Here is a 62,647-nt window from a genome sequence, read left to right on the forward strand (position 1 = left end):
TTAGGTTTGGTTTGATGCTATGATACATTGCAGGAGACACGCTAGATATTATTAAGAAAAATGCTCTATGATGTAAACAATCTATTTTTAAAGTCCAAGGTCTTCTTGGAGGACTAGTGATAAAGAATAGTAAATTTTCTTTCATAAAGACAACCTGGAGCTGTTGATACCATTCTTGCAAATTAATGCCATCAACTCTAAGTTTTGGGAAGTCACTGGGTAAGTTTCCCACATTATTTTGTCCATTACTTACAACCTGAGGTAGTCCGTGGTCTCGCAAGTGCAGGAAATTGCAAAACGGCATGGGGATGCTCGCAACGAGTCTGCGCGGTTCTCTGGCCAGTTCAAGTCTTTCCGGACCGTCTACGTAGTTTCGCACATGCGCGTTGCTCATTTCTTCTTTGGCGTCGTCGTGGAAGGTTCTCTCCATTGCAGCTCGCTCGCTCCGCTCCTCTTCAGACGAGTCGGTTTCTGGCTCGGTTTTAGGAGTTTTGATGGCGGCGACTGCTCTTTTCTTTCTTTTGTGTGCGTTGGTACTTGATCCGGTCTGCGGTGTAGGGCGGAATCGACATGGCTCTCTGGGCTCGGGCGTCGTCGCTCTCGAAGTCAGGATGGGAGCGTGCAGGTCTTGAGGTATCGGCTTGTTCTCTAGCTTCTTCGTTGTCGCTTTGGAAATTTTTAATTTTGGCCCAAATGCAGCAAAAAGCGTCTTCATTGCTGACTTTACTTGGGATTTCGTTAAGTCGTCTTCGCTTTCTGATTCTGGTTCTTCTGAAGAGTTTGAATCTTCCTTTTCGCTTTCGTTGTCTGATAACGTTTTTCGCGCCAGAAATTTTGAACTGAGCATTTTGATTGGCTCTGCTTCGCTCACTTTGGAGGCTTGTTGGAACCAAGATGGCTGCCATTCAAAATTTCGCGCGGGATCACATCTTTTCTTTTTCATAACGACTTTCTCTGTAGTCATATCACTCACAGTTTTTTGGTCTTTGGGTTTCTTTTTAGCAATGTTTTTCTCTCTCGCTGCTCCGTTGTTTTTCAGCATTTCTTGGAGATTCGCGATGAGGCTTTCATCATTCTTCTGGCTTTTTAATAGTTTTAATATCTCTGACCTGAGTTCGTTATTTTCTATTTCGATTTCCTCCTGGTCATTATTTTCATTTATTAGTTCTTCTTCTTCAGTGGTGTATTCTTCGGATTCTCTCGAAATCGCGTTTGTGGATTCGTTGATTATTTCTTGTTCAGTTTCTATTTCTTTGCTGTAGGCCCTGGTGTTGGGCCTATCTTTCTTAGACATCTTTAAGTATTTATTGAGTCAATTAACCATCCTCTGCTACCAGCTTGTTACAATATTTTCAGGATCAGACTCAATAATGATAATAAGAGTTAGAGATTTAAATATATTTCTCTTTAATTATAACAGGCATTCTATATTCACTGAATATTCACAGATAGAAGCAAGGAAAATGGTGAAGGTGGCTCCTTATATATACAAGGGGTGGAGCCAAGAATGGGAGTGGTGAATTATGAATACATTAGGAACCAAAGAATAAGTTAACCCCCGATGTCCCATATATACATTATTTACACATTAGGGAATAAGGCATTTACATCTCACAGGGATGCTTTTTACATGGAATTACCTTGCTTTATTCATGGAATCTTACACAGAATCTTACACTCTTAGAGACATGTAACTCTTGAGATGCTCGCATGAAGACATCATGATGGAAATATAATTGCTAGAGAAATTGCAAAAGAAAATACAAAGTCCAGGAAACAACTTGTGGATTTTTAAAGAAATCATAGGTTTTTAAACATTGAATTTTCCCATGCTTCCACTGACTCTACTTCCTTTAGGCTTGGGAGGTATGATTCTACATCTCCACTGTCCAATGTATCTTTTCTTTTTATGTATACTGAGAGCGAATGCACCAGGGGTGAAATGCTCCCGGTTCGGACTGGCTCGGGCGAGTAGGTAGCGATGGCGGCGGGCAGTTCGGAGAACCGGTAGCAAAAATCCATGCCCCACCCCCCATGCCCAGCTGAGCCGCGCGATCATCAGAGCCTTTTTTTTCTTTTACATGGCTCTGACGGGCCAAGCTCTGATGATCCCAGCTGAGTTGCCTGCTAATCAGGCAACTCAGCTGGGATCACCAGAGCCATGTAAAATAAAAAAACTTTTTTCCTTTTAAATGGCTCTGACGATCCAAGCTCTGATGATCCCAGCTGAGTTGCCTGCTAATCGGTAGCAAAAATCCCTCCCCCTCCCCACCTCAGCTTCCTTACCAACTCAGCTTGCTGGTCCCAACTCCTTGCTGTAATCCCTGCAATCCATTGCATCAGCAAGCAACTGAATCTCCCTGCCTGCAATCAAGCAGGCAGGGAGTTGTGGACTTCAACTTCCAGAATTCCTCAGCCAGCAAAGCAAAGCTGGCTGAGGAATTCTGGGAGTTGAAGTCCACAAGTCTTAAAGTTGCCAAGGTTGGAGACCCCTGTTCTATTGGGTAAGTTTTTTTCCCCTTTGGGTGCTTTAAAAAAATAGTTAATTGGGGTTTTTTTTTAGTTGTTCTTTTTTAAGACTTAGCCATTTAAAGTTTAGGAAGTTTTAAATTTAGCTGCTTTCATATAAAAAATAAATTAAAATAAAATAATATTTGTGCAGCTTTTTGAGATTTAGTGTGTTTCTGTAGTGTTTCACTCTAACTACACAAACACACAAAATCTCACAAAGCTGTATGTGGAATTTGGTGTGTGTAAAGTGTGAAAGTTGGTTTTTTGGGCTTTTTGTGGCTGTGTGAGGTTCCTGCTTGTTGCAGGGGCCATTTTGGGTCTAGCACAGCTGCTTTTACATTGTGGGTGAGCCTGTTGTGTTGTGTTGTGTTTTGTAGATTAAAAAAGGGCAAAGAAGTGACATTGACTTGGCCACACCCAACACAGTCTGTGTTGACAGGGGGACAGAGGTCGACCCCGAGGCCCCTCATATGTGGGGTGCCGCAAGGGTCGGTCCTCTCGCCTCTCCTGTTCAACATTTATGTGAAGCCGCTGGGCGAGATCATCCGTGGCTTCGGGGTGGAGTACCATCAGTACGCTGACGACACCCAGCTGTACATCTCCACCCCGGATCACCCCAACGATGCCCTTGAAGTGATGTCCCGTGCCTGGAGGCCGTACGGATCTGGATGGGGAGGAACAGGCTCAGGCTCAACCCATCCAAGACCGAGTGGCTGTGGTTTCCGACGTCCCGATATAGTCAGCTGACGCCATCACTGACTATTGAGGGCGAATCATTGGCCCCCACGGAGAGGGCTCGCAACTTGGGCGTCCTCCTGGATTCACGGCTGTCTTTAGAAGAGCACTTGACAGCCGTGACCGGGAGGATTTTTCATCAGGTTCGCCTGATTTGCCAGTTGCGTCCCTTTCTGGATCGGGACTCGTTACGCACGGTCACTCATGCCCTCGTCACCTCCCGCCTGAACTATTGTAACGCTCTCTACATGGGGCTCCCCTTGAGGAGCACCCGGAGGCTCCAACTGGCGCAGAGTGCGGCCGTGCGGGTGGTAACAGGAGCAACATGGCGCTCCCATGTAACACCTCTCCTGCGCGAGCTGCACTGGCTCCCAGTGGTCTTCCGGGTGCGCTTCAAGGTTTTGGTTACCACCTTTAAAGCGCTCCATGGCTTAGGACCTAGTTATCTACGGGACCACCTACTACCACCAATAGCCTCCCACCGGCCAGTACGCCCTCATAGAGAGGGACTCCTCCGGGTGCCGTCAGCCAAACAGTGTTGACTGGCGGCCCCTAGGGGGAGAGCCTTCTCTGTGGGGGCACCTACCATCTGGAATGAGCTCCCCCCGGAGATACAGAGGATCCCGGATCTGCGCACCTTCTGCCGTGCTGTGAAGACCTTTTTATACCATCAGGCGGGCTTGGCCTAATCTCTTCCCTTTTTTAAATATGTAAATTTTAATCTGTTTTTAAATTATTGGGGTGTTTTAATCTGTCTGGGCCAAAATGATTTAATTTGATTTTATCTGGTTTTTAAATTTTTTGTATCTATGTATTTTATTGTTGGCTGTTCACCGCCCTGAGTCCTTCGGGAGTAGGACGGTATACAAATCAAATAAACTAAAATAAAATAAACTAACACCCACCTGACCCACGCCGTCCCAGTCACCTTACCACCAAGCCCCGCCCACTAATTAAGCCATGCCCACAGAACCAGTAGCAAAAATTTTTAGATTTCACTCCTGGTATGCACCAAGACAAATTCCTTGTGTGTCCAATCACACTTGGCCAATAAAAATTTTATTCTATTCTATTCTAACATCCTAACCATTATTCTGTGGTAGCTGTGATCTGTTTCCATCCTTTGCATTGGGATGTTTGTATTAGTTGCACTTAAGGCTACTGAATGTTTTAGTTTGCCTAACCTTGTATGGAACTGAGCTGCCTGCTGGCCCTGATTTACAAGAAAGAAAGGGAAAGCCATCCATCTCCTTAAAGAAGGTCATGTCTAAGCATGGTTGTTGTTGTTTTGTGTTATTTCTATGATACAGCAAGACAGGAAGGCTATTAGTTTTTCATGCATATAGAGCTTCTTGGGGAAGTTACAGACAAGATACATTGTCTTTACACTATCTTGAATATCTATTATAAGTCCAGTGGATAGTGACATGGTGGAGCGCAGGAATTCTACGTTACATGTGATGGATGTAACTATGGTGAACATTTAGAGCAATTTTGTATTCGTTCTCTTTTAGCCTAGAAGCAAAATAGCAGTGGCATCTGGGAAATGTCTGATACTAGGCACTTGCACCTGGAGTCAATGATTATACTGCCAATATTGATGTCCCATAGAACTGTTTTACAGAGTTTTTACTCTATGGGAAGCCTTGACATTCTGAAAAGTGTGTGCATTGCAAAGCTGAAATCCTAAATATACACAAAGCACAGCACAAATTGCTTGACTCAGGCAAAAACAAAGCCAAATTGTTGATACAAACAAAACTTTGAATATTTTTTATCCAAGGCAATGTATAATTAAAAAGGAAAGAAGGAAGGAAGGAAGGAAGGAAGGAAGGAAGGAAGGAAGGAAGGAAGGAAGGAAGGAAGGAAGGAAGGAGGGAAGGAGACATTAAATATTGAATCGTATTTTAACAGAACTTTTCAGAAATGGAATATTATTTGGCTATTAAAACAAATAGGCATTCTCATTAAATCTATAAATAATGATGCAGATAGATAAATATGAGATCTTTCTCTCTCCCCTACACAAAACTGATATTCAATATTTAAATCTCAAATCTTCCTGAAAATACTTTACAAAATTGATCAACATCCTCTTAAACACAGGACCTTCATTTTAAGATGCTGTTCTATTTGATGTTATTATCATTCATCATCTCTGTTTACAAAGGAGATAAGCAGGAAACATATAAGAATTTTTGTTCTATTTCCAACTTTCTGCATCCAGTTAAATAAGGGTTTTTTTCCTTACATGACCTATATATGATTTCAGTTTCCTGAAACAAGGAGAGACCTGATCAGCATGTATTTAACAATCTCATAACCAGGATGGGTTACACTATCTGAATAAATTTGGGTTGTGAATATGTATTCTTAGAACACCTGCTCCAAGGTGGGAGGAGAAAGAAGCAGACAAGGAATATTCTGCAATGTATGTATGAGGGGGCCAGTCCTACCATCAGCATTCAAATTGCTGTCCACTCACAACTAGCACTTCAAAGCTTTCTACCTTCATTTCACAAAGCTGATATTTGTTGCAATTCAGTGAGAAAAGTTAATGTCCTCTTGACCTCTTTCTCCCTCACCCTGGGAAAATGTGTGTCCTTCTTCCTCCTTTTATCCCTCCCAATACTATCATTTTAGAAGTCATCTTTAACATTGTTCTGCAAAGGTATAAAAAAGTACAGAGCATGTTTAAAGTGCTGAATCTTCATCCTTCGTTCAAGCTCTTATAATAGAATATTTCTTTTTCTTAAATAATTTAGCAGTAAATTCCTAATTTAGCCCCAGCTATGGGGCAATAGCTATGGTTTTCTGTTTGATCACCACTGATACAAGCATTGAAGAGATAACCATAAACTGTTGTTTGCAATTGCACTATTTCCTTTACAGTAGTGGCCAAAATTGTGGAAACCTTTTGGGAAAAATGTATTTTCTAAAACTAGCTAATAACATCACTTTTTTTTGGAGTAGTACCATAAAATTATATATCAATGGAAAGATAATTCAAGAATGTAATGCAATAACTTTTATGAAGGATTTGCTATTAGAATAGCAGTTACAGTATAAAGAAGAAAAGTAAAACACGTAGAAAAAACAAGATATAGAAAAAACATCACCATAGAAAAAACAAGATATACAAAACTTATCACATCAGTTAATACTTAGTTGGGTAACCTTTAGCATGAATTATGGCCGTACAACGTCTTCCCATGGAGTGAACCAAGTCTTTTAGTTCTGTAGCTGTTATAATGTGAAATCAAAATTGAATGATTGCTTCTATTAACTGGGTTTTATTGCTGGGTTGCTTCTGACTAACAAATTTCTTTAGTTGGCTCCATAGATTTTCAATTAGGTTAAGGTCTGGGCTATTCCCAGGCCATTCCAGCAGTGGAATATGATTATCTTGAAACTCCAAAAAAAAGTGATGTTATTAGCCATCAAACCTCAAAAATACACTTTTCCCAAAAGGTTTCCACAATTTTGGCCACTACTGAAAATGGTTTTGGGACCAGATTGTATTTCTAGTGATACTTTTTAAGTAATAGAATTCCCATGTCAGAAGAAAATCACAAACATAGCCATGGGAAAAGTTTCAATTTTACTCCATTCCCTAATATTCTGAAACATATAGTTTGCATATGAAGGAATATTTAAAAAGTGATGAAGAGTAGATTTCTTATACTGGCGGTAAGAAATTAAAAGATTCAATAAACCATATAATTTGGTCCTCTTACAGTCCTTGATTTACGATAGTTCATTTAGTGACTGTTTGAAGTTACAACAGCAATGAAAAAAAGTGACTTATGGCCATTTTTCATACTTACGACTGTTGCAATAGCCCCATGGGCATGTGATCAAAATTCAGATGCTTGGCAGATGCTTGGTTGGTATTTATGACAGTTGCGGTGTCCCGGGGTCATGTGATCACTTTTTGCAACCTTCTGACAAGCAAAGTCAATGGAGATGCCAGATTCACTTAACAGCCATGTTGCTAACTTAACTGCAGTGATTCACTTAACAGCTGTGGCAAGAAAGGCCGTAAAATGGAACAAAACACATTTAATAACTGCCTGATCTAGAAAACAGAAATTTTGGGCTTAATTGTGATTGTAAGTCAAGGACTATCTGTATAGCCTTGTTTGAACTTAAAATTACTACATGTAGTAGTATAATCTTGGAGAAAAATATGATGGAAGGATCACAATTATATGCCTAAAACATAGAATTTGTCATCTTGTGAAGAGCTTAGCTCTACTGAGCCTGGGTGATGGCAAAGAAGATAATTCTACATAAGAAAGAAAATTATTCCCCTGATTTTAAAAAATGGATCCAGGATATGAGTTTGTGATCTGTTTTGAAAAATCTTTGTGTTCTAAAAATGAGAAGATTATTTGGCATGTTGCTATAGGGTCTAGATCTGTGATGACGAACCTATGGCACACGTGCTGGAAAATGGCATGCAGAGCCATCTCTCTGGGCACATCAGCCATTGCCTGATCAGGTTCCAGTGCGCACATAAGCGCCGGCCAGCTCATCTTCAAGCACACAGGAGTGCTGGAAACCGGAAGAGCAGCTCCCTGGCACAGATGTGCATGCACACCAGAAACTGGAAGACCAGGTGACCGGCGCACATGCTCACATCGAAAACCAGAAGCTCAGCTTCCCGGCATGCACATCCATGCCAGGGAGCTGCTCTTCTGATTTCCGGTGCTCCCACATGTGCATGCTGGGGAGCTGCTCTTCTGGTTTCTGCTGCTCCCCCGCGCACGCGCTCCCGTTTCGGCACTCGGTGCTGAAAAGGTTCGTCAACACTGGTCTAGACTGAGTTATAAGTTAAATGGTTGAATTAATGTTATATGCTGTAGTTATTTCCAATTATTATTTGGAGAGGATTTTTGGTCAGGTTTTTTTTCCTCTTCTTTGCCACATTTTGTGCTTTTTAACTCAGCTGGAAATTCCAAAGCCTAACATGACTACTGCTGGGGAGTGGGGGAGCTTGTATTCCAGACTGCCCTCTAACCTTTAAGCCTTAGTTGTTTCTTCTAGGAATGTGGCTGCTTATGAATGAATGCAAGGTCAGTTCCAATATGGTTATGCTGGTTGAGCCAAACACAGCAGGTGTTCTGTCCACATCTCACACACGCACCCAAACAGTTAGCCAGGAGTTAATAAAGCCAGCAGTCAGGAATTTCTTTGAGATAACAGCATTGGCAGCAACCCAGTAGCTGCTTGCCAAAAACTTTACTCACAAAGGGAGGTTTTCCTCCTCCGTTGGATAAACCAAAATAAGTTCACAAAGCCAAAGAATTGTCAAGTCCAGTCCATAATAAATCCAAGGAAGGATATAACGAAGTTCCAGAAACGCAGTATGACTTGCTAGCTTTTCAGTTTTGTCCGTCACAAAGCCTGAATGGCCACCACACCCCCTTATCCCCTGTGGGGTGTGGTCCAATGACTCATCTTAATCTCTGGCACACCTCCTTCTCTGTTGCACATGCTTGTCTTTCCGACGCTGTCGAGGATCCAGCCAAGACTTATCTCCATCGCTGTCTAACTGTGGCTGCTCGGAAGTGCCTGGCTCCTGGCCTATCTCTTCTCCTTCCGAAGACACCTGAGGCATTGCCAGAGAGGAGGGTCCTGGAGAGGGAGGCCTTGCCAACTCCTCTCCTTCACTTTCGGAGTCTTCTCCCTCCGATAAGATGGGCTCGGGGGTCGGAGTCACAACAGCAGGAGGAATTCAGTAATTTGCATATTCCTCCTTGTGAGGCTAATAAATAATCAAGGTTATTCTGTTGTCCATGCTAAGATGGCTGATATCCTATTTATTTTTGCATAGTATATAACACATCCACAGTAATCAAGACCCAAATTATCTATTTATATGCATGACCTGTACAAGACAATCTAAAAATTGGAAAAAAAGAAGGGTACATTTTAAGATGGATTATTGGAATACTACATCCATGAGGCAAATCAGAATCATTTATTACATAAAAATTTATTTCATACAAAGGACGTGACCAAAACTGTCCTCAATGGGTCTCCTATAATCACTGGCACATTGGCAAAATAGTCATCATCAGCATCCAGTTCTCTTAAAAAGAATTGTCATTATAAAGTGTTAATCCATAATATAGTATGAACACTCATTTGCTTATAGCACAGGTGTCAAACTCGCCATGTCATGTTGCCTTCACGTGACGTTTTGAGACATTTTCCCCTTTCACGAAGCTGGAGTGGCGTGGCCTGTGTGTGATGCATCAGGCCCGTGGGCCTCCAGTTTGACACTCCTAGCTTACAGTATTTTACACTTTATGGAGCATATTATCCTATGTTTAAAAACTGGAGAGAACAAAATATGATCACTAATAAACCAACATCCCACTGTGGTTTGACCATCCCTATTATTCAAATATTACTGGATAACTGTGAAGAAGATTGATTGTGCTGCATTAGTAACAAAGTCTTCATTGTCAATGAAAATAGCAATACAGAACACTTTATAACATTTTACTGCATGTTTCATGTTGCAAGTTTCATGTTGAGGGTCAAAGTTATGTACAAGGTCTGTTTTTCTTCACCATATCAGGAAATGTTAGTATGAAAATCAGGTTCTTTCCTTAAATTGTCTTCAGTGGACAATTGTTGTTGACTCTTGCTTTTTTAAAAAAAATTCCCCTTTACCAGTATTTGAGGAAAAATATTCATATGCGCATTCAAGGATATTAATAGAAATTTTCCCCTACTCAGCTAATGTGAATTACTTTTATTTGCAAGTGCGAAAAAACACTGAATTTTTATTTCTTTGGATATTCAGAGTGACCATTAAGAGAGCCTATAATGCAAATGAATAGGCCAGAGATCACACATTTATAGTCTGTATTAGGTCTAAGACAATTAAAAGTGCCTTGGTTTTACATACCATGGGAGTTTAAGCAGGTGATTTAAAAAGGATTAGGAAGATAAGAAAGTACAATGTGGTTGAGTTTGGCTGGACAACAGATATGAACCAATAGTAAAAAGCCCATTAAAAACATAATTATTCAGTTTTCTGGCCAGGATGTTAAGATGAGAAAAAGATCAGTTTGGCAGTTGACGAGTGACAGTTAGAAAGTAAAGGATACAGTTGGCCAAATCAAGGCAGTGTTTCTCAACTTCACAACTTGAAGACATGTGGACTTGAACTTTCAGAATTCCCCAGCACCTATATAGGTAGTCCTTGACTTATGACCACAACTGAGCCCAAAATTTCTCTTGTTAAGTGAGACATTTGTTAAATGTATTTTACCCCCTTTTATCACAGTTGTTAAGTGAATCACTAAAGTTTTTAAGTTAGTAACATGGCTGTTAAATGAATCTGGCTTCCCCATTGACGTTGCTTATCAGAAGGTTGCAAAAGATGATCACATGACCCTGGGACACTACGACTGTCATAAATATGAGTCAGTTGCCAACTGTCTGAATTTTAATCATGTGATCATGGGGATGTTACAATGGTCATAAGTGTGAGAAACGGCCATAACTCGCTTTTTTCAGTGCCATTGTAACTTTCAATGTATTTTAAAACTAATATTTCATCAGAGATATTTCCTGGTTTTACTGTAACATGCTTCTTGAGGAATGATTTTATTAGAACTGACACCGCTGGCAATATCAACATTTCAAGTTTGATGTTGTCTTTTATGCTGGCTGTCCTCATGAACAATGCTAAAGAGTAAGTTTGATCTTCTCTTCTACTATATGTGCAATACGTGATTGTATTTCAGATAACGGTATAAATTTTACACCCTATTAAAGGCTGATTTCAGCACAAGACAATGTCAGCATCTTATAATAAATGTTGAAACCAACATGTTTCCATAATGAATTAAAGAGCATATTCTACCATGCAACCATTCCTTTATTAGTCAGTCCATCTGTTCATCCATCTGAGCAGTCAGCCAGCCCATCATAACAGTTCCATATTAGACTCGTTTTACATATGGCCAACTTAAACCATCTCCACTTTTGATACTATCATTTTTTAGAAAGAAAAGAAGTAATATGGATAATGCTCTGTAGGCAAGTATTCTGACATCTCCAGGCGTGGAAAGTCCCCCATTAGAACTGCTGTAGCCACTTCAACTTGATACAGTGGTCTAGACTTAATGGTATTTGTAAAGCAATTTCATACAGGAAAAAATCATTGATGGGGCATGTAATTTTTTGCCTTTTCAAAGTCCCATGCTCTCTGAAACCCTGAATAACTGGCAGTAGTTCTTCAGGATTTCAGAGAGCATGGGACTTTGAATTTGCAAAAAAAAAAAAAAAAAAAAAAAACACCATGTGCTCCATCAGTGATTTTCCTTGTATGAAACTGCTTTATAGAATACCATTAAGTCACATGGAGTTATATCACCTGAGACTCAATATAAAATAGCTTCCTACATTCACAATCATAGACTGTAGTTTTCATACCTAGTGAATATATGGACCCTTGGCATTAAAACCTCATATGAATGTGCATAGTACTTGAATTTGAACTCTTACTCCTACAGTTTTCAGAGATAATTTATGAGATTCTATAGGTATAAATTAACCCCTTTATAAACAGATGCCAAAGTGTCTGGTCACTGTACAAACAATTGTTAAAAATGTTGGTTGTAGTTATGATTATGATTATTATTATTTTGTAATGTATCTTCATGTGAAAAACATTTTTCAGTCAGTTTAACTTTTCTAGTGCAAATATTTCTTTTACTGGCATGAATTTGGTTCCCTGGACTGTGTTAATCCTTGGAAAAAAAGAGACCTTAAGTTAGTTATTTCTAACTTCTAGAAATCTACATCGACCCAATATAAGACTGAATACATTATACATTGAATTTTATGGTTGTCCCAAAAAAAATTCCTCTATATCTTTTAATTTATCCTAGACTTAAAAATTAGATTTATTGATTTGGAATTTTAGACTTACTGTGATATTGAATATTTTCTTGCAATTCATACACATGTTCAAGGTCTCTGACTTTCTATAAGGAATACACCCCATAAGCTACTTTCAAACTCCCTTAGGCACTATGCAAAATTACCATTTACTACGCCACGGAAGATAGAACAATGGAAGGTTTTTGAGAAGTGGTCCACTGGATAAAGAAACTTCTATGTTTCTATGGAACAAGGAAGTTTAGATAAAGAAGTACAAGCATATAACTACAAGAAAATAGACTGGATCAATACAATAGGAACTAGCATACAGTATACTTATTCTGAATTTGGGAAACCCATTCTTGGTGACAGCAGCAAGGACAACATAAATGAGTGACCTGCATCAGGCATCAAAGCACTAAGACAAGCTCATTGCACATCTTGTCACATTGAACAGAAACCTCAACAACATTGGGATTTACAGCCAAATGCACTGATATAAGGTTCTGAATAGGCAATCTTTGGCTGCATCTGGAAACAGACTGCCGATTGGACTGATGTGCCAAAGTGCAAAGTTGGTCAGAGCATTCCCCACAATCTCTTTGCCTTCCATCACCTGATGTGAATAGGTAGACTGTTTCTTCATATGATAGATTCTTCTTCATCCTCTTCCATCTCTTTATCAATTTGAAAGGCTATGTTTTCATAGCTAGTTATCCCTCCATATTTTCTCATGTGGACCATCAAAGGTTTAGGAGACTGGCTACCTGTCAGGGTGGCCACATACATGCCAGTTCTGTTCTCCTCCAGAGAAGGACCCCAATCCATAGTTGGTCTGCTAGCTTGCTGGAGTCTCTGCAGGTAATGAACAAATGAATCGTTGTTATTATAAGCACATCCCAATGAAATTCCAGTAGCTAGGAATTAATTATTTTGCAGTTCATGGGTATTAACAGAATCTGCCATGTATTATTTGTGGGGTTTGATGGGATTCCAGTTAATCTAAACTAGTCCCAAGTTTAATCATACCATATGTAGTAATCCACAATATTTGTCCCTCTGTTAACATAAGAAATGATTTCACTATAGCAGTTCAAAAAATGGAAATTTCTGTATTTCTTTTCGCCTAGAACTATAAGGAATTATAGCCTTGGGATCTCATTAGGCCATCTCAAGACTTGTAAGCCCTCAGATAAAAAAAACTTATAGTTTTGTTGCAGGATGTTTTTTGAGATCTAATTACTTGACTAATGTGGTCCTAACACCTGCACAGGTAAGGTAGTAATTACTTCTGTTGGTACCAACGTTCTTCCTTGTTTACTTGCTTTATCTTCCACCTGCCCTTTCATACTCTGTCTTACTTAGTAAATACATTAACGGAGACCATCAAGGAAAATAATAAGTTTGTTCTGCTGATTGAACATGAAGATTTGCCCCCTTAAACAAGAAAGAATGTTTGTACCAATGGAGATGCCCAAAGGAATAATTTGTTTCTTTTTCACAGTCAATGCAAAAATAATAAAATAATTATTTCACTTATATGTCACCACATAATTGCTATGTGCCAGTGAGTAATATGCCTAATGTTTATATTATCCCAAGGTTCACATAAACTTTCACCCTTCCTATTCTGAGTGTCATAGTAAAAGCATGGAAGATGAGTCCTAAATGTAATTTCTAGACCACAATAACTACAATGCTTATTACCAGTTGTGGCTGTAAATTTCTTTTACATATAATAATATGAAAAAATGAAAAACAATTTCCTCAGAATAAAGGAAAACTAATCAATGATAAGTATTTGTGCAACAATAATAAATCAACTCTGATATTGCTGATGTATTTAGGATTCAGCCTCAGGATCAAGTCCCTCCTATGACCATTCAGAAAGTGGCAATAGAGAGAAGTAGCAAAGGGGCCAAGCAGCAGCACCTGAGTTACCTTGGTCTTGCTGACGCCCATTGTTGCTATAAAGGTAAAAGTCCTGTTTGACTCTAGGGGGCAGTGCTCCGCTCTGATTCTTAGCTGAGGGATCTAGTGTTGTCCAAAGACATTTCTATGGTCATGTGACATGACTATACGTCAAATCACACAGACCGCTGTTTTTTTGTTTTTTTTTATAGAAACTTTATTGAGGTTTTTTACAAACAAAACAGAAATTAAAAAAAATAGAAAAAAAAAGAAGAACAAAACATTCAAACAAAGACATAAAACATATAAGTATAATAATATTTTCAGTTACTATCAGATGTACAGTGTTTTAACTATTTATGTGTCAAATCACACGGACCGCTGTTATCTTCCCACCGAAGTGATACCTTTATCTATTTGCATTTGCATGCTTTCAAACTGCTTGGTGGGTATGAGCTGGAGCAAGTAACCGGAATTCACCGGGATGCATGGCACTTGAGTCTCGAACCTGGGTGTCAGTTTTCCATCTGACAAACTCAGAGTCAGACAAACCACTGAGCCATTACAACCCCTGTTGTTGCTATATTCCATAACTTTTTTCTTATTTTGTGGTCCATGAGAGCAGCTTGTAAATGGCACATATGCTATCAATATGGAGAGGAAGCAAGGTAGATTTGATCATTTTTGGGAGTAGTTTCCAAAGCCAGGTGAGGTGGAGAGGGTGGTATAAAGAGCCATGATGTCCTTCTAATGATTCGGAAATCTAATAGTTCAGCTCTAATCTAGTAATTGCTGGCTAAGTGAAAAGTGGAGTCTGGAGATCAACCCAACTTGAATCAGGTTGCAGAAAGCTAATTTGTTTATATGAACCCCTGTAATACTCAAAACCCTCACATATGTAAGGGAGATGACTAGTAATTCCATATGACACCAGCACATAATGCAGAAGTGCTGAACTCCATTCTCTTTCTAGAGACAATCACTTTGCAGTCTACACATATACCAGTAGAGGACACTTTCTGCCTCAGTATACTAGTCTGAAAATTGATCTTATTAATATAATAACATTAAATGGATATAAAGAGAGAACTTTTCTATCTAGGACAAAATGTACAAATAATTGTATAAGGGAAAGCTATACAATTATACCTGGAGCTATAAAACTTTGGAAATGTGACAGAAAATAAAAACAAAGTTGATGATTAACAGGGACAAGTTCTGAGCTTACATACCATAAAGTCAGAAACAAAAAGTCTCCATGGAAAATAGGAAGATCACTGAGATGAGAAGATTGTGAATTTGGAGATCCATTTTTTTTTTAAATTTAAGTTTCTGTCAAATTACCTATTATGGGTCACCTTGACCCGAGTATATCAGAAGAGTTTTTTTTAAGGATTAAATGTCTCTCTACATATATGCAGTGCCTTTTTATTTATGAAAGGAAGCAACTTCTGTTTGTTAAAAACTTATACACATTCAGAAAAGCCAAAGGCATATGGGAAGCTATCTTGATACCTATATCAATTTATAGCCCATAAGTGACTTCTTGGATTAACAGCAATATTACAGATTCTCACGCAGAGAAAGGTTTTTCCTCATCATCTTTCCTCATTTCCTTCATTTTTGAAATGGGAATTACCAGGGATTGGTAATTGAACATTTTCATTTATAAAATTGTGCATTGAATTACTGTCCCTCTGCCTAAAATTCCCATGGCAAAATCTATTTGGGCTGGAAGCAAAATTTTAAAGGTCAGATTGCCTTATGTGAACTGAGCACTTGCATAGAAGGATAATATCAGTAATAATATCTTAATAATAACAAACATAATTTTAGGAAACATGAAAAGCAAGAGAAAGGTCCCCTTGTTTTAAATATATAATAGCCAGCAACAGGTTAAGAGATGAAATTTCTAGCTTTGCAGGCCCAGAAGTAAAATTTTTAGCTTTGGCTGGTTAGCATTCACATATATTAAATGAAAGGCTAGGAAATATTATTTTCTATTTGCCTAAATAGTGAGGGAAATCTTCAACGTTTCTGGCATAATTTTCTATTTTGTTGCCTCTGTTGAATAAAATATGTCAATTACAAACCTGAAATGTGTTGCAAACATCTATCACTTTCAGAAAATTGGCCTTGTTTTTCCTCTGTCTTTTCAGAGTTGGGTAGGATTCTATATCCTAGTGACTATCTAGAGCAGGGGTCGCCAATCTTTCAGACCTCAGGGACCACTAAATTCATAATTTTAAATCCCGCGGACCACTAATATGAATTTTTTAAAAAGATAAATAGTATTTAGTGCAATATAAAAAATGTAAATAATTTTTCTGCGGACCACCAAAATTTTCTCATGGACTGTTGATCTAGAGCAGTCTTTCTCAAACTTGGCAGCTTTAAAATATGTGGACTTCAACTTCAGAATTCTCCAGCCAGCCTGGCTTCGGGAATTCTGGGAGATGAAGTCTTAAATTATGAAGTTTAAGAAAGACTACTCTAGAGCTTGAAAGCATTTGTTTTCATTCTGGAGAGAGGGCCAGCCATGCTCCTGGCACACACCACCTTGTCTTCAAGGCTCATCTAGTGTAATAAAGAGGCTAAGGATATTCTCATTGTCTCTGCTGACAGTTCTCCCTTGCAAGTGCCTTCAGTGCAAGATCAGTTCTCCCTTCCTAAGTGCCTTCTTAGGTAGAGGAGGTAGAAGCAGTATTATCTAAGCCAGCAGACCAACACTCACAAAGGCCTGTTACCAAATGCATGGTCTTTTGGGTGTTTTGGAGACGCAAACAAGGAACGATTGCGTCCTTTTATGTGAAGGAAGGAGACAGGTCTATTTTTTTTAAACTCACAGAGCACTGGAAGCTTCAGGGGCAATGCATCCAACAATTGATTTTATGGAAGGAGAGTGAGCATTCTCTCACCAGCCTTCTCTGTTCTTAATTATGGGTTTGGTTGGCTGAGTAATAATAGGCTGAAGGCGCAGTTTGAGAATTCCAGACCCACAACAATACAGGTGATTCCATGTTGAAAGCTGACTGGATTTGCAGACAAGGACAGAGAGGAAGAATGATGGATTGACCTTCAAGTGGGCAAAATGATTGCAAGCAGTAAGGCTGGGGTGTGGCCAAGCTCTTTATCTATTCACTGTATGAATAGAATGAACTGTATGAGTTCATAATGACCCTCCAGATGTAATGCTAAAGTTCAGACTTGTTCTGAACAAATTTGAACAAATCTGGAGGAGCATTGGGCATTTCCTGCCCAGGTGTAAATTCAAAAGCTTTCAGATTCGTTTTCAGTTAACCAGAGTTATTGATATGCCTGACTCTAACTTGTGTTTAACTTTAACTGTGACATACATATTTATAGACCATTTGTAGACCAAGAAGTGCATATTTGATTAACCCGCAGTTAATATTAATTGGCTTCAATCCGAATGCTTTAGTTAACAATCAAAATAAAAATTGCAGTTTTTCTCCTTATTGCAAAAAGAAGAGAAAAGAAGACATTGCTGAGGTTTACCAAAGGTGATCATGCATCACTGCACAAAACTGAGGTTAAAATGTAGAAAGAAAATATAGGAAATACATGATTGGGGCTAATTCTCACTTCCATGCCTCACGTGTAATTATTGTTTTCCTTTGACGCTTCATCTCTGTAATGGAACCAACATCTTTGTAACCTTGGCCCATAAAATATGATTTGGGTCTTAACAATGCAAAATTATTGTTTGGGGTTTTTATTACATCACATTACATGGGCATTAGAACTGACTAGATGAGAAAATGCAGTAAATAATGTTTTAGTTAGGCAGTCAGACAATAAAATAAAAACAGAGCAGAGGTGGCAATCTGCAAACCCAGGCCTCATCCTTTCCCTTGGGGCCTCTCTTTGCAAAGCCTGTATTGAGGAAAATGGGGGACATAATTTCTTTTTTTTAAGAGTTTTTATTTTTGTTTCTCATAAACATATTTACATGTAGTCATTTATCCACCCTTTTTCATTCATCTTATCTTTTAACTTTCATTTTTCATTTTTAATTATTCAGGGTTGCTCTTTTACCATTTACCCTTCTTTATTTTGCCACAACCTTTCTTCTTCTCCTCCCCTTCACTTCCTTCCTCTATCTCTTCCTACTTTATTTGTTCTTCCTCTCCTTCTCTTTCCTACTTCCCCTTCCCTTCCCCCACTACTCTCTTCTTCCCCTCTTTTATTGGTTCGATTTATATGCCAGCCTTTTCCGGAGACTCAGGGCGGCTTACAATGTGTTAAGCAATAGCCTTCATACTTTTGTATATACCTGCTTAGTAGGGCTTTCGTCCCCAAGCGGTGTTCTTTTTTATACAAAGTCAGCTTATTGCCTCCACAAACCGGGTCCTCATTTTACCTATCTCGAAAGGATGGAAGTCTGAGTCAACCTTGAGCCTGGTGAGATTTGAACTTGCAATAATTGCAGGCAGCTGGTGTTACTTAACAGTGTTTTAGTCTGCTGCGCCACCAAGGCTCTTCTAACCTCCCTTCTAACCTTCTCTCCTACTCCTCTTTCCCCTCGCTTTTCTTCCTCTCCTTTTCCCTTTCTTCTTTCTCTCCCTCTCCTCTCCTCTCTTCTCCCTTCCTCTCTCTCTCTCTACTCCTTCCTGTCTCTCTTGTTGTTTCCCTTTTCAGTTCAATCTAGAATGATATTCTGGAACATAATTTCTTAGTAAGAGAAATGGAGAAGCTCTGGTGGCGCATTGGTTGGAATGCAGTATTGCAGGCTCATTCTGTCCACAGTAGGAGTTTGATCCTGACCGGCTCAAGGTTGACTCAGCCTTCCATCCTTCTGAGGTCAGTAAAATGAGGACCCAGATTGTTGGGGGCAATATGCTGACTCTGTAAAATCACTTAGGGAATGCTACAAAACACTATGAGGCAGTATAAAACTTATAAAAGTGCTATTGCTATTGCTAGACTGCTATGGAACGAAATCCATTACAACTCTAGCACAAGTCCTATAACAGTTTTAACAATGTTTAGAAATCTAAGAATCTTCCCAAATGTTCCCTTCCTTTTTGCATTACTGCTTCACTTGTTTTAGCCTAACAGGATTACGCTGGTGTTTTGGGTTGGATGGTTTTCTTCTTCTTACTTACTTGCCAGAGTGTCCCTTCTTCTCGGAGCACAGCAAACAGCATTGCCATGGGGATCATCAGGCAAGAGAAGATCCCCATTAGGATGCCCAGAGCCTCAGCCCAAAATGGAAAGCAGTAGGTCCCATTGTATTTTGAAGGCTGGTACTTGATAATGCTGTACACAAGCAGGGCCTGAAACAGAACGTCAGATATCAGAGAACCAATCAATCTGTCACAGGAGTTTTTTTTTTTCCTTTCAAACTTAGATATTACAAGTTAATTAGATATATATCATACTGCTTAACGGATGCAATATTAATCCCATGGGATTAGGATAGTGGCACTGGGGAACATCATCAAGGAGATAGTGGAATGTACTCTTTTATCCTTAGCTTTTATCCCATATAAATGGTTGGGGATTGATATGGAATGAAGTTAGCATTTATTTAGTCACTAAAGGGTTATCCTTTGTTTTTTCTGCCGTTGGTATGGAACACCTGTCTAGAGTAAAGTGAACTTCCTCAACTTCAGTAGATGAAGTTTCATCACCACCTTGTACAAACAAATACTCCTTAACCTTGGGATGTTCTCCTCCTTAGCAGAATAGGCAAAGCTTTCCTAGAAAAAGATAAGATAAACCTATCCTCCTTGCCCTTAGCAAAATCAAGTGAGATGAAGGCACTGAAAACAGGAGTGGTTTTTTTAAAAAAAAATGGTTTGGAGCCCATGTGAGTTAGTCAAAAATCTCAATGAGATTGAACATCAGTGCAGACCTAAACAGGAGGGTGCTCCATCTTTGCTAGCCATAAAGGCAGTGATGGGATTCAGTCAGGCGAACTGGTAGTCAAATTGCTGGCTGGCCCTTCCCCTCCCCACCCCTTCCAGGAGATCCCATGCACCTCATTTTGGCTCCCAGGTAAGTGCAGGGAGGCCCAAAACGGGGCACAGGGGTGTAGCGTGCCCCCCCATGGCCTGTATTCGCTCCCAGGCTTCAGGGAGGCCTCCTAGGCCCAAAATGGGGCATGAGGGGGTGCAGTGAAGGCCCCCCCATGGCCCATTTTTGCTCCCAGGAGGCTGCAGGGAGGCCTCCTAGGGCCAAAATAGGATGTGGGGGGTGCGGCGTCACCCCTCGCACCCCTCCCCCCGTGGCCCATTTTGCTCCAAGGGGGATGCAGGAGGCGGAGTGCTGCCTGTCACACCCCACCATGGCCACGCCCACCCAGCCAGTCATTAGGGCAGAGAACCAGTTGTTCAATTATATGGATCCCACCACTGCATAAAGGCATTTGTTGTCTTTATCTCTTTGGAGTTCCCTGACTGGAAGAAGTGGTGCAAGATCATTCTTCCTTTTTTTTCCGCCTTTAATGTTCTTCCAATAATCTCAGGTATTCCTTGATTGCTGTTTTGTATTATTTTCTCAAACTGCCATGCAATAAAGCCTTGAGTACTCATACCGATGTAATCATTGCGTCTAAATTCAAAAGTATCTATGATTCAAATCTCCTGGGCTGGAGAAGGAACAATGCAACAAGACTGTATATAAAAAAAATCCCTGGGTGACAGACATAGGGACAAAAAGAAAAGCTAAAGGAAAAAATGCTTCCGAGCGACTATAGTTACCGTCATTGTTACTGGAGACAGGAACAACCAGCAGGCCCTAAAGTATATCCCTGGTTTGAAACCCAGCATCATGTGAATGTCATGGCAAAATCTTTTCATGCCTACGGAGAAGAAAAGAAATGGGAAACGACGACGCTGTTCAGTCAGAAGTGTATTATCCGATTGAAACTAATAGATTAACTGTTCAACTCTATGTATGTTTACTCAAATGTTTTTCAATGTTCAGTGAGACTTTCTTCTAGGTAAGCATGCAGGAGATTATAATCTGAGGGGAAGTCCCACTGAGTACAGTGAGAATAACTTCCAGGTAAGCAGGCATTAGTTTGTGCAGTTCAAGACGCACAGTCTGCGATTTCCAAACAAGAGTTTAATATTTCTTCAGCAGCCTAAACCACGGGGGTTTTAATGTGAAAGATGATGCGGTTTTTAAATCAGCTTCATTGATTTCATGTGAAATGAGATAGGGTTTCCTGCTGCCTGAGCAGGGGGTTGGACTAGAACAGTGCCCCCAACCTTTGGGGCACCAGGGACCGGTTCTATGGAGAGAGGTTTTTCCACGGACCAGAGGGGGCATGGTTTCGCATGCTGCCTGCATCCCGCAGATAGGGCTTAGCTTGTTTGTGGCCAGTTACTGGCATGCTGTGATCTGGTGCCGGTCCACGGACTGGGAGGTTGGGGACCCCTGGACTAGAAGACCTCCAAGGTCCCTACCAACCCTGTTATTCTGTGTTCTGATTTTTAAGAAAATGCCACTGATCCTAGATTTTGGCTACCTTTTTTTCTAAATCCCAAATCTTTGCTCCACAAATTACATCTCATACATTTTTGCAATTCTCATTTCAGTTTTTAAAAAAGGGGTTTATAACAATTGCAAAAATATCTTACCATAAACACGTGTTACTACCAGACAGGTAGTTATGACCACCACCATGAGCCCAAACCCAGCACTGTAGTCATCCAACAGCACCAACCAATACATTCCACCCTGCAGAGAAAAAGCCAGAAAAAGTGTGTGTGTGTGTGTGTGTGTGTGTGTGTGTGTGTGCAAAAATTAAAATCTCGGGTGTTTTCCCGCGTCATGTTAAATAAGTTAGTTAAAATGTTTATTTTCTGGTTAAAATCCTAGCTTAAAATCTTCCAAAAATCCTTACAGGGCTGGAAATCAGGTAAGATGGCAAGAGGAGCCCCATCTTGCTCCACATGCCCCAAAATAATAAGACTTCCCCGAAAATAAGGCCAAGCGCTTATTTCGGGGTTCAAAAAAATATAAGACAGGGTCTTATTTTCGGGAAAACACGGTTTATTTATTTATTTATTTATTTATTTATTTATCAGTGGAAGACTATATTTATAGCTCAGGGTCAAACTGTGGAATCCTTGTCTCTTGGCTGTTTTCCTGCAGACATTTCATCACCCAACTAGATAACATCAACAGTGCAAGAAAACAGCCAAGCTCAGAGGGCACCAAGGACCCCACAGTTATTCATTTATTTATTTATTGGAAAGTAAAAGCTGCCCAACTCCATTTTGTTTAGAGCTACATTTAAAAACATATTAAATATGTTTAAATATGGAATATAATCTTTGTTTCTGAATAAAGTTGTTTGGGACAAAATAGCATAGCTATAGGCTAGATTTCATTACTAAACATTCAAAAGGAATAAATGCCAGAATATGCTGAAATTCCAAAGAGGTGGTCCTAAGAAACTGATAAGACCCTGGTCAGATTTTGAATGTTGAGGATTAAGGAGCTGCAATTAACTGTTATTAGAAATTAGCCTATTAGTTGGGTAGACAGATAAGACACATCTTCTGCTATGATGATCTTCTCTTGTACTCATGTCACATAGTTTACAAGATCCTGTATGCAATCCTCTTCGTTCCTTGCTCTTTGGTCCCTTTATCCTAATACAGTACAGGTTTTACTTGTAACTACGCCCTAGATTATTATCTTAAAGCCCCAGCTATTGCAATCTCTTCCAATCTAATTTGCTTACCTCTGTTGTGAGAATGAGCCCCATTAGAAACATCGCAACACAAATGATGCCTGAGAAAAAAGCCTTCTTCGGCCGCAGATAATATGGGAACTCATCTGTCACTGCAGTAACAATGGTCTCTAAAAAGGCAAACTGAACACAAAAGCATGTGATCTCATCAACTGTAAGGTTCATTCGTTTGGAGGTCCATGGTTAAAGCCTTTCCTCTCAATAGGCTTTGCCCTTACCTGACTGTCCAAGCCAAGAGTCAACAGCATGAAGAAAAAGAGGAAAGACCAGAAAGGAGAAAGAGGAAGCATTGTCATGGCTTGTGGATACACTACAAAAGCCAACCCTGGACCTAGAATGGACCAAGAATGAGAAGAAATATGAATGCAATCAAGGAGACATCATCAGGACCGGATTTCATGAGCATAAAAATTGAGTCACTGAACAAATGAGGTTGCAGCTTTCACTGAATCAACTTGCTCACACTGATACACAATCTGCATTTTGTGGATGTGGTGGGCTGCCAATGTGTGATTTTATTCATTTATTTATTGGCCTCCTATGCAAACAAGCTGGCCGGCTCTGACTTAAAGGCATTTGCTGTCCATAGTGGGGGGTTTCCCCTTGTTCTTGTTGTTCCTTGGGGTCATTGTACACTCCTGGCGACTACATGAACTAGTCCCAGCATTTTCCTTGGCAGCATTTTCCAAAGTGGTTTGCCATTGCCTGCTTTCCAGGGCTGAAAGAGAGAGAATGCCCCAAAGTCATCCAGCTGGTTTTGTGCCTAAAGTAGGAGTATCAGTCTTAGTTTCTGGCCCACTGCCTTAACCGCTACACCAAACTAGCTCTGTTCCGTAGTTGGTAGCTGAATGTTTTCAGTTGCCCTCTTGGTAATATGAATAGGGTAGGACCTGGTCTCTTCCGAAATTCATATGGATAAAAAAGTATAGCTCACATGTGATCAATCAGGAAATATATTTCACAACTTCCACTTAATTTGGCTCTAGATTTATCAGCTACTGCTAACACCTGCTGGATTACAATGCTAATGAGATTTAAAACCTTTTATTGTTGATCGCTTGTTCTCTGGTACATTTTATCACAGAGTAATGCACAAAGAAGAAAATTAATCTCTTCTCAGTCTATGGGTTATATGATTAGTTGGAGAGGCTATCATTATGAACAGTTCTTGCTCTTGCTCTTGTTCTTTGTCTTCTGTTAACCTGCTTATTCTATTGCCTTTAATCTTTCCAAGCATCAACATCTTCTCTAAAAATTATGTGTCAAAAATATTAAACTTTAGCCAAATGGAGGAGGTATATTGTGAGTGCAACAAGATTTAGGGTGCCACTGTTTCCTACCAGTTCCAGGATGGGAGGATAGCACAATGAAATGGTTGGGTGGATATAATCTAGGAATGGGGAAGCTCTAATTATAAACCACCACTCAACCATGGATGTTCACTGGGAGATGCAGGGCTAGTCCCTTTCTTTCAGCCAGTTTATTTCACCAGGTCATTCTAGTAGGTAAAAATAGAAGGAGCAAGTGCTATATACATCACCTTAATCTTCTGAATGAAAGGTAGCATATAATATAATGAAGACATTAATTTAATTTCCCTTTTCCAAAAGGTCTGGCTTTATCCCAGTGTTCATAGTTTTGAACATATCAATGACCTGGGAGTCCTCCTTGTATAGTTCTTTTTGTGTTTGTACCCTTTCTTCCTCATATCTACTTTGTCATTATATCTTGATTTTTATTGTATCTAATGTTGTGTAAAAGTTTATTTTGATTCCTTTAGTTTTCTTAAATCTCCTGTCCTTTCCATTCACTTTTTTGTTCTGAATTTCTTTACATTCTTATTTAAATATACCTGCTTGTCTCTTCTTGTTTTTATCTGGAATTTGGCACTTATTTATATATATTTTTTTCCTCCGTCATTGTAGTGCAAATTCTCTGGCAGTCTCACAGACATTCTAACCTGCATACACACATATATACTTGTACAAAAGATAGGAGAAATTTTTAGGTTTTACCTGCTTTGGCGACTTCCTGAACAGGAACATCAAGTTCTTGGGACATGTATCCCAAAACAGAAAAAATGGCAAAGCCAGCCAAAATGCTGGTAACAGCATTTCCCACAGTGACTATAAATGTATCCCTACAGAACAAACAAACAAAAATAGGACCTTAATAATCTGATCTCAGACATGGCAGAATGTCTAAGGAGATAAAAGATAGCAATAGCACTTAGATGTACTGTGTATTCAGCTTCACAGTGATTTACAACCCTCTCTAAGCAGTTTACAGAGTCGGCATCAGTGGTGGGTTTCACTTACCTTTGCTACTGGTTCGCTCGTACATGTGCGCTTACTTTGTTTGTGCACGTGCCACTTCTGCGCGTGCTCAGAGCATATTTGATGATGTCCAGGCAGGTGGGTGGAGCCTCCTGCTGCCGCTACTACCGGTTCACCTGGGGCAACCCACCACTGGTTGGCATATTATCCCCAACAACCTGGATCCTCATTTTACCAACCTTGGAAGGATGGAAGGCTGAGTCAACCTTGAGCCATTGGAGACTCGAACTGCCGAACTTCTGGCAGTCAGCAGAATCAGCCTGCAGTAATGCATTCTAACCACTGCGCCATCACGGCTCTTGATAATGAACAGGCTACTATGCTTAATTGCTATTAATGCAAAGGTAAAGTATAGAACTCTTCAGATGTTGAACTGCATCTGTTATCGGCCCTCTCTAATATGACTACTGGTGAAATGTATTAGGAACCCCAAGCCAATAAAGGTATGGAAGATCACCTTTTATCCACTCCCATATTAAAATGACATTAGTATATACATATATGCCCACTTCGCACATTCCCCACTGGAGAAAGCGATGTTATGCCGACTTGTAGAACCAAAATAAGAAACACAGTGTGCCCTGGCATATGGAAATGTGGAGATCTTAGGATATGCAACATTAGTAGATATTTCAGTAAGAAAAAACAATGGATATAAGAATGCTCACTAATTTGAGAATTAGTGGGGACAAAGCAATCATGACAGACAGGAACATAATGCCAAATATCTTTTTCTTTGTTACCCAGCTGACATTGCAAAAAAAATCGAGACTAAAAAGGTATATTGTATGAATACAAATTGATTTGTTGCTGAATTTCTGCAGGATGCCAGAGGAGGAGGAGAATGATGATGATGATGATGATGATGATGATGATGATGATGATGATGATCTGTTCCCAATAATGTGAAGTTACACTGTCAGTTCTTTAGCAGGTGTTGGTCTGCCTATCCCAGATCCTTGGGAAGGACTCATAGATGAATAAAAATGCTGAATCCAATCTAAACAAGCGACTGACTGTGTGACAAACCATAATAATTTTTTTTATTTATTTATATGGTTGTCCATCTCATCGAAGCAACTCTGGGCACCTTGCAAAAGTAAAAAAATAAACAATCCAATTTAAGTTAAAAGCCAATATACTGTATAAACAAAAACATATCAGCAACAGCCTTACATTGGCTCAACAAAGCCATTGTTAAAGTCCCTTACCTTTGTCACACAATCAGACACAATGACAGAGCTATATCTTCAGACTTAATTAACCTTTCCTTTCCTTTCCTTTCCTTTCCTTTCCTTTCCTTTCCTTTCCTTTCCTTTCCTTTCCTTTCCTTTCCTTTCCTTTCCTTTCCTTTCCTTTCCTTTTCTGTCTTTTCCTTTCCTTTCCTTCGCTTCCCTTTCCTTTCCTTCCCATTTATAAGTTTAGCTGTATATCCACAATTGTCTTTTCTCTCCCATCCATGATTCTGTTTAAAATACACAAAACAATAATTTGCTCTCAATATGCTCCATCTCCATTACATATAAATTGAAAATATATACCTGTAAATATTCTGGTGGAAGGTATTATATGATGCAAAGGTGAGAAGTCCCCCAAATCCTACCCCAAGAGAGTAGAAGATCTGCAAAGCTGCTTCAATCCACACCTACATTAGAAATGGAAAACAAGAAATTAAATAATTTCAATAAACCGGCAAGTAACCAGTATTGGTTACTAAAGCTTTTATCCACAATCATATGCAAGTTGTCTTTTTCAGCACAATGAATATAAAGATAGTTTGAGAAGGATGCATTTGAATGTTCTGTGTAGATGCTCACTAGAAAAAGTGGCTTTTCCTGGCACATTTTTTTTACAGGATTAGCTTTTATAATGATGGAATTCTAAAGAAAAATGTTGCCAAATTACTGTCATCCATCACTATCTGAAATTGCTTTTAAATACATTTTATATTTCCCTTGCCATAACTGCTCATCATATATGGGAGTCAAAGAAAATGCTACTTGACAAATAGTAGAAAAATATGAAAACTTATTCATACTTTCTCCTTTGTGCAATAACAATAAACTATATTGTGGATGGGCCCACTCAAATACATTTCAGGATCATATATAAACTTTCTAATCCTTAAAGAGAGGATTTTTTAAAATGTTAACAATGACTTGATCAGTTTCTGGTTAATGCAGTTTCCTGACAGCATTACAGAAATACCATTGCCTTTTTAAAGGATTTCTTTTAAGGTTTCCAGGTTACCCAAAGGTCTGGAGTTTCCAGCAAGTTCCATCCAAGAACTCTGCTTAGTTTCTAAGATCACCCAAAACATGAGATAGTCAAAAGGGGTTTATAAATAAACTCTTTTATATAATAATATAGAATAGAGTAGAATTTTTATTGGTCAAGTGTGATTGGACACACAAGGAATTTGTCTTGGTTCATATGCTCTCAGTGTACATAAAATAAAAGATACGTTCATCAAGAATCACACAAGAATATTCACACAGATCTCACCTTGGGAGACAGTAGGAGCTCAAACTGGGGTGTGAGATAGAACTTGATTCCTAACCAGGCCCCCTTGAGTGTGACCCCACGAATCAGGAGCATGATCAGAATGAGGTAAGGAAATGTGGCCGTGAAATAAACAACCTACAAGAAAACAGGGGCATTTATTTGTAGTATCTCTAAAAAGATGCTGTCTCATTTTAGACAGCCCTAGAATTCTTGTAACCTTCCATAAATTTACACTACTGCCATATGCAAAATGGTTATCATGGGTCCATAAAAATAATTAAGGATCCATAAATTATAAAGAGCCTGTAGTACAGTGGACTAAGCACTGTTATTAACATCTGCTACTTGCAATTACTGCAAGTTCAAATCTCACCAGGCTCAAGGTTGACTCAGCCTTCCATCCTTTCAAAGGTAGGTGAAATGAGGACCCAGATTGTGGGGGCAATAAGCTGACTTTGTATAAATATACAAAAGTATGAAGGCTATTGCTTAATGCATTGTAAGCTGCCCTGAGTCTCCGGAGAAGGGCGGCATATAAATTAAAGCAAAAAAAAATTGAAATGAAAGAAATGGAGGAAGCCATAAAGACCTTCAACAACCTGCTTAACACACAAAAAAAATCCACAAACAGAATATGTCATCCTATGTTTGAAGAACTCTAGTGGACCTGCACACCATATCTATTATTAAATACTTCTGGCCATCAAGACATCTCATTTAATAATCAAGTAAAATCTTTCTTCCCGTCTTTTAAAATTCATTTGATCTAGTATTGTCCACTTGCAAAGTATTATGACAGCATTTTCAGGTATATTATGATCTTTCGTAAAAATGCTCAGAACCTATAGGTGATGCTGGAGTATTGCATTTTCTCTCAGTCCTCCACAAATATTAAATTATACTGCTGAAATAAAGAAAAGTTGAAAGAATCAGAAGTGGATCTGGTATAGAAGAAATGTAAAATTCATTTCTTAGCTCAGATTTGTGGATTATAATGTGTGTGTGTGTGTGTGTGTGTGTGTGTGTGTGTGTTTTCGTAGATTTTCATGGATACAGGTATGCAAGTCTTGGCGTATTCGGGTCTTTTCCCGTGTAAGATTGAGAGTATCTTGGCGATGTTTCGATGAGGTCCCACTCGTCATCTTCAGGCTGGTGTCTTCGGCTTTGTGCTTGTGCGAGCAAAGCGTGATCGGAGATGCCATCTCTCTATAAATACTGGTGGGGAGGTGGGGAGTGCTGACTTTGTTGTTGTAAGCGGGTTGGTTGGCTGTGTTGTTACATCTTGATTAGTAAATGGAGTTGATGTTTGCAGATTAGTCGGCTGTTTCGTAACATCCTGTGTGGCCAAGGTCCTAGCTGTGTGCCCATTAGCCTTTTGTGTTGTAACGACCTGGGTATAATGGGTTGTGTGGTAGCATCCTGAGCTCTAGTGTTGTGACATCCTGAGTCCTGTGCTGCAACATCCTGGGTAGTTGGCTGTGTTGTAACATCCTGAGTTTTAGTGTTGTAACATCCTGAGTTCTGTGATGTATTGTCTTGAGCAGACAATATATATATACTAATATAGATCTATATAGTCTCCCAATAGGCAGTAAAATGTATGCTTGCTGTCTGAAGAAGCCTAGGATAGTGGATGTGATTTCACTGAGCTATTGCTGCAATTTAAGAAACTTGGTTTACGTAGGAAAACACCCGGTTGAAGAAAAATACATACAAAAACCTACGATAAGAGAAGAAAGCAAATACTTAGCCTCTACGGGGAGGGAACATATGGTAAGGGTGTGACTAACTGATGAGGACCAATCAGTCCAAAATAGATCTATATTAGTTGATAAGAGAAGAAAGCAAATACATACACACATACACATACACACACATACCCCATAGTAAATGATCTAAGCATTCACGGAGGGGGGGGGAGTTGACTCCATGAGAAAAATAACATTAAAGATACTCATCCCTGCCCTAAAGTATAGAAAAAAATATTTTCCAATTCCTACCATAATTATGGCATCTATGAAAAGTAAAATAGAATTATTTTATAATTTGAGGGTGGGAAAAAAAACAGATGGGTGCCTTCTGCTAATTTATACTTTACCTTGCCAGATGACTTGACTCCCTTTAAGATGCAAAGATACACGATCAGCCAAGCTAGCAGGAGACAAAGGCAGAGATTCCAGCGAATCCTCCCAGGATCTCCAATGCCTGAGCTCCCTTGGATGTGGAGGACATATCGGCTTGAAAAAAAGAGAGAGAGAGAAACTTTACATTAATTTGTATGGAGTTCAGCATACACTCATATGGTGGTGCTCAAAAGTTTATGAACCCTTTTCAATTTTCAATATTTCTGCATAAGTATGACCTAAAAGGAGACCTGTTTGTCACATAAATCCTAACACAGGATAGAGAGAACCCAATTAAATAAATGAGTCAAAAACATTATGCTTGTGCATTTACTGAGGAGAACAATCCAAACCTACTTACCACATTTTAAGTCATATTTATGCAGAAATATTGAAAAATTAATTTAATTTAATTTAATTTAATTTAATTAATTCAATTTATATGCCGCCCCTCTCTGAAGACTCAGGAACTCTTAAACACCACTGTAATTAATAACTTCTGACCATGCTTATGAGTGTTGAGGAATATGTGCAGAGCTCTTTAGACTGAAGAGGGTAACTTATCGCCATAGGTTACTTTCCTTCCCACCCTTTTCTTGTCTAAGCTACTTACCTCCAATATTCCTCACTTGGACTGACAGTGTTAGAAGTGTTGAAAGGGACAGCACTGTTCCCTGTGTGCATGACATGGTGGTCCAGGCACAGGTCTGTGTTCCACCAGTTGCCGCAGTACTGCCAAGGCAAGTTGTTGGTCAACGAGGCAAAGAGGTAGAAGAGAACATAGGCAATGATCATGTTATAGTAAATGGCCACCAAGGAGACAATCAGGATTGTGGCCATACCAATACCTAAAGAAGAGCAGAAATGATATATAATGGCAACAAAACACAGGCAACCCCCAAAGTTGATGGTTGTTTACTGCAATGTTCATGATGCAGTTACATGAAGCCCTGGTGGCACAGTGGTTAAGTGCTTTACTGCAGGCAACTCTACCCACAGCTTAGAGTTTGATCCTGATGGGTTTCCTGACCCAGCCTTCCATCCTTCCAAGGTTGGCAAAATGAGGACCCAGATTGTTGGGGGCAATATGCAAATAATGCTGACATTGTAAACTACCCAGAGAGTGCTGTAAAGCACTATGGGACAATATATAAATATAAGTGCTTTTGCTATAAATGCAGTCCATGAGCTCAGTTGAGACCGCTAGCGCTTTCTATCCGCTTTGTGAGGACACCAATAGTCCTGCTGTCTTCTTCTATTGCTTTAATTGCATTGGATCATGCATTAAACTTAGCTCTTTTTTCAAAATCCTAAATAAGTCAGGATATCCTAGGATTTCCAAGTTATCCAAGTTAAAGTCCTACAGAAGAATTGGAATTATAACTCCCAGAGTTCAGAGTAAAGCTGAAAAATAGCTGGGAATTTGAATAGTTTCATTCATTCTTAACACATTTGGAATTTATTGAATTCTAGAACACTGTTCTAAAATAATTTGTAGTGAGTTAATTTTGAAATGTGTCAGCTTTGTAAAAAAAGGAAAAGCTATCTATATTCAATCTGCCTCATGTTAGTCCACCTGGACAGTCATGCTTCTAAAACTATGGGAGAGAGAATTCTTTTCCCAGATATTTTTTCACTTTCACAGTAATGAAAGTATACTTCCAGTAGTAAATTACTGTTCTCACCTATTGAGGTAAGGAAGGCTCTACTTTCATCTCTACAATGCGTGAGGACTAACCTGTTCCACTGTCAGCCATAAGAATTTAGTTTGCAAAAGACATGAAGACAGACCTGATGACAAAACTAGATTAGCATTGGACACAGACCTTTGAAGAGTGGGCTTATCTTCCAAACAGCAAGAGGCCCCAGGCTTGAGAACTGGCCTAGTGACAGCTCCATGAAGAAGATGGGTATCCCGCATATAGCCAACATAATGAAATAAGGAACGAGGAATGCCCCTGCAGGAGAGAAATTGCAAACAAGTGACAAAAGGGACACAATTGGGATAGAAAGTTGAATGTGATAATCACAGCATGAGTCAGATGGCATCCCTTCCTTATATATCAGGTATGGTCCTCATAAAACTAGAATATGGATCATCTAGTAAAAGTGAGAGATGGGAAGATTCAGTACATACAGTGGAATAGATTTTTTTTTCCATGCCAAAAAATAGCTAAAATATAGACTTTTTTTGCAAGGAGATGTTCTGATGGACACACATTTGGAAACCTTTAAGAGATGATTAAAAGATAATCTAAAAGAAGCTCTCAATGGTTCCCAAAATTTAAAAATAATTGTCCCTTGCATCAGAGATATTATACTATTTACTCTTGAATATAAGAGTGGGACTAGTATTTCATTCATATCCTGCTACTATTATCCTCACAATAGATGTCATCCATCATCTATTGCAATGTTGGTGAACCTTTTCTGCACCAAGTGCTAAAGCAGGAGCATGCGCCAGGAAGATGGTCTTCCAGTTTCTGGTGCACATGCACACACGAAGACTAGCTGACCAGGGTGCATGTACGTGCCAGAAACCTGAACAATAGCTGCCCGGTATACATGCGCGTGCTGGGAAGAAGATCTTCTGGTTTCCAGCGTGTGCATGCACCCCAACAGCTGGTCTTCATGCATGCATGCGTGCCAGAAACTGGAAGACCAGGTGGCCAGCGCGCATGTGCGTGCTGGAAACTAGAAGATCATCTTCCTGGCATGCGCATATTCACCAGGCAGCTACTCTTCCGGTTTCTGGTGCTCCCTTGCACATGAAGACCATCTGGCCAGCACACCAGAATCCGGAAGAGCAATGGGCGATGGCTTGCGTGCCCAGAGAGATGGCTTTTCATGACACTTCCAGCATGCATGCCATAGTTTCACCATCATGGATCTATTGTGAGGATAAAAGGCTGGATCAAGTAGATTTTAATCTAATTTTGCATTCTCCTTTTATTGCCTTATAGACTTTAATCTCATCATGAGAGTTTCCAGATGCCAAATTGAAAATTTGACTCACTTTTTCTTCCTCCTGACCACATATACTAGGTGTGAAATAGGAGAAGGAAAGAGATCGTACTCTCTCTGCTTGTTACTTTTGAAATATTTTAAATCCACCACACAAAACGTACAACTCTTACAACTCTACCTTATCTCTATAGCATTGGAATTTAGTGTTAGAACATATCTCCTATGTGTAGAAAGATCTAGAATCACTCCTTAACTTTATTACAAGAATATTTCTGTGCCTTAGCATCTAAGAATATTTCTATCTGTGTCAACATTGCCAGTTTACTTTTCCCAATCCGTCAGAACTAGGTTGAAGATTACGCACATTGATCATCATTGCTGCCAATTTCAAAACACCAAGAAGCGAAGAAGACTTATTCACAACTTCCTTACTGTTGTCAAATAGGAGAATATGAAACAAGCATAATTCAATGGAAGCTTTGCCTCCATTGATAAATTTAATTCATGCTCTGTGCATTTTCTGGAGTGGAGGCATCAGTGGGAAGTTGCAGTTAAAAGACCTGTAGAAGATGAATTTTTATGTAGAAAAGTAAGATGTTGGCTGACATCTAGAGACCATATGGCAGGGCCAGGCAAGTCTCTACAGTAAGAAAACAGCCGGCCCTGAGGTCTTACAGAAATTTAATCTTGAAAAGGGAACATTTTGGCTTTTGCACAATTCAAGTTTCACTGCAGTTAAAATGGCTTAATTACTGGGCACAATCAACATTAGGAGATCAAAGAAGTGCACAATGTCTTCTGCAATGGTTTGAAGAACCCCTGTGGAACTTCCTGGAGATTTTAGAAATCTGGTACTAGTCAGTAAATCTCCAGGAAATTCAGGAAATCTACACCAGACAGTGTAGACAACATTGTATTAGTTTTGCACTGAAGAATACCATGACCTGGTGTATAGTAGCTTTCAAAGAATCAGGGAAGTTTTAATTTATTCTTTGGTAGATGGGAATTGAGGCACAGTGTGCTTCAGAAGGAGAGTCAATAGATGGTGTATGTGTACTATATCTTCCTTTCTTCATAACTTTTTGTGGTCAGAAAAAAGATGGGAAAAAATTGAAGAAAAACATGGGATAACTATTTAGATATACTTATATATTCTCACTGTCACTACTATCTATTAATGTGTCAGGACCAGGGGTGAAATGCTACCAGTTCGGACCAGTTCAGTTGAACTGGTAGCGATGGCAGCGGGTGATTCGGACAACCGGCAGCAATGGCAGCGCAAGGTTCCGCCCACCCGCCTGGTTGTTGTTACTTCCTGGTTTTAACCAGGAAGTAACCTGTTTTTTACCTATTTTAGGGTTTGCGCATGTGCAGAGAGTCTGCAAACGCATGGGGCATGTACACTTCTGAACCAATAGGAAAGGTAAGTAGATTTCACCCCTGGTCAGGACCCCATCTGGATACATTTCTTAGAGAGCTTTGTTCCAACCCAAAGGTTTAGAGGATAAAAGGCAAATGTGAAAGAAAACTGAATTTACTACTACAGGAGTTGGCAGGCTTTAGTTTGTGGAAGGAGTTATTTATTTTATCATTCTTTTTTTATTGGCATTTTAAGATCCCGCAAGTAGAACTTGATACAAATATATATATAGTTAGAATTAAGAAAATTAAATCACAAATATATGTTTGAGTACTAGAAGTGAGCAGGGGAGAGAGAGCCAGTTTGGTGTAATGGTAACAGGCTAGAAACCAGGGTACCATGAGTTCTAGTTCTGCCTTAGGCATGAAGCCTACCCGGGTGACCTTGGGTCAGTCATTCCCTGCCAGCCTTAGGAAATGAACAAAGGCAAAACACTTTTGAAATCTTACCAAGAAAACTGCAGGGATCTGTCTAAGCAGTCACTGGCAGTCAATGCTGACTCAAAGGCACCAAAGGGGGTGTGGGGAGGGAGTGTGTGTGTTTGGAGTTCACAGTCCTTCCATATTGGAATTTACTTCTATTTATTTAAAGCTCTCTTTATTCCAGCAATAAATTTCAAATTTGAGAAAGTTACTCTCTGTCATTACTATCCCTTAACAATTTGAAGGTAGAATACTTTGCTGATCTACAGCAAATCAACCACAGATCTATTATAACATTCAGATTACTTTTTCCTGCCATCCCTGTTATAAATGACTTGACAAGATCACAGGACTGATGCAATCAACAACCCTGCTTAAGTCTCAACTTAGTACCTTGGTCATTATCAGGTGCAAGGAGCCAGAACAATTTTGTGAATAGGACAAAGCAGTCTCTTTATTGTTGATTACCTGTATTCAGTGGTGGGATTCAGCCAGTTCGCACCACTTCGGGAGAACCAGTTGTTAACTTTCTGAGCAGTTTGGTGAACTGGTTGTTGGAAGAAATCATTAGGGCAGAGAACCGGTTGTTAAATTATTTGAATCCCACCACTGCCTGTATTACATAAATCTCACCAGACTGGCTACATTCCCTCAGGAACCAGAAAATAAGACTTCATTAGATAGGTCTACAATGTTTTCTCCTCTTCCTCCTCCAATATGAAGCAACTCCATACTGGCATGCCTCTTAACTCTCCCCCCACACTCCTTTAGCCAATGATTCTATTACAGTTATTATATATATATTTATTGATTGATTGCAAAATGCCAAAGGATTGTTTGTGTTTTCCATATTTGAAGTGTAACTATTGTTTTTTACTATTGGCAAATTTATAACATTTTCTGTCCATGACAAATGCTCAATATTTATTTTTCTGAACTGCAGGAAAATGCAATGAAAACATAACTTTTAATAAAGTCAATGGAAAACAAATTAACTTGTGTGGAATCCAATTTTTTTTCTTAATCATATTTGCATCCTGGAAGGAATATACTAATCTCCCAAGGCTGAATCTTGGAAGATCAGAATTTTTTCCCCCTCCTTTTGCTGATATTGTTGCCCGGTAGAAAACATTTCCAGCAGCGTGTTGCCCTTTGGTGTAATTTATTCATGCAAGCTGAATAACACATTGACTCAGAACGAGGAAGCCACCTACTGATTCATCAGCATGGCTTTTGGGAATACATGAGATATTTGGCAAAGAAGCTCGGCATCATGCTGAAGCTGCTTTACAGTAAATAATTGACATATTATGATGGCCAGAATGTTTTAAAAGAAAGGTTGTATTGTACACACACACACACAAAATTTATACTTACATGTTTATATCCCACATTTATTATTTTTATAAATAATGTAAGACAATAACTATATCTAATAGTCTTTCCTCCTCCTATTTTCCTCACAAAAACCCTGTGAGGTGGGTTCAGCTGAGAGAGAGCAATCAACTCAAAGTCACCTAATCAACTTTCCTGCCTAAGGAGGGACAAGAATTCACTGTCTCCAGGTTTCTAAGCCTGGTGCCTTCAGATGTTTTCTTCATTTACCAAAAAATCTCCTGAATTTCACATGGACTCAGAAATATTTTGATGAGGAGCAAGAGCTTTCAGCTACACAGTTCAGATGAAAGCAACACTTGTCACATATTTAAAAAAGAAGAACAAAAGAAAGGGAGATAAAATCATTAGCAAATTATAGGTGAATGTGGGTATGTAATGCCAGAGATATCATGCTGGAGAGTGCAGCCTTATCAATTAATAATCAGCAGAGACCAAATCAATTGGCTGTTTGTTGACAACATTTGAAAGTATGATGAATGTACAGATCAATCTATATCCAGTTGTGTCCATATCACATTCATTCGTCTTGCTTTTGAAGGTAACTTCAAAACTTTTGTACGTAATTTTACAACTGAGAAATATTTTGAAATAAGATATTTGCAGACTCCATGAATTATATGCCATTGTATTTGAACAGAAACCTGCGACAGATTTCTGCAACATCTCTAGTGACAAATAACTCTTGAAGAAATGTATTAAATTATATAAGAGATGGGGTGAGCAAACAGCAGGTGACAAATTGACCGGAAAGAAAAGGCACTACTGGAGATGATACACACTATAGACTCCAGAGTCTTTCTGTCAGCAATGAGCAGAAGTAATAAATAGAATTTAGAAAGTTCATACTTTAAATGTCTGTCTGTTTACTTTTACTGTAAGCCTTCTATTGTCATTTTGATGCTGTGATTGTTATGAATACAAGAAAGTACTCTTCCATATCACTTGTATGCTTCATGGTTTTTTTTTCTAAACTTTGCTCCTTATTCCTAATTCTTGCCTAGTTTTAGAAGTGGAAGTGTGGATAAGCTCAGTGGAACAAGTATACAGTGTATGCATGCCAGTTTCTAACAGATCAATATCTCCTATCTAATTTGCAGAAAGACTGTCTCATATGTATACTTTATCTGATACCTGTACATTAGGCTTAAGTAAGTGCACATCTATCCCTAAGAGGCTTTTGTGACTATTGAATTTGTAGCAATATATCACATAGTATTAGTTGATGTGATAGTGGCTATAGATAACATAATGATGACTTGGAATCTTTCCATGCTATTACCCCTGTAATTAAACTCCTGTAAAGTGGAATTTAATAAATGTAGAATCTAATGTGTCTCTGATGCTATATTTGATATTATGTTGTTATTTGTGCTTTATATAGCATCAGAGAACATTTGATACTACGTTTATTAAATTCTACTTTATAGGAATTTAATCACTGGAGTTTATGGCATGGAAAGATTCCAAGTTATTATTTATGTTATTTGTTGATTTGTGCTTTAGAGTGATATAGTGACCTAGCGATGAAGATGCTTGCCTCCCACTTGGAATGTTAGCAGTAGTGGCAGATATTTCTCTCTTAAGGCACAAAGAAAAAATATCTGCTGTGAACTTTGCATGGTGTTAGGAAGGGCATCTGTCCAGTAAATACTCAGCTCCATTCAGTTGCCCTGACTCTCCCCTGAATTCAGGGATTACAGGATTGTAAAGGGGTAGTTGTTATTTGTGCTTTAGACTCTTTTTTAAATTTTCATATAGACTGCTCAGTCTCCACTTCAACTGGAGCAACAATACTTACATAAAATTTCTCTTCTCTGGGGCCCTATTTTTTAAAAGATGCTGATATCTTTTCCTGTTGCCAATTGTCACTACAGATATGAAAATCTCACTATAAAACAATAATAAAAACAGAAATCTTCCACACAAAGGCAAGGAACAATGGTAGTCAAATTCTCACCTCCCCCATTTGTATAGGCACGATACGGAAATCTCCAAACATTCCCCAATCCAACGCAGTAGCCAATACAAGACAAAAGGAAATCCAGCTTGCCTGTCCAATTTCCTCTGTCTTCAGGATATTCGGTCTCTAGGTCACCATCTCCTTGGTCACTAGGAGTCATTAACAAGTCTGGAATGACTGGCTGATAAGGAAAAGATAGAGAAATGCAGAGGAAATGAAAGAGTTGCATGAAAGAAGGGGGAGGGGAGAGGGCAAGGATTATTTCAGAGCAGGGAGATGATGGCTTTTAACATATTTAGTATCTAACAAAAGCTAGAATGTGGTATACAAGTCCTTATTTCATAAATTCACCAAACCAGAGCTTTTCATATTACTTAGTATGCATCATGTGGTGAGATGGGTAGCAAAGAAATTTAACAATAAATAAAAATTGTAAATCAGCCGTCACAGCGGAGACTTCTCAAGTAAGATTTCATATCCTTTCTCACATCCCACCAATACTTCTTCTGTCCATATATTCATATATTTCCGATGAGACTCTCAAAGTCTGCTTCACAAAGCTGACAGCCTTTACACCAAGGCCTCCAGTACCATGGAAAGCTCTTGGCAGTCCTCACAGCCCAGCTGCTTTTAAGTGGGAGTGTGGATTATGTGAACTGACATAACCACACAGAGCTTTAGCACAGTGCCAGAATCTGTGTGAGTACAGTGACTTGCAAAGGAGCATCCACAATCATGGCAAGAAAAAAGAATGGACAGTATTAAATATTACATAAAAGCAAGAGTCTTTCTGAGAATGCTTGTATTGTCATCTCATTGAAACATTTTAAATGCTACTTTTATCCTATCAGATTAAGTTGTATAGCCATATGGTTGGCAAGCCAACAAATAGTACTGATTTACCCTCAATATTTTTTCTATGAATAGTACTTAGACTTATATACCGCTCCATAGGGCTTTACAGCCCGCTCTAAGCAGTTTACAGAGTCAGCATATTGTCCCCAACAATCTGGGTCCTTATTTTACCAACCTCAGAAGGATGGAAGGTTGAGTCAGCCTTGAGCCCATCAGAATCGAACTTCTGGCAGTGAGCAGAGTTAGCCTGTAATACTGCATTCTAACCACTGCCAGGGTTCTAGTAGAATATTTAGAAATAGTAGTTGATAGCAGAAGGAAAATCTTCCAAGGACTTACCTAATAACCTTAGGCAAAACATCCCAATTCTGCAGTCTCAAAATATGGGCAAAAGTGCCCATAATTCCAAGATGGATACTCCATTAGACAAGGCTTTGTGAGAATATCCCTTCCAGGTGTTTTAAAAATGTCAATGCACTTGTCCTATTTAAGAACAGCCCAACTAGCTCTGCCTTTAAAATGTTCCTCCCTTTCCATGGCTTTCAACTACGTCTTCTCAAGAAACTGCTTCATGGGCTCCATCTAATCTGGAAATTGTACATATAGATTTGCTTGCTTTTTTTTTCATTCTTGATGTGCAAAACTATGTGGGCGCTTCCACATTGTTATTTCTACAACCTCTAGTGTTCATCTCCACTATCCTAAAAATGCAAGATGAGTTAATCAGTGATCCTTTGGGTGGCCAAAAGGGAAGCACTTACACACAAACACACACCTAACACTCATCCTACAACACCCTTAACTCTTCTGACAAATTATTTAAAGAAAAAAGACCTCTTGATGGGGGACAATTAGATGAAGCTTGGTAAAACAGTGATGTGATACAACAGGGACCAGGCAGAACTAAAGAGCAGGAAATAAGACGGGGCAATTTTTTCCACCAATGGAATCTAGTGTTACCACTGTCTTTGCACTCTGCTTTCACCCCTGAGGGGAAGCTGATGGATTACTTGCCAAAGAGCAATAATGCTGTGGGAACACAGAGTATGGCTGATTTAGGTGGAACCCAAAATGCTTGTGTAGAAATCCTCTCTGGTTACCTAGGAATGGCCCACTGTGGATGTTTAGAAAATAGCTAAAATCTATATTGGTCATTCATATATTCCTTGGAGAATATTACAGGCTGAATTCTGGAAGTCTAGAGGGCTCTGACCTAATTTTAAGCATTTGCCCTTCTTTTTCACAAGTCGCTCTCTTTTCATTTATCACAGTTATAGAGGCAAAGCTTATTTTGTTCAGTTTCCATGGAAACAATGAACAAAAAGTTAACAGAGGAAACTGGCCCTAATAGCGGAGCACTATTAAGGCTTTCCCCTCAGGGCTTGAGTTAGGGTGGTTTCAAGCCTCTTATAGGATTTTATTTGTTATTCTCAGTGCTCTCTCTTCTGAAAGTACATTATTCTTTTCTTTGTTTTATGGTTCCTATTATTTTTAATAACACATGCCACTCAGCATCTTCTTGAAGTTCAGCAACCTTTAAATTTGACAAATAGATAAATACACTTCCTCTACTCTGTTTTTGAACTATAAGTCAACAACATCTACTTTTCTCCCCCACCTCCCAAGCATTTCAAAGGCTAACTATACATTTTTGAATATTCAGATATTATCACATCTTCTATGACTAAATTATATGGAAATGCTGCTTTAGAATACTAGTTCTATTTTTGACCCAAAATAGTGGAGTTAGATTGCTATAATACATTTTTATCTTATATAGATCTCCCAACAATTTCCCACAAATATTAGTCATGAACAACAAGGAATGTGTTTGTGTCCAAAAAGGAAGAGGAGCTGGCTGTCATGATAATTTACAAGGGGACACTTAACTGCTGGTGGATCCAAATTTAGGGGAAAAAAATTGGTTTTTTTTGCCAGCAAATTCCAGGGAAAAAAATACCATCAATTGTCAAGCTGAGTTTTCTAGAGTTTTGACTTATGATGCCAGGACTTAATATGGTTTGTTTGTTTGTTTGTTTGTTTGTTTGTTTGTTTGTTTGTTTGTTTGTTTGTTGTGCCTTTGAGACAGGCAGTTTTGACTTTTGGCCCTAGACTAATCCCTGCAATTTTCTTGAAAAAGTTTTTTGGGAGTAATTCAACACTGCCTTCTTCCTAGGGCTGAGAGAGAATAATGATTTTAATTATTGTTATAACTTATGGGGATTATAATTATATTTGCATGATTGTTATACCATTTATTGTTTTATGATTGTCGCTCTGAGCTGCTTAGGACTGAAATTGATTGAAGCAGCATAAAAGCATATGAAATAAATAAATGCTCCTTTTATTTTCATTCAGCTGAACTTCTTTTCCTGTAACTTAAAGCTATTGTTCTGAATTCTTAAGCTTAACACTCGAATAATAATAAAGACTGGTTCAGCTTCTAGGATGTCTGTTTCACAATCTTTCTACAACCATGGACCACTGAATAAGCTTTCAGAATATGTGATATCACCCAGTTAAACAATTCTTTCAAATTTAATAACATGGTGAATTCATATTTTGGGTGAATAAGATAGTGATTTTCGTTGCATTTGTATATGCCTTCCCAACCCCTCCATTTTGAACCTATATTTGAATCCAAATTATGAAATCCAAAAATAAGTATTTAGTCACCATCTGAAGTATTTTATGAATCCTCTACCACAACAAGAACTCTTAACATAATTTTTGCTGGTCAAGAAAACAGAAATCTCTGAGTATCAAGCTCACTGTGTATGAGTTCAGTGACCATATAAATTTATTTAATAAATGAATAAAGAGTTGTAGGACGATGGGTATCAAAGACCCATGGCTAATGACAAAACATGTGACATGATGCTGCAGCACAACTCTGTGTCTTTTCTATATAGACCACAATGTCACAGGCATCACATCAAGACTTCACAATGTTCATTTAGTCATTCTGAGGAACCCTCAACTTGCTACAGATGTCCCTATATTTCACCCTCACCTAAACCAGAGTGCCTTTTTCTTTGTCACACACACATTTAAAACAAAGTTCTTTCTCTTATGGAAAATGGACTTTTCTATGCATTCTGTGGACTCTCACTTTGCAATCGTTATCAGCACTTTGAAGTAGGCTAGGCCAACAAACAGATGTGACAGGAATCCCAGGAATGCTGTAGGACATAATCCTGAAAACCTATCACAGTTTCTCTCTGCTCCATCAAATACAAGCAACATTAAAGTAGGATTATCTTGAGTTTCTTTCTAATGCTTTTCTCTTTCTCAGAATTGAGAAATCTTTTTGAAAGTCCTCCTTAATCATTTGCTCATTTCTTGTCTATTCCAAAGGCCATGTTAGCTGGGGAATTTTGTGAGTTGAAATCCACACATCTTAAAGTCACCAAGCTTGAGAAACATTCTTCTTCTTCTGGTGCCATATCCGTTATCGGATGTTAGTGATCATACTGGCAATCCTATTTTTATCAACAGCCACACGAAAAAGTGCTGCTGAGTTTTGTCCAAACCAATCCCTTAGATTTTGGCACCATGATCTTCTTCTTCTTCCTGGACCTCATTTGCCTTCAATCTTTCCCTGGAGGATTAAGTGAAGTATGGTGTATTTTTCCAAGTGTCACATCATATGAGAAACATTGCCATAGGCAAATGTACATAGTTAAAAAGCTACGTAACACAGAACACATTTTCATGGACATTCTCTGTAAGTTGCATTTAGTTCCCTACAACACCTTCAACCCATCTGAAGATTTCTAGGTCTCAAGAATACCAGAATGAAGAAGGCTGCCAAATGGTATGGACATGGGCATTATCAAGGTTTCTTTGTGATTTTGCACAGAATTATGAAAAAGTCACAGATATTCCTCTTTTCTGAAAAACATAACCTGAGATACACTTCCCAAAGGCAAGTTGCACTATAAAATAGTGACACTGAGTTCTGAGCAAACATACATAAAATTGCACTCAACTGCAGTTTGGAGTGAAGAGGATAGAAATTGGCAAGGAAGGAACTGGATTTTAAAGTAGATGCTAATAGATCTAGTCATTGTTCTAACTAGTCAATATACTAAGCTGAGAAAAAGTAAAGTGAAGTGTAAAAGAAAGTTACAATGACTTTCAACTATGCGTGTATATGCACACCTATGACAATGGTCAGCATACAGTACATAAAACTCATATGTAAAGGGAAATTAAAGGTATAAATAAATAGCAAACTTTACAAAAAATTAAAATACCCTTGTTTTTAGGAATAAACTTTATTGCAGTAATTGAAAAAGGTTTGGGGTTTTTTGTTTTGTTTTCGTTTTTACTTAAAGATGCCCAGCACTAAATTAATCAATGCTGGAAATCTTTAGAATAACACAACAAGCTATTTCTTTTCAATCCTATTTAAAACTATATTGTGGACCAAACTAATTACTTTTAATCTCTTTATCTCTCCAAGGCTACCTTCGTTATTCTCTCCACTTTCAGTTTTCCAAATGACTGTGGAAATAATACATACAAGGAGGGTTCCTAGTAAACTCAAGATTTCAAGGCTAATCCATCGATGAGCAAACTGACCTTCCACCTTTTCAGTTCATGTATGATTTGGGGATGGAAGAGGCAGGGAAACAGTCTGGCCTGGAGCATTTCAAGGAAATAAGATGCTGTAATCTTCAACTCTCCATAGTCATAAATTGCTATTTGAAAAGTCATGCAGAAGAAGAAGATTTAGACTTAAGAAGTTTTCATCTGATCAGTTTGCCACATTTAAACCAATTAAAAATAAGTGAGATAATTGCTTATCAGTAGTTTCTCCAATATGGTGCTTTCCAGATCAGTGGTGGGTTACTACCAGTTCACCCCGGATTGGGTAAACTGTTAGTGGCAGCCCACCCGCCCAGATGCTTCTGAGCATGCGCAGAAGTGGTGTGTGCACACACACGAGCAAAACAGTAGCAAACTAAATTGAAACCCACTACTGTTCCAGATATGTTAGATTACACCTCCAAGTGTCTGAATTTTGTTCACGTTATCCCTCTTATTGGAAATGCCAAGAAATAGCGTCCAACACCAGATTGCAAAATATTAATGCACTGCATTAATTTTTATATGGCTATGATTTATTCCCGAAATTTATAAGTTTAACTCATGAGAATTCTGAACAATATATATGCACCTGAGCATGGTTAAAGTGTGTCCTGCAAACCACAATCCATATTACAAGGAATTGCAAGTAAAGACATCTGCCTTTAGGCAATGTAAACAATAATACAGGTGGATGAAATAATCCCAATATGTCAGCAGTGTCTCTGGGGCTGGGTTTAAAAAATGGAAAGATAGTAGTCACCACAGCAAGTTCCAAGCCCTTCCTTTTGACGCAGGTAGTCCTTGACTTACAACCATTTCTTTAGTGATTATTTGAATTTATAACAGTGCTGAAAAAAGTGACTTATGACATGTTTTCACATTTAATGACCATTGTAGTATCCCCACAGTCAGGCATAGGCATTTGGCAACCAGCACCTATTTCTGATAATTGCACTGTCCCAAGGTCAAGTGATCATCATTTGTAACCTTCCCAGACAGTTTCTTAGCAAAGTCAATGGGGGAAGCTAGATTCACTGAATGACTACATGATTCACTTAATAACTGCAGTAATTCTCTTAACAACTGTGGCAAAAAGGTCATAAAATGGAGCAAAACTCAATAACTGCCTTGCTTAGCAACAGAAATTTTCTGCTCAACTGTGATTGTAAGTTAAGGACAACCTGAATATGGGTTGATGTTATGCACCACAATATTGGATGGGACGAAATCCTTCCTGCAAATCTTTCATTTTTCAAATTGCTTAATAAGAGAACCTTGAGGTATTTTTCCCCCTGGCTCAGGTTATTTGACCTCCTGATCTTAATGGATTGGGGAAATCTCTTCCCAACTCTGATTCACATAGGAAAATGTTTGGTGTCCAAGCTATGTTGTATTCTACTGTATATTATACTTCTTTTAGAATATCATTGATCATTTTCTCCCTTTAGTTTACATTAGAGGAAACCTTGTGGTCCTGAAAACAAAGACTAGATCTTGAGTGACTCCTGCTTTCTCACTCACAGGCATCCATTGCTAGAAATAACAAAGTGTGAGAAGCTTTCATTGGAGGCTGTAAAGATTATATGCTATGTTTTCTCTCTTTTCTTTACGTTTTCTAGAAAGACTTCCAACAAATACAGTAAAAATAGGAAATGGGAAAGAAACTGTTGAAACAAAAAGCAGAGTGGGAGAAAGTGAGAAGTACTGAGACAGATAAAGTACTGTCTCTGGCCTTGTAATTCATATGAAAAAGAAGGGATTTGGTAATTATTCAGCTCTACAATGCATATGCTTGACTAAGTCATAAAGGGCTTCTGATTCTGGCTGAAATGAAGAAAGGGGCAGTTGACCCAAATAAGTTTAGGAACTGAAAAATTGATTGATGCCTTAAAGCAGGAGTGTCAAACACAAGGCCCAGGGCCCGGATCCGGCCCCCGGGTGCTTAGATCTGGTCTGTGGGGCTACGCTGGAAACAGTGAGGGACTGGTCCGCAGTGCCTCTGCCAGTAAAAATGGAGCTCAAGAGGGCTGCATGTGGCCCTCCCAAGCTACATTTTCACTGGCAGAGGGTTGCAGGAGGCTGTCGCAGCCAAAAACAGAATTGGCGAGGGCTGCAGGCAGCACTCCCACATTCCATTTTCTCTGGCAGAGGGTTGCAGGAGGCCGTCACAGCCAAAAAGGAGCTCAGGAACCCCTTTTCGCTTGCAGAGTGCTCAGGCCACCACAGGCACTCCAACATGAGTGACGTTGAGCTGGCCATGCCCACCCTGGCCACCCCCCTGCCTCCCCAAGGTCAAATACAACCCTGATGCAGCCCGCAATGAAATCGAGTTTGACATCCCTGCCTTAAAGTATTCATTCTTTCTTTCATTCATCTCATTTCCATACCGCCAATCTCACCTAAATGACTCTGGGCAGCTTACAATAAAAACATGTCACTAAATATAAAAGCATAAATACATGCAAAGTTAAAAACTGTATTAAAAGATAGAGTTGCAGTATTAAAAATTTAAAAAGTGGGGAGAACACTCTTATGACAGCAACCATCCCGAGGGTTGCCTATCATTCTTCAACCCACTCCCCCATATAAATTGGCAGAGCCAGGTTTTAATATTTTTTCTGAAGGCCAGAAGAGTGGGGTCCATCACACCTCTGGGGGGTAAAGTGTTCCCATTGTGCGGCAATTATACTTTCAGAGCATTAAAGAGAATTCTGAAGAGCCTGTCTTTCCATATGTTATTTATACCGAGTAAAATAAAAGCTCAATGTTATTTCTAAAGTAATTTTATTTGTTTTAAAACATACTCTTACACACATACAAAAGACAACTGTTTTATCTCAGATCAGCTACTCTTTCAAGTAATGTTTGCAACTTCTCAGCCAAATTAAATTGGATTTATTATTTAACATAAAGCTGTAATATTTTTTCACAAGTTACTAAACTAAACTTCTTTTACTGCTCATACGCTATGCCAATGATTCAGGAACAATGGACAGGTAAAAGATGCAAATTTATTCAGCAGAGACAACAATTACTCCTTCTGATTCCTTGTTTCAACTGGCAGAAACAAAAGGCCTCTGTCAAATGTAGGCCCTTGAATCTGCATTCCTGGGACTGGAGCCTCACAACAGTGATTGTGAGCTGGTGTAGGTCCGTGATGGCAAATTTATGGCACATGTGCCAGAGATGGCACGCGAAGCCCTCTCTGCTGGCATGTGTGCCATCACCCCAGGTCAGATCTCCATGGTGTTTCTTTCGTGAGCGTCTGTTTCCCTGCAAACAATGAAACAGAAGCTCATGAAAGAAAAAGATCTTAACTCTTGCCTCACTTCTGGTGTTGGGGTGCCCCACCTCCCGCCGGCCAGCTGGTCTTTGGGTCTCTGCTGCGCATTCGCACATGCCAGCGTGTGCACGTGCACATGTGCACGTTCATGGGCACATACACACCTTTCAGTTTGGGCATGTGCGCTTGTGCAGTTTGGGCACTTGGTGTCTAAAAGTTTTGCCATCATTGGTGTAGTTTGCCTCTAAAGACAATCCCCATGCTAGATGCCTAGAAAAAGTGGGGTGTAACAATAAATATAACAATAAACAAACCAGCCAGTTCTAAAGGGAGCTACTTTTCTGGGAACCCCAGGGAAAGCTCTGTTTATACAAATGGGTAATGACAGGGATGCAGTTTGCAGGCGAAAGGAACCAGTTCCTGATTGACTTATCACTGAAGTTCTGGGATATGATCCAAAGAAAAAAGAGAGAGAGAGAGAGGAAGTAATACAAAATGGCCAGGGAGCAAATACAGAAATAATAATAGGCAAGTGATAAATATGATGGGAAAGTGCAACCAGATTGTTGCAGGGAAAGGGAAGCTGCTGGATGGCTTCCCTTTCTTTTAGACTGCAGTCTAATGAGGAAGTCAAGGTAGCAGGTGGTAAGCCACAGAAACCTGACTGGAAGAAGGAGGGAGCCTATTTCTCCCAGCTCTGTCTAGCAGGTTAGTATGGGGGCAGCAAGCTATAATGAAAAGACATGGAGCTGAAGTAGCCAGGTCTGCGGAATTTCTAATTTACTGAGCAGATGCTCAAGTGACTGTCTGTCAATTTTGAGACCATGCAGGCAAGTTTGAAGGGCAAACATACCATAGACATATTTATTCTTCCTTCCTTCCTTCCTTCCTTCCTTCCTTCCTTCCTTCCTTCCTTCCTTCCTTCCTTCCTTCCTTCCTTTATCCCGCTGAATCTGGTGACTTGCATTAAAATGAAACAAGTAAACAGTCCACTATGGGACTTCATGGGACAATAAAACCAATTCATCCTGCTGCCTTGTAGTTCATCTTTCTTGGCTATCTGCAGTGATCTTAAGCATGTTATTAGAGCTACTGTTTCTGCTGGGTTTCAATCTTCATGCGGAGACCAGGAGCTGGAAAATGTTTCGTATTTTTCATGACCACCATGAACTTGTCTCAAAATATGGATGTTGAGGTTAAAGCATGGTGTGTGCACATGAGCATTCCTAAGAGCAGGAATTTCACTTACGTTTTATAACTAAAACAGAAAGGAGATTTATTTAGAGGAGACACATTATAGGGATCAGCAAAGCTTAGTCCCTAGCTAGCTATATCCTCCCACAGGGAAAGTCAAAAAATGTTGTGCCATTACATCCATGCAGAACAGGCCAGCATTGTGTTAATTTATGTCTTAACTATGAGGTATGTATTTTATACAGGTGATAGAAGGGAGAGTTAAAACATTGGGTGTCCCACTAAGAACAATTTCATTTGGACTCCAGGATTGGTACAGATCAGGAGTGGGTTCTACTTACCTTTACTACCAGTTTGCAACAGGATTGTGCGCACACACACGCTTCGCACACGCGCACCTTGCTTCTGTGCATGCCCAGAAGCTTCTGCACACGCGCAGATCACTGATGATTACATTTGGGGTGGTGGGCGGGGGCCTCTGGCTGGTTTTACTACTAATTCTTGCAAACCAGTCCGAACCGGGGGCAATTCACCACTGGTACAGATCATAGGCATGTAGCCTCAGCAACAACTTCAGCTTGAGATGTGGTCAGCATAGGAAAGCAACTATTAGCTTTTCCTTGCCCTCCAAGCTATTGACTGAAATCGGAGCTCACATTATGCTTAAGGGAAGTCACTGGTGCTTTCTTGTGGGTGGAAGATAGTCTGTTCTGCACAAGGAACCCACCTGTTCTGATATGCAAAAGAGAGCCTGTCTTGGCTTCTTCCAAGCTATGGGACAGACTCCCTTAGGAGTTGTGCTTGGCCCTCGCTGCCTCAGCCTTTAAAAAACTCTGTGAATTATCACCTGGCTTTTAATAGTAAAATCATTTTGGAGTCCACCTTACATATTATCTTTTGTTTTATGTTTTGGAACATCGTTAACTGAGTTGAGTGCTTGTTTACTTGCTTAGGCAACAATAAATTAAATAAAAATACCTATTAAAGATAATACTGTCAAGACCCATAAAATTTCCAAAACCTTAATGTGGCAAGATTTACTTTACCATTATCAAGTTACATGTATTGTTTTCACTGCGGGGGAAATATATTATATAAATACGATTATCTAACTTTCTTGAGGTCACTTTAACAAATGTCTTGAATATAGCATTATTGTATATTGGGAGGAGAACTAGCTCCTTAGATATTCCCATCTCAGGGCTGGAGTTGCATTCTTCTAATAAATATCCGGTAAATGTGTTTTGTTTTTTAAATAAAGGAATCGCTAAAATGCATGAGTCAATTCTTTACTGACTTGTCTTTATTTTGCTAATAATGGTTATTCCTTCTGTACTACTCTCAGAACAGATGGTATTTCCAGACTAGACTTTTCTTGTGCAATCACCATTCCTATGTGGAATTTTTTTATAGGCTGTCCAGATGTCACTGCCTTGCATCCTTTCTCCCATTATTTACCTTTTCAACAAAAGCAAAAATATAAGGAGGAAAGGATGGAAAAGTTGTACAGGGCATTTGGACTGGTAGCACCTGGATCTATTAGTAAAAACATTTTCTCATGCTAAGGGGGAAAGAATCTATGGCACAACTGAATCACAAGGTACACTGGAAAAATCAACATACATTGTCTTTCTCAAATCAAAAGTCTTTTCTTATTATTATGATTTGATGTAGAGTCAACCAGATGTTTATACTGGATCTCACATTTTTATCCACCTATTGAGTCCTTCCCAAGGATTTAGGATTGGCAGATGATGACTAACTAATCCTGTCTTTTGCAATTGACCAATGGTGATTTTAACAACGCTGATAGTATTCAAGTGTGTTCCAGTTGTTTTGAGATTGCATCCAAAGTGCCTATTGCTATTGGTTCAAACTTTGCTTAATAGGGGACATGGGTGCAATTCCAAAACAACTGGAGCATCACTTAAACATGAAATCATGGATGCCAATTCTTTAGCTGATGTTGCCTTCATACACATCAACTTCTTGTCATAATACATCAGTCTGGTATATGTGTGGATCTCTAGTGGGACCACTGTGGCTGGTTTATGCCAAACTTTGATTTTAAGCTCTTGATACTTTGTGGTCTTCTCCTGTTCTTTGTCTTCTATTCTACTATCCCCCGGATAACATCAATTATCCACATTTTTTTCTGTTCAACCCCAGTTAAATCTGGTGTGTCATGAGCCAAGACTTTATTTGTGTTTGGAAATTATTAATAATTATTTGCATAATTTTAGAATCAGAGCAGCCTATTTTGTACATTATAATGAAAATTTCAGTAAGAAGTGAAATAAATCAAAAGTTGCTGCTCATACAATTTCCTGCCATTTGTAGTTATCTTGTCCACACTCTGCATTATTACCCACTGCTAAGGAGAGAACAAGTTGTGTGTAACAAGTAAGTAACAACAAGTAAGGAGAGAACACTGTGAATGTAAATTCACAGTGAAATGAAATCACATCAATTATTTCTTCAAGCCATTTTGCTGGAAGAGGATTGTTAAAAAGGATTGTGGGTCCTAAAGTTAAAGAAAAGAATCCCTTGTTTGAAGGCATCTCCTAAATCAGGGGTCAGCAACCTGCAGCTCTGGAGCCACATGTGGCTCTTTCACCTCTCTGCTGCTGCTCCCAGTCGCTCAAAATATGCATCACAACTGACAATGTGTGCCACACAATTTATTGACCTTTTCAACCCCTGGTAGGCCAACCATGGAAAAATCCAAGAAAAGAAAAGTTTCAGAAGAAAACAGAACATTTAATTCAACTACATATGCTAGTTTTGTGGCCACTCAAGAAATAGTCAGGCTCCCAGTGTTTTCTTTTCTGTGGGAAACAAGTCCAAATGGCTCTTTGAGTGTTTAAAGTTGCAGACCAATGTCCTAAATGAAGGGCCCCATTTCTGTTTTAAATAGAAAGATCCACAAAAAGGTGAGATCTGGGGCCTTCAGGTTGCCCATCAGTAGTACCATCTGGATAACAGCTTGAGCAGGCACACAGGCTACCCATATATTGTTTTTCCAATTCGACGATATGCATGATTGTATTTCTATTTATCAGACAGTAATTACTAAATTGGCATACATGCACACTTACCCAAGCCAGCTTTATACAATTTTGTTTTCTTTTGTCCTTGTTATTGGGGTTTTCCTATTTGCCTTTGGATGATACTTAAGAGGTACCTTGGGATATTTGATGCCTGAATCTGTATCACCCATGCTCATCACCAAAGCATGGAAAATTCACCTCGCTTAATAGCTTACAAATCAGATGGAATACAGCCAGTTGATCTTTTCAAACTGCGCAACTTGGGGCTGTGGGTTTTCCCATCGTATTATACTAGCAAAATACTGTCTTTGAGGAATGGCTGTGATGATTTATATTCCACATTCGCTTACCCAGAAACAAGATATTCCTTTTACTGCTCTCAAAATGCAGGGGGAAGACACCTGTCAAAAAGATTACCATCTTGAGAGTTACTGAAAAAGAAAAAAGCCTTACTGTTTTATCAAAGGTTTAGTTAAGGCTTGGAAGAATCAACCAAGAAATTACCTAAAAATCGAATGAATGATAATCAATATATGTGAGTATTTGCATCTGGGCTGGGCTGCCTTTGGATTGTGCATCTGGATTTCTTCTGAAGTTCACAAGAGACATAGAAGTTATTAAGGGATTAAAATTCAAGGATCAAGTGGATATGAATTTATAACATTGTGAAATCTGCACTGGCTGTGGCCTTGTCCAATTTTGTACGGAAATCTGTAGGAAAAATATTCTATCACTCCAGAATTCCAAGGGAATAATTAACTAATGGAAAACAATCTGGAACAATAGAAATCAAAGACTTCTGTCCGTATTTCTATATCTGTAGGTAACAAATCAAGTGAAACAAAACTTGATTCAAATAGAATTAGATTGAACCAATAACAGATACTGCTTCATCCTGTTATTTAATTATTCTGAGCACTTTTGTTCACTTTTTAAAAAACTCTAAACAGTGTTCTCCTCTTTTTCCTTCTCTGTCCTATACAAAATGTTTGCCCTTTAATAAAATACTAGGTATGAAATATAGTGGCCAGGAAAAGAAGCCCCGTTGCAGCCTTCATAAATCACATCCATCCATAGCCAAACATGTTCTCATTGCATAAATCCTCTCAGAGGCCTTAAGGAAGTGGCAGTAACTTGGAAAGTTCTAGAATCTATTTAACTACAAAAGAGAAGTTTGAATAATATATATCCAGAAGTTTGTATTATTTTTGGAAATGGACAGAGCCAATTTCTATTTGTCCAGCATACAAAAGCAGTGTTTTTGTAATGAGTTGGAATCTTCAGCCAACAAAAAAAGAATTCTTAAAACTTCAAAGTCCACCAAGAACCAGCCAACATGTTATAGGTTGGTTCTTGGTGGATTCAGAACTTTTAAGGATTTTTTTAAGGTAAGGGCTAGGAAACAGGAAAGACATCTCTGGATAACAAAATTCAATGCCAAAAAAAGGAAAAAGCCCACCAGGTAACACGGGACCTTCAGGGGAGTGGGGGGAGATGGAGGGGCAGGATATGGAGAGACTCCCATAGACCCACCCCAGTGTTTGCTCCAGCACTTCCCTGAATGCAACATCACAATCCCTTCCACCTCTCCCTTATTCCATATCGCAGTGTTCAGTCGCACCTGTCACATGTTGAATAAAGTGGAGCAAAGGGACAGTAACTGCTGCAAACACTCTCTGAACCTCACCCCAAAACCCACTGACTCCAATTCTTGCCCTCCCACCCATCTGCTAATTACCCACATGAGTCACCCTGGTGGAAACACCTGCTGCCTTTTAGAAAAAAGCAGCTGCTTCTTGGGTTGGATGCAGCTGACTCCCTGTGAAATGCGGACGATGAGGGAACTTGCTAATTATAAAGGGTGAAACCGAAGGTTTCCTCATGAGAGCTACCCACCCGTCTCATCTGCTGCTATCAATCCAGGAGCAGAAAGCTCTACTCCTCCCAAGGGCAATTCAGATAAATCCTTGGGGAATCTGGTTACACACAATAGACCCCCTTGCCACACTTACCTAAGGCTGCTATTCTGTACTCAGCCCCTCTGATAGGAAAAAGCACCACCTGCTGCAGCTCCTCTCTGCTCCACCTCTGTGGCATCCCGTGAAGTGCTTCCAATGCAAATTGCAGCCTCTTACCTTTTGAGCATGATGCTCCTGGCTCTTCTGCATGGTAGAGCCTGGTTGCTATGCTCTCCCTGCCTACGTGTGTACTCTCCCTCTTCCACTTGTTCAAGAGATGTCTTCTTTCTCTCTGCACAATGGGAAGGGCAGAAAGCAGCATCCAAAACAATAAGCAGATCAATAAATATCCTCCTGGTTGTCTTTTCTGCCTCTTTCCAGATTGCTGCTTCCTGACTGAATGTAACTGGCACAGTGAGAAGAGATGTTAACACTCTCTAGAATAGAGCAAAATGAGAGAGAGTGAGAGAGCTGCTGGGAAGGACTAGGAACAACACAAGCTGGCTAGCATATATGTTTGCTTAGCATTAAATGGGTATTGCAGATTGTCAAAAAGAAAGACTAAGGGCAAATATTCATACACTGCTATCTATAGAAGAGGATATTTGTTGCTCAGGGTGGAACTGTGGGGTCCTTGTTGCTCTATGAGCTTGGTTATTTTCTCACAGGTGTTTCATTTCCAAGCTAGGTAATATCATCAGTGCTAGTAGGGAATGGGGTTTATTCTTATTTCATGTACTAGTGGCTTGCCCTGTCAGTGTTGATGGTAGTGGTTTTGGTGGTTCCTTGATCGGGGTGCTGTTCACTGTTAGTTTATTTATCTGAGTTGGTAGTTCCTTGATTGGGGTATTGTTTGCTTCTTGATTGTTGGTCTAATGTTAATCTTGGTGTTAATCTCTGCATAGCTGGGTGTTGATTGCTGGTGAGGAGGTGTTTTGGTCTTTCTGTTTCTGTTTTGGCTTTTGATTGTCTCTTTGGAATGGTATGTTGATGCTGTTTATTTCTATGTGCTCTCAGACAAATCAGCCGTCAACAGGCACATAGAGATAAACAACATGTACACACAAAAGTTGTTGTAAAATTGCAAGAATGTATGAGCTCTTAAAGAATGTATGACTTTTTGGTAGACCAAGCTCTTGAGATGTTTATCAAGGTAAAAATCTATCTTCCCACTGCCATTACAAATGGGCAGCATGAGAAACAGCTGATCACAATGAAAAAGCCATTACAACATTTACCCTAGTTTGTAATTGTTTGTTTGGAGTAGATTGCCTGCAAGCTCCTATCAAATTTTAGGATCCCAATAGTAGAAAGGGGCATTCTGAACATTGCCAAAATCATTCATTGAAGCTCATGAGAGATATTGGGCCATATCAACTCCATCTATTCAGCACAAATGCTATACTCTCATCATCATGGATACTGCAATTATTGGCTGCAATTATTGGCTCATTCAGCCTAGTTCCATCTGCATGAGTAGGAGAGATATAAACAAATGAGAAGAAGACAGAGGCTGGATGAATGCAAAAAAAAAAAACACCACTTTTCATAGTAAGAGCCGTTTAATGAGAAATTTAAAATAATAACATCTGGATCTCCACTTGAGAGGAGGATCTGCACTGAAAAAATCATGATCAATCAATCATAAACAGCAACTTTACTTGAAACAACTTACATCCTGAGGCAATACCTTTAACACCAAGAAAAAACAATATCTGACTGTCCAGGTCTTAGGGAAGGATTCAATGGGTGGACAAAAATGCCAAATGCAGTCTAAGATGCATTAGACTGGACCAACTAGTGTGTGACTAACAATAATAGGAGAACTAATGACCCAGCAATTTAATGGTCTCCCTTGGAATTGCAGTGTTTGGACCACCATCTGTCAAGATGCCTTAATCAGGATTCCTCCAATGAATAAGTTAGATTTGGTGCTCTAAGTGGTCATTTCCAACTCTACAATTCTAGAACAGTTGCTATTAGTGGAATAGATTTCATTCATCCAAGCAGCAATTTTCCACTCAGGAACCCGACAATACCATATTTATCCACCCAGGAAGCTGACAATATTATTTAAAAATATGCAAATGTTGGAAATGTAATCAAAAGATGGACACATTTTATCATATGTGGTGGACTTATGCTAAAACAAAAAAAAAAATTGGGCAAAGATACACAGGTGGCTAGAAAAGATGATACGGAATCATGTAGATTTTAAACCTGAACTGTTTTTATTAGGTATATTAATATCAGAAAACTTAGATAAGAAAAGTATGTATTTAATTTTACATGTTGTAACAGCAGTGAGGATTATATTCACACAGCATTGGAAAAATGAAGAAACACCGCGAGATGAAGAGATAATTAAGAAGATACTAGTTGTGCAGAAATAGATAGATTGACATTGAAAATCAAACAGAAAGAAGACACAGAATACTGTCAAACATGGAATCTATTTTACCCGTGGTTGGAAAAAAAGAGTGGAGATTAAGAATACAATCAGAATTGTTAAACAAATTAAATACCCAGACAACACTATGTTTGTTAAGCCCTAAGTAATGTAATTAATAAAAATCAATAAAATTTTGGGGGGAAGGGGAAACATGACAATATCATATTGCTTCATAATATGGCCCTGATACATGAAGGGTTCTGTTTTCTGTTCCCCTTTCTCAGTTATGAGGGATCTAGACTCTGCTATCCCAGATTATTCTGTTCCCTTTTTAAAACACTTCATTTACTGGTTTCATAAAAATATTAATGAATCTGTTCAAGATCCATGCTATCTAAAGTGTAGAAATGAGAACGGAAATGCACAGCAGCAGACCTGAGGTGCAAATTTATTCATTAAGTTTGATTGAGCAATGTTAGGTATAAAACTAGAAATATCCCCAGAAATAATAGTCCACTTGAAGCAGGACCTTACTACAAGAACAGAGAACACATGCTTTTCTTAGGTCCTCCAAGTTTTCTTTCTGGCTTGCGTCTCTTCAAAAGTTTCATTTTAAGCTCTGCAGTTCTACATTCTTCTCTCTTCCCAGAAGATTGACAGGTGTGCAGAGTTTACAGTTAAGCTGTAGCATCTTCTTGTTCTTCTTCCTCGGTACTTTATATCCTTGCTCCCTCTACTGGCAAAAGCAGATAGGGTAAAATTCAGAAGGAATGTTGTAATAATAAAATAGGAGTAGAAAACCAGGGATGTTGTTGTCGCTGGTTAATAAATGACAGAAACAAATGACATCCTTTTCCAGATGTAAAAAACATAGTTGATCCAAGGCGAATTGGCATGTCTCAACTAAGCTTTTGGAAGCTCAGATGTATGGGAAGATGCTTTAAAGGCAAAAACACCTGATCCCATTTCAGGTATGAGAGGAGATGGAGACTGAGGACTATTTTTATGGCTGCTTCTCATCACTGTGCACACAGGCTTTGCGGGAACCAAAGGACCAGTCTCTCATTTCATGGACTTTTACCCCGCTGTGTAAACAAGCAAAGCCTGAAAGAGTTTCGGTTGGAAGTTCATCTTCTCAGTATATGGCAGGAGCCGCTTTGAAGCCAAATGAATCCACATTTTCTTTGTTAGTTTTCTCAGATCTCCTCTTTTATATGCATTTAATATTTTGTTAGTTGTCAACCAGCACCCAGAATTCGATGGCCCTCCAGGTAAAATGGCCTTCAGTGCCTAGAATTCCATACTCCCTATTTATCAACCTTAGTAACTCTAAGATGTATGGACTTAAGCTCCCAGAATTCCCATTCCACCAAGGCTGGTTGGGGAATTCTGGGAGCTGAAGTCCACACAGCTTAGAGCTGCTAATGTTGAGAAACACTGCCATACATAATGGTGTTGGCTGGGAATTCTGCAGGCTGATATCCAATACATTTGGAAAGTGCCAGCATCTATGAAATGATCTTTCATCATTTTAGCTGTCTTTTATCTTCATTTCACCACTGTCCTTACCCTGAGAAATGTTTGGATGGTGCATGAAGTTTTCACATCTTCTTTATTATATGCATAAACCCACAATTTGATAGAGGGTTTTTAGAAAAATGTCACAATGAAGTAGAAAATAATATATTATCTAAGAGAAAGGCAGAAGAACAAAGAAAAATGATAAAGTAGCACTTGGTAACTGGAGCCTTGGAAGCTAATCTGGACACCATCATAGTTTCTAATCTCAGAAGATTAAGCATGTACCGAGAGAGGCAAGTACATCAGAGGTGGGTTTCAGCAGGTTCTGACCAGTTCTGGAGAACTGGTAGCAGAAATTTTGAGTAGTTTGGAGAACCGGTAGTAAAAATTCTGAATGGCCCCACCCCTATCTATTCTCTGCCTCCCGAATCCCAGCTGATCAGGGAGGAAATGGTGATTTTGCAGTAACCTTTCCCTGGAATGGGGTTGGAATGGAGATTTTACAGTATCCTTCCCCTGCCACACCCACCAAGCCACACCTACAGAACTGGTAGTAAAAAAATTTGAAACCTACTACTGAAGTACATATAGGCAGAAGATTTCCTGGAGCCTTTTCCTTGTCTAAAACAGGAGTTAGGCAGAATCGGTGAGGCTGAGCCTTCAGTTCTCAGTTCAAAATATATTTTCCGCTGTTAAATACAAGTTGCTGATTGGGGTCTTACAACCTTTGAAAGTATCCTTTTCAGAAGCAGAGTTGGGCTGTTGTTGATATATTAATTCACCAGGCGACATCATGAGTCCATGAATCTAAGAAGGTGAAAGAGAAAGGGCATAGGCACATTGCTAAATATTCATAATCTGTCTGTTTCATTAATTAGCAGCTTCATCTGCAGATTATTTTTTTTTTCCTTTTAGAAAAATGTTTTTTGTACACTCCAAGGGTAATGTGCTCACAACAACCTTGGGATCAGTTTGGTTGAAGCAGAAAGACTGACCAAAAAACAGCTAGGAATTTGGGTCACCCTCCAGAGAACTGAATGGGAATGGGAGCACTGCATGCAACTGGACATGCATGATTGTGTGGTGCCTGCTGGGCCCTTATTTCACAATCTGTGCATTTCTTGTGGCTGAAAAAAATTGTCCATCCACAGACTATACCACATTAGCTCTCCATACAGTGTAGAAATACACACTACCAAGATTGGCCATGTTAGTAATTTTTTAACCCCCGTGGCCATCTTTAGACGTGAATTTCCGAGCTCAGGTATTTTTCTCCTTTTTGTTTTTGGTGTTTGTTTTCCCATCTGCTCTTAAAATGCTGTAAGGCAAGAAGAAACCAGCTTCTTAATAGGTATGGCTTTTCCATTGACATGATTACATTAGAATTCCATGAAGCCCCATAGATGTTATGGTTTCCTTACGGCTGTACTTGCCATAGAAAAGAAATATTTGTGAGGGAAGAAAGGAGAAAGAAAGGCTCTGGACTGGTCAAAGTACATATTACACAAGCTATAAGCAGTTCACATATGTTTCTGTACACAATTTAAACAGTTTCCAGGGAAGGGCTCAAACAGCATGTGGACTGTCGCACATCAGAAATACATTAACTCTTTCACCTGCCATAGACCTGACAAAACTCAATCAATCAATCAATCAGAAGAGAACTGGAAGGGACCTTGGAGGTCTTCTAGTCCAACCCACTGATCAAGCAGGGGATCCTATACCATTTCAGAGGTTTTCTTAAAACCTCTAGTGACCCACAGCTTCTGAAGGCAAGTTTTTCAACTGATTAATTGTTCTCATTCTTTAGAAAGTTTCTCCTTAATTCCAGGTTGCTTCTCTCCTTGATTAGTTTCCATCCATTGTTTCTTGTCCTACCTTCTGGTGCTTCGTCAAATATTGGAATACTGCTATCGTGTCACCCCCTAGTCCTTCTGTTCTCTAGATTATCCATACCCAATTCCTTCAATCATTCTTCATATGTTTTAGTGCATAGAAGAGCATCTTAGTTGCTCTTCTCTGAACTTTTTCCAAAGTCTCAACATATCTTTGTAATATGGTGACCAAAACTGGATGCAGTATTCCAAGTGTGGTCTTACTAAGGACTTATAAAGCAATATTAATACTTCACTTCCCCTCCTAGTGCTGCTAAGCCTCAGGTCTGAGCACCCATGGATGCAAAGAGAGTGAAGGACATAATGTTATGTACAGTATAGTGAGTGGGCAAGGAGATAGTTGTATTGTTGCTTGGATATTGTCACCAGTAAAAAGGGAGGACTGTTAATGATAGTATAAATGCTTGCATTTGCTCTTTTCTTCTGTGTTATTATAAATTTGGGGCCATGGGATACAGTCTTTTTGCATAGAATAGATGGTAGCTATTTATTAGTTTTTCTGAGACATTGGATTGTTATTTCACATAATAAGAAAGCTGGCTTTCCAGGATGAATCTGACTTTTGATCACGTTAGTTCTCCACTGTTCTCTACTTCTTCAGGTCCAGCCACAGTAGCTGAGTGGCAAATTGGTAGGACATCTTCTGTCTCAAGCAGCAGGCCCATCTTCACAAGCATTGTATTACAATAGCAACAGCAATAGCATTTAGACTTATATATCACTTCACAGTGCTTTACAGCCCTCTCTAAGCAGTTTACAGAGTCAGTATATTGCCCCCAACAATCTGGGTCCTTATTTTATCGACCTTGGAAGGATGGAAGGCTGAGTCAAACTTGAGCCTGGTGAGATTCGAACTGCCAAATTGCAGGCAGCTGACAGTCAGCAGAAGTAACCTGCAGTACTGCATTCTAACCACTGCGCCACTGCAGTTAGATTTCTTTTCAGCAAACTGAGGCCAAAAAGAAGCTGTGTATGTGAGGGAGGGGCTGGGGGAGGGAGGGGCTGGGGGAGGGAGGGAGGGAGGGAGAGAGAGACACAGAAAGAGAGAGAATCAAATGCTATGACACAGTTTTGTTCTATAACAAGCGAATATCAACATAAGCTCTATCTATTATTTTCAACACTGTGAAAAAACAATCTGTTCCAAATCTTCTTCTATGCATCTAGTAAACACAGGAGATCTTAATTATTTCTCCAAAATGGCTGGTCTGGTTAATCTTCATCAGAACAGTTCTAGATATTATAGGATTCTAATTTATTTAGCAGGCACCTGTCAAATCTAACCCTATTCAGTTTGTAAAATGGCTGTCACCCTTCTATGTGAGGTACACCGAAGGTTTGGATCTGGCTTTTTCAACAGTTTTCAACAGTTACTCAGTGTGAACAGAATCTTATTGCCATGCTTCTGGAATTTCTGTCTGTCCCCAAGTGACATCCTGATTCCACAGTCCATTTGTACAAAGTGCCATCTGCAAAGTTAGTCCTGGTGTCAACAAGTAGAAGCAATGTGAGTCACAAAGCAATTAAGCTCAAGAAATGGTGAAGTGTTGACTGCATTGTGTCCCAAAGACACCAGTGCCAGCTGCTTCACGTGCTATCTCAAACCATCTTTCTATGTTTGCTGTTCTTAGATGGGGGCTTGTCAGCCTGGGGACAGTCATAAAGCAAGATTAGAAACCCAGAGTAACTAATTGTTTATGACTCACTGTCCTTGGTCTTTGGCCCTAAGAAAGCAGCCCTTCCCTTCTCTTCATTTTCCTCGGCTGCCCCCTTGTTAAGATGTCAACAGTCCAAAAGAGCCCCATATCCCGAGCTCCTTTAAGGCAAAGTAAACTGGTTTAAAATGTGACATGAGTGTAACAAAGATTTAAACATTTCTTTCATGTGTGTGAAAGCTGCACATTTTTTTCCCCAAAAATAATGTTTGCAAAAATTGACAAGAAATGCATTAACATTAGTAGAGGCAGATTATGGTTAGTCGGAGGATCAGACAGATGTTTAAACTGGATTTGGCATTTTTATCCACACATTGAGTCCTTCCCAAGGTCTGAGATAGCCAGATGTTTTATTTTTATTTACTTACTTATTTGTTTGTTTGTTTGTTTATTTGTTTCCCACCTCATGATTCAAGGTGACTCTGAATTGGCTTGATGTGGTTCAATGCAGGGGTGAAATTCACTTACCTTCCTACCAATTCACAAATGTGCGTGTGCCACATGCACAAAGCCTTCTGCGCAAAGCCTTCTGCGCATGCGCAGAGGCTGAAAATCATAGCAAAAAAGGAACATCATGACATCCGCGTGGGTGGGCGGAGCTTCCTGCAGCCGCTGCTACAGGTTCGCCTAACCGGATAGAACCGGCTGAATTTCACCCCTGGTTCGATGGTGTTAAAGGTATTGTTGCAGGATGTAAATTGTTGCAAGTAAAGTTGCCTTTTGGAATTGACTAATGATGATTTTGTCAATGTTGATGATGTTTATTATTATCATGGTTACATTAATATTAGTATTATTACATAGTATGCTATGAAGTCATTGGCATCATTGCTGAGTGCCTGCAGCTAAGAACAGATTTCGTTCAAATGATATATAGTTCTCAGTAATCACACCTAATCAAAATGATTAGTTGATAACTTTCAGAAAATAAAAATAAATAAGAAAATGCATGAATAATTTATTATAGTTCTTTTTTATTTTCTGTATATTTAGAACGTACTGGTTATTTACAGAGCAAAAATTCAGCAAAACAAATCCAATCTATCTCAGCAAACTTTTTTACATGTATATAATCTTAAAATGAGGAAACAATTGGAAATAGATCTTCCTTGCACCAGTCCTTTAACGTGGGAGAAACAAAGGAGTTGAAAGAAATTTTAGTAGTAGTTTAATTAAACCACTTCAAAGAAGTGAACCAAAAGAAACATAATGAATTGATATTGATACTCCAAATATAATAGACTAAACTTCAAATATGAAACAAAAATATTCAACAAATATTTCCTTTGAAGAATAAATGCATTTATTCTTAGCTTTTAGCATGCTAAGCCATGGAAGTCCTCGTTTATTACTGAAATGGATATGTTACCAAAATCTCCTGCTTATACGATAGAAACACAGATATGAAACATTTCAAAGGCATTTAATAATTCAAGTCTAATAATTTATAGCATTAAAAAATATACTTTCCCTTACTACTAAGAGTATTTATCATGCTCTAAATTTAAAAAGGCATATGGTCACATTTCTCAGCCCAACCCACCTCACAAGGCTGTAGTTGGGAAAATAGGCGGAAGTATTATGTACTCCACCTTGTACAAAAATAAAGATGTTATTAGTTATTTAGACAGGATTTGGCATTTTTATCCACCTATTGCACTCTAACTAATGAGCCATGGTGGCGCAGTGGTTAGAATGCAGTATTGCAATCTAGTTCTGCTGACTACCAGCTGCCTGCAATTTGGCAGTTCTAATCTCACCAGGCTCAAGGTTGACTCAGCCTTCCAGCCTTCCAAGGTTGGTAAAATGAGGACCCAGACTGTTGGGGGCAAGATGCTGATTCTGTAAATCACTTAGAGAGGCCTGTAAAGCACTGTGAGGCGGTATATAAGTCTAACTGCTATTGCTATTGAGTCCTTTTGGACCGAGGACAGGCAGACATTGTTGCTTATTTGTTATTTATTCAATTTATATGATGCCCATCTCCCTAATAAGACAACCCTGGGCAGGATTGTTTGATGATGTTGTATCATTATTTACTCCTTCCTCACCTCCAGATTTCAAAATAGTACTTCAATGTACTTCATAAAAAAGATGGAAAGGCAATCACAAATATCCAGAAGATTTTTTTTTAATTATTTAGGTTTATAAAACTACCTTAAAAACACATGCAAACAAGACAAACTTAAGCAGGCATAATGAAGAAACATAAACATGCTTTTGTTACCAAGTTCTGCATGTTGAGGAAAAAGAGTA

At 39.1% G+C, this 62,647-nt stretch overlaps 1 protein-coding gene across 1 annotated transcript; it reads right to left on the minus strand.

Moving 5' to 3' along the window:
* Nucleotides 1-12,798: 12,798 nt before the first annotated feature.
* Nucleotides 12,799-53,078, minus strand: SLC6A7 (solute carrier family 6 member 7). The gene is made up of 14 exons (XM_070934390.1): nucleotides 53,046-53,078; nucleotides 37,930-38,113; nucleotides 31,592-31,723; nucleotides 30,379-30,613; nucleotides 29,741-29,879; nucleotides 27,643-27,777; nucleotides 26,679-26,782; nucleotides 24,817-24,941; nucleotides 23,020-23,132; nucleotides 22,793-22,924; nucleotides 21,681-21,780; nucleotides 20,796-20,896; nucleotides 19,197-19,367; nucleotides 12,799-13,011 (listed from the first exon to the last, which is right to left on the minus strand). Exons 1-14 carry the CDS (start codon nucleotides 53,076-53,078, stop codon nucleotides 12,799-12,801), a joined length of 1,917 nt encoding a protein of 638 aa, XP_070790491.1.
* Between the last annotated feature and the right edge of the window lie 9,569 nt (nucleotides 53,079-62,647).

This window comes from Pituophis catenifer, unplaced genomic scaffold (genome assembly GCF_029215685.1).
Source record: "Pituophis catenifer annectens isolate HBS135680 unplaced genomic scaffold, rPitCat1.0.hap2 SCAF_2, whole genome shotgun sequence".
In the NCBI taxonomy this organism is placed as follows: domain Eukaryota; kingdom Metazoa; phylum Chordata; class Lepidosauria; order Squamata; family Colubridae; genus Pituophis; species Pituophis catenifer.

Excerpts from the sequence above, each read along its gene's own strand:
- SLC6A7 (XM_070934390.1), bottom strand. The coding sequence starts at position 53,078 with ATGCAGAAGAGCCAGGAGCATCATGCTCAAAAG. Across the intron at positions 31,724-37,929 it reads TGCCTATACAAATGGGGGAG|GGGCATTCCTCGTTCCTTAT; the intron begins GTGAGAATTTGA and ends TCTCTCCTGCAG. Across the intron at positions 23,133-24,816 it reads TCAGGAAGTCGCCAAAGCAG|GTCCAGGGTTGGCTTTTGTA; the intron begins GTAAAACCTAAA and ends GGTCCATTCTAG.